This window comes from Zea mays, chromosome 1, assembly GCF_902167145.1.
Source record: "Zea mays cultivar B73 chromosome 1, Zm-B73-REFERENCE-NAM-5.0, whole genome shotgun sequence".
Taxonomy (NCBI): domain Eukaryota; kingdom Viridiplantae; phylum Streptophyta; class Magnoliopsida; order Poales; family Poaceae; genus Zea; species Zea mays.
Window position 1 is genome coordinate 42355379 of NC_050096.1, and position 71258 is coordinate 42426636.

The 71258-nt window shown below is 50.1% G+C and overlaps 2 protein-coding genes across 7 annotated transcripts; both read left to right on the top strand.

Moving 5' to 3' along the window:
- Positions 1-4028: 4028 nt before the first annotated feature.
- LOC100281058 (protein binding protein) lies at positions 4029-7018 on the top strand. Its single transcript, NM_001153977.2, has 4 exons — positions 4029-4215; positions 4312-5124; positions 5442-5851; positions 5971-7018. Exons 1-4 carry the CDS (start codon positions 4194-4196, stop codon positions 6802-6804), a joined length of 2079 nt encoding a protein of 692 aa, NP_001147449.1. The 5' UTR covers positions 4029-4193; the 3' UTR covers positions 6805-7018.
- A 1504-nt stretch (positions 7019-8522) lies between these two features.
- On the top strand, positions 8523-11854 carry LOC100383028 (Ankyrin repeat-containing protein). 6 transcript variants are annotated; one of them, XM_020538348.3, is made up of 4 exons: positions 8547-9031; positions 9639-9692; positions 9774-10197; positions 10295-11854. In XM_020538348.3, the coding sequence occupies exons 3-4, from the start codon at positions 9810-9812 to the stop codon at positions 11593-11595; spliced, it is 1689 nt and encodes a 562-aa protein (XP_020393937.1). In that variant the 5' UTR covers positions 8547-9031; positions 9639-9692; positions 9774-9809; the 3' UTR covers positions 11596-11854. The 6 variants fall into 6 exon arrangements, with proteins under 6 accessions (XP_020393940.1, XP_020393937.1, XP_035815249.1 ...); XM_020538351.2 differs by lacking the exon at positions 9639-9692 and having other exon boundaries at positions 8523-8607; XM_035959356.1 differs by lacking the exon at positions 9639-9692 and having other exon boundaries at positions 8549-9031; positions 9774-10193.
- The last annotated feature ends 59404 nt before the right edge of the window (positions 11855-71258 follow it).

A 71258-nucleotide genomic window follows, 5' to 3' on the forward strand; every position in this document is an offset into this window, starting at 1 on the left:
GGTGCACCACCGGACAGTCCGGTGCCCCAGACCGAAACAGCCCCTTGGCTGTACACAGCCACTTTTTTCCTTTTCTTTTTCTTCCTGTTTCCAATACTTAGACAAGTATATTAGTACACAAAACCAATGTACTAAGACTTAGAAACATACCTTTGCTCTTGATTTGCACTTTGTTCATCCATTGCATAAATTCACATTTTAAGCACTTGAGTTGGCACTCAATCACCAAAATACTTAGAAATGGCCCAAGGGCACATTTCCCTTTCAGGTACCACCATAGATTTCAGATATTTGAGGTATTTGCTAGAACAATACATGTACCTCTTTTGTTTTAATTATCTTTATTGTTCTATTTAGAGGTTGAGGCTATGTAGAAGAACACTGCAGCAAGTTCTTCTTAGGAATAAGGTAATAAATTTTGTTCAAGAAGAAACACTTTTATATTTGCTTCAGCTTAATGCTTGTTTGATTTTTGTGGTTATTAGTTTAATAACTTTTGTACAAATAAGCAAAAGTAATTTGCAAGCACCATGCCGATCTTGCTAAAGATCTTTCTGCTAGGTGCAAAGGCATAGCATTACAAATCACGGCTGATGGGATACAAAGCATAGCACAAGACCTAGAGAATGTCTTTCATAATATATATGATGATCTTTGCAGGATAGCACCTTCAGCATTTGACAGTAGCATGGATGTGCTTATTAAATCACAACCAATGAGGGATTGATGTAAGCCTATATACCCATAAATGCAGTGGGCAACAGACCTAGGACAAGGTCTCTCCGAGATAATGATACTCTGAGGCTGGTGGACTTTCTGCAGGGAATGTACAATGAATCACATGAATTTGGTGGTCATATGTTCAACGCTCTCTTAGAGGTTAGACCATTGCATTATTTGATTTAGTATTCGTCTTACTAAATCAAATGATGCATGATACTCAGGCTGGTGGACTATGTATTATGTTTTTCCTCTTCTTAATATAATTAAAGGCGCAGTTCCCTGCGCTTTCGAGAAAAAAAATCCGTCTTACATCTGGGTTGGTTAATTTTATAATTTGTGAATACCGTGATTAGACCATTTAATTCCCATCTTTTATTAGTATACTTGATTAAGTATGCATGCCTGAAAATTTTGCTTAGATATTGTTAGTGCCATTTAAAGTTTTGTTGCTTCATTTATAAAAAAATGATCTGTTTAATTCTTACATGTATGCATACCTGATTAAGTATGCATACCAGGTATTCCCAGTTCTTCGCTTTGCATTCTGCTGTGCAAAACTAAACATCCAAATCCACTAGGTCCACGCCTTGGTGGGTATGCAATGCGTCAATTGCAAAACCATTTCTTCAGTCCTGTAATGTTGTTCCTATTGCATCAATGAAAAAATTGTAATTTTTGACCGGGGAGATGGTAGCACTAGCATGTGGGGATTAAAGTTCCTAAACATTCAATACTGTCCTAAACACTTGTTCTATCTTTTTTGAGTTGATGTCCTTGAATCATTGATGGATACTTTTAGTTGTATTTCTGGAATCTGATTGGAAGAAACAACTGTGCTGCAGCTGAATTAGAATATTAATTTTGGTTAACTGACTATATCAATATGTTTGCAGGATGGGAGATGACTTTGCAATACATCGCTGTTTTAAGCGTTGGGCTGGTATGCAGTAATAAATGAAGAAAAGGAACAGAGTTTCTCACCCCTTTGCAATACATCGCTGTTCTAAACGTTTGCCTGAGATTGATCTACTTGGTTATGTAGATGAGATTTTCTATGATACTTATGACAGATATGAACCAGTGAATGAACCATCTCTTAAGAATTGCTTTGTCTTGACACTAAGATTTGCAGTTTATAATACTAGGTTCAGTATTTTGTTCGACATCAGTACGATTTTCTTGATTATAATGTTTGTTCGACATCTGTTACATTGATATTTTGCCACATGGATTTTGTATATTATTTCATATCTATGTTTGTATACTAATTTTAACTTCCGTGGCAACGCACGGGCATATACCTAGTAGAAAAATAAAATCGCTAATAAAATCGCTTTGCAGATACTGTTTTCACTCTAGATATCACCGTTTACAATAGACGTCGGAAAAAGCTACTCAACTCGTTTTCATGACCTCTGTGGTAAATATCGACACAAAATCGTTGCTTGAAGTTCTTCATTTGAGTATTCTTCCTTAGCTTTCGTTCGGATCTTTTGTGGGATTTTGTAAATTTGAGTTCTCGAGGATCATTTGGGATGCATATAAATGTGCTAGGATCTCTTAGGATCATTACCAACAAGTGGTATGAGTTGATTCACCTAGAGCATAAGTTTCCAATCCGTCGAACCATTTTGAGAAAACTCGATTCGAAATTATATTTTCAATCTAAATTTGTTTTTTAAAAATATTTTAAGCTCAAAATTAATGGTCACCTTTAAAACTCCCTTTTTGTGAAGGTGCGTAAATTTTTTTAGCTCAATTGGAGAGTATTTCGATTGATTTGCATTTTGGAACTTCCATCAGGGCTACTGAAAACAACATAAGTGAGCGACACCGTTTTGAAGGCTTTGGACTTTTCAGTGTTTGTTTTGTGACTAGTTTGTTTTGTTGGATTCATGTATGGCCTAATAACATTTTCAAAACATGCAATGATGCAATCACTATTTGGCTGTTTCTTCAAATCCATTGATGTAAAATGCTCAATTTCTCGATATTGGAAGGTTTTTCTCATAAACACATTTCTATCTGTTTTGAGCGCTTTGCTACGTTCTTTGATCATTACCGAGAACATTTCTAGCCTATCATGTCGCTATTTTGGTAAACCTTTGTTTGCCACCTTTTTGGCTATGATGACTCGTTTATTTAGCTAGTGATGCAAACATCATGTGAGTTATGCAAATCTCTCTATGTTCATCACCAAATCACCATAGCATTTGTCTTTCCACCACCACCAGCTCGATAATTTCATCCTAACAAGAAGTAAGTTCATCAAAGATAGTGCATATAAGAGTTGGCAGACATGAAAAATTCAAGAAGGTATCACCGGCTCCATGTCTCCAACCTTAGGGGCAAATCGACGTTGAGCTGGCTAGGGACACGGGTCCCCACTCAATTTTCTTGGTTTAATATACTTTTTATCTCATCTACTGTAGTTACAAAGGTCCATTTGTCAGTTGCTCTTTACTTAGGCCCCCACTCAAATTTTGCGTTGGGTCCACCCTTGTCCAACCCTATTCTGATGATGGATGGATCAAGAGAGGGGCAAGATAGCAATAATAACATGAAGCTAAAAATGATAAGTTGGTCTATTTATTTTTATAAATACAATGCAAAAATAATGTATCAATGATAATCTATTCATTCCAAAATATAATTTATTTTAGACTAAACAAAAATTCATTATTTAATTTATAAATGTAGTTTATATGTATGTTTATATTTATTATCATTCGAATGAATATGGATAAAAAAGAGGGCTAGAAAGAACTATATTTTGATGTGGAGGGAATACTTTTCTCTATTATAAATTATAAATTATTCTATTTTATTTAAAACAGAGTTATATTTAATTTCCATTATACATCCGTATTAATATGAGATTGAGTGAGAGTATGTATTAAGAATATTGTTTGATTTTAGATGCACTTGTATTTTCTTTCTGAAATTACAGTGAATTACCGCGTACTTAAAGTTTTACGTTTACACGGATGTACTGCCCATCCATCTAGTAGACAGTAGTAGCAATAGTATTAACAGACGCATGTGAGCTTGACAGGCACTTGCACGAAAACAGGAGATAATTATTCGTGGGGAAAGCGACAAATGACCATATGCAATGCATTCCGGCAGGTGGCCTGGCGCACCAGGGCCCGGGCCCGGGCCCAGGCCCAGCCACATAAACAACAGCGGAAGCGGAAACCCAATCAAACCGAAGTACCAAACGCCGTTGCGCTCCCGTTCCTCCATCCATCACACACACATACACATAATACACTGCAGAGAGGACCGCGACGCGAGCCCACCCCAGGCCGACACCGAGCGCGAGCCCTCCAGTCCGTGGTGCTCTTCGCGCTCCGCCTTCCTCCTCTTCCACCCCGTCGCTTCCGTGCCATCCGCGGTTCGGCTCCCCACCTCCCATTCTCGCCGCCCCATGCCTCCGGCTCGCCCGTAGCCGCCCGACGACGACCGCTATGGCCGCCGATTCCGGCAAAGGTGCCCGCCGCTTCCTCGTAACCCTTGATTCGCCCGGCCCGATTCGAGTTCTGTCGATCGTTCGCTGAGGGATCGCTCACCTTGGGTTGCGCGCAGGGATGGCTGACCTGGAGATAGGGCTGGCGTCGCCGGGCTCGGAGCGGGCGCCGTCGCCGGCGTCGAGCGCGGGCGCCTACGGGGAGCGGCCCGACCAGTCGCCGCCGCGGGTTGCCAAGCGCCCAGGCCTCGTCATGTCCTTCTCCGGGAAGCGGCTGGACCAGTCGCCGGCCGGGTCGCCGTCGCCGTCGCCGTCGTCGTCGCGCCCGGTGCTGGTCATGTCCCACTCCAGCAACCGCCTCGACCAGTCGCCCGCGCGCCCGGTGCTCGTCATGTCCCGGTCCAGCAACCGGCTGGACCAGTCCTCACCGGCGTCGTCGCCGGCGGCCGTGAAGGGCCCCGCGCTGGTCATGTCAGGCTCCAGCAATCGTCTCGACAGCTCGCACCCGTCGCCGTCGCCGACGGCAGCGGCCGCCGCTGCGCCCTTGCTGGTGCTCTCCAACTCCGGCAAGCGGATGGACCAGGCCGGGCGGAAGAAGTACGTCAAGCAGGTGACGGGCCGCCACAACGACACGGAGCTCCACCTCGCCGCGCAGCGCGGGGACCTCGAGGCCGTACGCCAGATCATCGCCGAGATTGACGCGCAGATGACCGGCACCGGCGAGGAGTTCGACAGCGACGTCGCCGAGATCCGCGCCGCGATAGTGAACGAAGCCAACGAGATGGAGGCGACCGCGCTGCTCATCGCCGCGGAGAAGGGGTTTCTTGACATCGTCGTCGAGCTGCTCAAGCACTCCGACAAGGACAGCCTCACCAGGAAGAACAAGTCCGGATTCGATGCTCTGCACGTCGCTGCAAAGGAGGGCCACAGAGGTGAGCATCGTACATAGTCATTGAAGTCCATGGCACCATAAATCACTTCCTGCTTCCAAGTCCAACTAAAGATCAATCTCTTGTTTCTGTAAGTTGATCAATCTTAATCAATCCCCATGGCTAATTTATTAGTACGCTTCTCTTACTACTTGTGACTTTGTGAGCCTTCTAGTGTCTGGTGCTGAAATTCATATACTACTGATAGTGTACACTGACCGTGTTGTCTCATCACTAGCTAGTATCATGCCTGCTTCCGTTCTCTATACTTCTTTTATATACACACAAAAAAAAACTGGACTACTGATATGTGTTCATAGATATCGTGAAGGTACTTCTGGACCATGATCCATCCCTTGGGAAAACGTTTGGCCAATCGAATGTGACTCCTCTCATAACTGCGGCGATCAGAGGCCACATCGAGGTGGTGAACCTACTGCTGGAGCGAGTTTCTGGGTTGGTCGAGTTATCAAAAGCGAACGGAAAGAATGCCCTGCACTTCGCTGCCCGGCAGGGGCATGTGGAAATCGTGGAGGCTTTGCTACATGCCGATACCCAGCTTGCTCGGAGGACTGACAAGAAAGGCCAGACCGCTCTACACATGGCAGTAAAAGGAACTAGCCCTGAAGTCGTTCAAGCGCTTGTGAACGCCGATCCGGCCATAGTCATGCTGCCTGACAGAAACGGCAACCTAGCTTTGCACGTTGCAACCAGAAAGAAAAGATCAGAGGTACCCTTCTGCCCTGTTTATCCAATGTTGTAGAAAATTTAGCGTCATTACTTAGTTTCTTGCTTGCGAAATGCAAAATTTGTTATGCTCAGTGCTCACAGGCTTCTCTCCTTGTGCAGATTGTAAATGTGCTTCTGCTCCTTCCGGATATGAACGTGAATGCGTTGACCAGGGATCGGAAGACCGCGTTCGACATAGCCGAGGGCCTTCCCCTGTCAGAGGAGTCTCAAGAAATCAAGGAGTGCCTGTCCCGTGCCGGTGCGGTCAGAGCAAACGATCTGAACCAGCCTCGGGACGAGCTGAGGAAAACAGTGACAGAGATAAAGAAGGACGTGCATACCCAGCTGGAGCAGGCGAGGAAAACCAACAAGAACGTGTACGGCATCGCCAAGGAGCTGAGGAAGCTCCACAGGGAAGGCATCAACAACGCGACGAACTCGGTGACCGTCGTGGCGGTGCTGTTCGCGACGGTGGCGTTCGCGGCGATCTTCACGGTGCCCGGCGGCAACGCCAACGACGGCGTGGCGGTGGCCGTGCACGCGACGGCCTTCAAGGTGTTCTTCATCTTCAACGCCGTCGCGCTGTTCACGTCGCTGGCGGTGGTGGTGGTCCAGATAACGCTGGTCCGGGGCGAGACCAAGGCGGAGCGGCGGGTGGTGGAGATCATCAACAAGCTCATGTGGCTGGCGTCGGTGTGCACGACGGTCGCGTTCATCTCGTCGTCCTACATCGTGGTGGGGCGCCACTTCAGGTGGGCGGCGCTCCTGGTGACCCTGATCGGCGGGGTGATCATGGCCGGCGTGCTCGGCACCATGACGTACTACGTGGTGAAGTCCAAGCGCACGCGCAAGATCAGGAAGAAGGTGAAGTCGACGAGGAGGAGCGGCTCCAGCTCGTGGCAGCACAACTCGGAGTTCTCGGACTCGGAGATCGACCGTATCTACGCCATATGAAGCCGGCGCAGTGCAGCTGGTTCCTCCAGACAGACAGACCCTTTTGGCAGCGGCACGAAAAGGTAGACATGGATCACGACCCTTGAGATGCTAGTGGGGGCTGGTTGACTTTGTACATTCCAATAAGCTGGGTGTAAAAACTGCCATTCCCTTTGTTCGTGAATCGGCGGGAGGCGACGGTTGTATACTGCTACAGATAGATTTCTCATCAGATTATATAGTATGGAGTATACTATTATTGTCGTTGTTATATATATGCAGCATGTGCTGTGCTCCTTGTGCATGTCCTTCGTCGAACTCATGAGCCGTTCGTTACTCACAGAGACGCATCCATGGAGAAGAGACAGCACGTGAGAGCGAGAGGTGAGAAAAAAATTGCCCCTTCTGATATTCCGTTGCTTGGTGCTCTCTCTCTCTCTCTGTAGGACAGGACACCCTGGGGCTGGACTGCACTTGGAATTTGGACGCATGATGGAGACGGGAAAATGAGGAAGAGGCATCTGGCCAAGTAGATTAGGGAGATGGGAGCTTGGCGTCTGGCTGAAAACCCCATGTGTGGAACTTGAGAGTCGTCAGGGGATCTAGAAGGAAACTGACACCAGAGAGGAGGTGTACGTACGCATGACACCAAAGCGTGAAAGCCGTGTGAGCTGAAGGCACTGATGGCAGACTCAGCTGGCTTGTCTACTCTCAGTCAACGTTTATTGTACATGATTGGTCCATTGGAAGGTTTTTGCTATCAACATAATTAAGCAGGACAAAAGCCTCAGGTCGAATAAGATGATAGGTAGGTAAAACACCACGCTGTGCCTGTAGCAGGTGGTGGCTGCAAGTTTGTTACCGATAATGGTACTCTCTACGTACTCTCGCTTTCGTTCCTTCGCGACTACGTAAGCTCGCGGGGGCGGATATAGATAGATGATGATGGAGGTCGTTCAGTGCGCCACCACCAGCACGAGATTCCGCTTTGGAGATTTAAAGACGCATATGCAGATCCTGTAAATTAATAAATTAAAGCTTCCTAGACCTAAAAGGACACGCTTTTGTGGTGGTATGTTTATGCATATTGCATGTACAGACCCAGGCTTTCTAATACTTTGCTTCAGAGAAAGACACAATAACAAATACTTCATGTCATTGCCGATAAATATATATAATATTCGGTCGTTCATCTCGTTTGCTATCATCGGTTTTGTTTGGTTCAGTTCTGTGTGGAGAATATGGCTGTGTGGAGAATCTGAATATTATTATGATTACGTGTGGAGGAAGATAAAATTATTCATAGGACTCAGGATCTAAAGCGACGAATTCCTACTGTTACAACGACTCAACCGATTATGTGTTTATGTTGATTTTGGATAGTTTTTGCTCCAACGAATTTTATAAAATCTGGCTGAAAATCTGAGCATTTGGTAGTCCGCAACAGTTTTTTTGGCCAGAAGCTGCCAGAAGCCGCGTCAATGCGTGAGGCTGCACTGCACTCGTGAGTCGTGACCCGTGCCGCGTCAACGGTCGCCGCCCACCTTTCTTTTCCTCCTCTGCGGCGCTGAGCTGAGCTGAGCTCTCGTCCAAATTATATTCCGAAACAACCGCTCCGTCCGACATCACCCAATCGAAAGACGTGGTAGAGGAATGCGTGGACCGGCTCCCTCCTCGGGGATGGACACGAAAACGACATCCACAGAAATTTTAAAGACAGGCGCACCGTGCACGCACACGAGCAGCAAAATTAAATACCAGAAGAAGAAGAAGGAGCAACGATGGCATGAGCACGAGTGCACGACCGAAGCCGAAGAAACCAAGGTAGTAAAACAAATCGAAGCAAGAGTCAGGTCGCCACCTAACATCTGCAGCGAGCGATCATGCACCAACTTCGTCTCAACACGAGCGAGCTCTGAACCAGACACCCCCGCGCGGCTCCGTGGTCGTTTCTTAATTTAGGCAGAAGAAAACGAGTAGACAGAGAGATCCTTTTTTTTTCCTTCTTCAAAAAACAAGTAGAAAACAGACAAAAGAGGGGGGCAAAAAAACAAACGAACCAAGAATTTCGATCCCATTCCTGCTCATTCAACTTGCGATTTATTTAGCGGCGGCGATCGGCCAGCCCGGCCCCTTGTCTTCTTCCTCGCATCATCCGCCTCTGCCCCCTGCGGATTAGTAGGGGCCCCATGCCTCACATGCACGCCGGGAGCGCGCTGGAGGATGCGCCGCAGAGCTCGTCACGCCGGTATGTATTTTTTTTTTCTTTGGCGGGGTTCCGGCAGCCACCCATGTGTGCGTTGTCTGCCCTGCCCTGCCCGCCGCCGCCCAGTTCCTGTTCGCGGAGAGAGATGGGCCGGGGGGGGGGGGGGGGGGGGGGCACGCATGCATGGCGTCCCGGCCGGATTCTATATTTCGGACGCGGATCACGGATCCCCATCATGCGTTCCATTGCTGCTTGATTTTTTGCTTCCCGCTGCCTTTTCGTGCCGAGGAGGTCTGAGGTGGAACGAATCGAGGCGGCTTTCCGCGGTGATCGCTTCGCATTGCCTTGCGTCGTCAGGGGAACGGGGCGATGATTGAGAGGTCGACGGGCGTTGCTTAGCCGCGTCGTTGCGATCGTTTAGTTTGCTATCTAGATCTGTAGTAGCCCAATTTATTTGTGTGTTTTTCTGACGCAAATTGGCGTGCTTTTGTGTGGGTATCGCACTTGCATTGCATGCCCTCCTTTTTACAATTGATTCATTCACACTTCCTCCCCCTCGTCGACCTTTTCGTCACTCCTTTTCCGTTCATAGATTTTATTTCCACGTTGAGCTGGGATTGGGTAGCTAAAGTTATTGTTTTTGAGACAGGGCTACACTGATTTGGGAGAAACCAAAAGCAAAAAAAATTACTCCATGTAGTAGGTAATTTGGCCAAGTGGAGGCAAAAGGCGGGAGAAAATGCCGCTAGACGCGCTAATGGAGTAACGTGGGTTGTCATTTCAGCCATTGCTGCGACGCCGTGCCCCCGAGTTTGATTTGATGGAAGCGAAGACGAACCAAACCAGCGGCGAGGACAGGCCGCAGCCGGCGATGGACTCGCCGAGGGCGGCGCAGGCGGCGACGCGCCGCAAGAAGATGACGAAGCAGCTGACGGGGAAGCGCGACGACACGGCGATGCACGCGGCGGCGCGCGCCGGGCAGCTCGAGTCCATGCGGCAGATGATGTCCGGCAAGGACGCCGAGGAGCTCGGGGCGCTGCTGTCCAGGCAGAACCAGGCCGGGGAGACGCCGCTGTTCGTGGCCGCCGAGTACGGGTACGTGGCCCTGGTGGCCGAGATGATCAAGTACCACGACGTCGCCACCGCCGGCATCAAGGCCCGCAGCGGCTACGACGCGCTCCACATCGCCGCCAAGCAAGGGGATGTAGGTATTGATTGATTGGTTTTCCATTCCTTTCTCGTGCACGCATGCATGCATGGTCGCCATTGCCCCTCTCGATCGATGACCCATCATGCACTGCACAGACGTCGTGAGGGAGCTGCTGCGGGCGCTGCCGCAGCTGTCGATGACGGTGGACTCCTCCAACACGACGGCGCTGAACACGGCGGCGACGCAGGGGCACATGGACGTGGTGAGGCTCCTGCTGGAGGTGGACGGGAGCCTGGCGCTGATCGCGCGCAGCAACGGCAAGACGGCGCTGCACTCGGCGGCGCGGAACGGCCACGTGGAGGTGGTGCGCGCGCTGCTGGAGGCGGAGCCCAGCATCGCGCTGCGCACGGACAAGAAGGGCCAGACCGCGCTGCACATGGCCGCCAAGGGCACCAGGCTGGACCTCGTCGACGCGCTCCTGGCCGCCGAGCCGGCGCTGCTCAACCAGACGGACAGCAAGGGCAACACCGCGCTGCACATCGCGGCGCGCAAGGCGCGGCACGAGATCATCAGGCGGCTGGTCACGATGCCCGACACGGACGTCAGGGCGATCAACCGGTCCCGCGAGACCCCGCTGGACACGGCGGAGAAGATGGGCAACACGGACGCGGCGGAACTCCTGGCTGAGCACGGCGTGCAGTCGGCGCGCGCCATTAGCCCCTGCGGCGGCGGCGGCGGCGGCAACAAGCAGGCGCGCGAGCTGAAGCAGCAGGTGAGCGACATCAAGCACGAGGTGCACTCGCAGCTGGAGCAGACGCGGCAGACGCGCGTGCGCATGCAGGGCATCGCCAAGCGCATCAACAAGCTGCACGAGGAAGGGCTCAACAACGCCATCAACTCCACGACGGTGGTGGCCGTGCTGATCGCCACGGTGGCGTTCGCCGCCATCTTCACGGTGCCCGGGGAGTACGTGCAGGACCCGGGCAGCCTGGCGCCCGGGCACGATCTGGGCGAGGCCAACATCTCCCACCAGACGGCCTTCATCATCTTCTTCGTCTTCGACTCGGTGTCGCTCTTCATCTCGCTGGCCGTGGTGGTGGTGCAGACGTCGGTCGTGGTCATCGAGCGCAAGGCCAAGAAGCAGATGATGGCGGTGATCAACAAGCTCATGTGGGTGGCCTGCGTGCTCATCAGCGTATCCTTCCTGGCGCTCTCGTTCGTCGTTGTGGGCCGCACCGAGCGCTGGCTGGCCGTGTCCGTCACCATCATGGGCGCCACCATCCTGGTCACCACCATCGGCACCATGCTCTACTGGGTGATCGCGCACCGCATCGAGGCCAAGCGGATTCGCACAATCAAGCGCAACACGCTCACCCACTCCCGCTCCTTCTCCTGCTCCGGCATGTCGGAGGGCGAGTGGGTCGACGAGGATTTCAAGAGGATGTACGCAATCTGACGACCCACGCTACCTGCATGTGTTTGAGATCATCTCGTGCAATGGCCATCGCGTTATTGTCAACTTGCCGTGCTTCGGACCGGGCTAACATTCTTCTTCCGTCACTCCTTAGTGGCGATTGAAGTATTGTCCAACCGAATAAACCTACCTGTGCGCCGCCTGCGAGAGAGAAGTAATAAGTTTTGTCTTCATAGAAAACGAAACAAAAGAAAAGTGAGTTTTGTCTTAATAGAAAATGAAAAGCTAGACTTACTAAAAACTCCTGCACTCCGTATTACTTTTAGCTTGTCGATCAAGCCGTGCTTCCGCAACGTCTAGAGTCTTAAAAACTATTTAAAAAATACAAGTACTCAATCTTTTCATAAATATATGACACCATTTAATTTTTAAAAAAACTTTAACCACTCATCTTATTCAAAATATATTAAAAAATATAAAGTTTTTGAAAAAAATCAACGATGTCATATATTTGTGAATGGATGTAGTATTAGATAATGTTTAACAATACAGTAATTGTATGCATGCAAATTATAAAATATTAGATAATGTGTTTTGTTGGCACTAAATTCAAATTATCAAGAAGTTATTTTTAAGTGGTAAAACATAATGTATGTATTTTGTTGGCACTTACTATGTTAATATTAACACATAAATACTTTACTAGCTAAGTGTTTGTGTGTTGGTACGATATATACTACAGTTTTATATATTGTATAGAAAGATTTTGCTTAAATGAGATATTTATACAAACACATCCAGATCGTGCCAAACGGAGACAACCGAGGACTAGGACAAGGTCAGCACACACACGTGTAGTCGGTGTTGCATACAGATCGAGCTAAACCAATACCGAGCTAGGTGTGCGACAATATTGCCAATGTCGACGCGGCGGATCTGGCTGTGCGCGTCTGAGATCGGTATAATTCAAACTGGACCCATGCCAGTCCAACCAGAGAACCATGATGTGATTGAACCGCTGAAAGGGAAATAGGCTTACACCTTTTCCTAAATGATTTTGGTGGTTGAATTGCCCAACACAAACAATTGGACTAACTAGTTTGCTCTAGATTAAAAGTTTTACAGGTGCCAAAGGTTCACAACAAACCAATAAAAAGACCAAGAAAGGGTTCAAATAAAGAGAGCAAAAGACTACCGAAGTGTGCCTTGGTCTGGCGCACCGGACAGTCCGGTGTGCCACCGGATAGTGTCCGATGCACCAGGGAGCTCAACTCCAAACTGCTCATCTTCGGGAATTCTGGGAGCCGCTCCATTATAATTCACCGGACTGTCCGGTGTAGCACCGGACTGTCCGGTGTGCCAGCGGAGTAACGGCTACACAACGCCAACGGTCGACTGCAACGCTACAGTGCAACGCTACAGTGCGCGCAGAAGTCAGAGCAGCGCCAGAAGCTCCAACAGTGTCCGGTGGCGCACCGGATTGTCCGGTGCGCCATGTGACAACAACCTTCACCAACGGCTATTTTGGTGGTTGGGGTTATAAATACCCCCAACCACCCACCATTCATTGCATCCAAGTTTTCAGCCTTCTCACCTCATACAAGAGCTATAGACTTCATTCAAGACACATACAAAGAGATCAAATCCTCTCCTAAGTCCAAACATCATTCCAATCAAATAGTGACTAGTGAGAGAAAGATACTTGTGTTCATTTGAGCTCTTGCGCTTGGATTGCTTTTCTTCTTCCTCTATTCTTGTGTTCAACTCACTTGTAATCAAAACAAGAGACACCAAGTTGTGGTGGTCCTTGTAGCAGACTTAGTGTCCCATTTGATTGAAGAGAAAGGCTCACTCGGTCAAGGTGACCGTTTGAGAGAGGGGAAGGGTTGAAAGCGACCCGGTCTTTGTGACCACCTCAACGAGGAGTAGGTTTGCAAGAACCGAACCTCGGTAAAACAAATCACCGTGTCATCCGCTCTTATTCGCTTGTGATTTGTTTTTCGCCCCCTCTCTCGGACTCGATTATATTTCTAACGCTAACCCTGGCTTGTAGTGTGTGCTTAAGTTTGTAAATTTCATATTTGCCTATTCACCCCCTCTAGGCGACTTTCAATTGGTATCAAAGCCCGGTGCTTCATTAGAGCCTAACCGCTCGAAGTGATGTCGGGAACATCCGCCATGAGGGAGATCGGGACCGGCAACAAGTCCGCAAGCTCAGGGAGAACGCACTCAAAGGAGTCTGCCCACAAGCACAAGGAGGAATCCTCTTCCTCCATCAAGTCCCAACGGAAGGGTGACAAGAAGAAGAAGATGAAGAAGGTGGTCTACTACGAGACCGACTCTTCGTCACCCTCCACCTCCGGCTCGGAATCGGCATCCGCCACTTCTAAGTGCCATGAGCGCAAAAAGTATAGTAAGATGCCCCTTCGCTATCCTCGTATTTCAAAACGCACTCCATTACTTTCTGTCCCATTAGGAAAACCACCTATGCTTGAAGGTGAAGATTATTCTATGTGGAGTGATAAAATGAGGCATCACTTAACCTCACTCCACAAAAGCATATGGGATATTGTTGAATATGGAGCGCAGGTACCAAACAAAGGGGACAAGGATTATGATTCGGAGGAGGTTGAACAAATCCAACACATCAACTCCCAAGCCACTACTATACTCCTCGCCTCTCTAAGTCGAGAGGAGTATAATAAGGTACAAGGGTTGAAGAGTGCAAAGGAGATTTGGGACGTACTCAAGACCGCGCACGAAGGAGATGAGGTGACCAACATCACCAAGCGGGAAACGATCGAGGGTGAGCTCGGTCGTTTCATGCTTCACCAAGGGGAGGAGCCACAAGCAATGTACAACCGGCTCAAGACATTGGTGAACCAAGTGCGCAACCTCGGGAGCACCAAATGGGATGACCATGAGATGGTCAAGGTTATTCTTAGATCACTCGTATTTCTTAACCCTACTCAAATTCAATTAATTCGTGGTGATCCAAGATATAAACTAATGTCTCCCGCGGAAGTAATAGGAAAATTTGTGAGCTTTGAATTGATGATCAAAGGCTCCAAAAAGATCATCGAGCAAGGCTCCTCCTCCGTACCCGAGGCACAACCCGTTGCATTCAAGGCAACGGAGGAGAAGAAAGAAGACTCTACACCGAGTAGGGTCCCCATCGACGCCTCCAAGCTCGACAATGAGGAAATGGCGCTCATCATTAAGAGCTTCTGCCAAATCCTCAAGCAAAGGAGGGGGAAAGACTACAAACCCCGCTCCAAGAAGGTTTGCTACAAATGTGGTAAGCCCGGTCACTTTATAGAAAAATGTCCTATTTCTAGTGACAGTGACAGGGGCGACGACAAGAAGGGAAAGAGAAGAGAAAAGAAGAGGTACTACAAGAAGAAGGGCGGTGATGCCCATGTTTGCCGGGAGTGGGACTCCGACGAGAGCTCCACCGACTCCTCCTTCGACAAGGACGCCGCAAACATCGCCGTCACCAAAGGCCTTCTCTTCCCCAACGTTGGCCACAAGTGTCTCATGGCAAAGGACGACAAGAAGAAGAAGGTAAAATCAAAATCCTCCACTAAGTATGCAACCTCTAGTGATGAGGATAATTCTAGTGATGATGAGGATAACTTGCTTACTCTTTTTGCCAATCTTAACATGCAACAAAAAGAGAAATTGAATGAATTGATTAGTGCTATTCATTAGAAGGATGAACTCTTGGATAGCCAAGAGGACTTCCTTATTAAAGAAAACAAAAAGCATGTTAAAGTTAAAAATGCTTATGCTCTAGAGGTAGAAAAATGTGAAAAATTGACTAGTGAGCTAAGCACTTGCCATGACACTATTTCTAGCCTTAGAAATGAAAATGCCAAATTAATTGCTAAGGTTGAGAAATCAAATGTTTGTGATGATTCAATTGTCAACCTTAGAAATGATAATGCTAATTTGATTGCTAAGATTGAAAAATTGAATGCATCCCTCTCTAGCCTTAAAATTGAGAATGAAAAATTAATTGCTAAGGCTAAAGATTTAAATGTTTACAATGCTTCTATTTCCAATCTTAGAGATGAGAATGCTATTTTACATGCTAAGATTGTTGAATTAAATACTTGCAAACCCTCTACATCTACTGTTGAGCATGTTACTATTTGCACTAGATGTAGAGACATTAACGTTGATGTTATTCATGATCACCTAACTTTAATAAAGAAACAAAATGATCACATAGCTCAACTTAGTGCTAAAATTAATGAGCATGACTTAGAAAATGAAAAGTTTAAATTTGCTAGAAGCATGCTCTATAGTGGGAGACGCCCTGACATTAAGGATGGCATTGGTTTCCAAAAGGTAGACAATGTCAAGCTTAATGCCCCTCCTAAAACATTGTCAAACTTTGTTAAGGGCAAAGCTCCCATGCCTCAGGATAATGAGTTACATTTTGTACCCTGCCAGTTATCCCGAGCACAAAATTAGGAGAATTCATTCTAGGAAGTCTCACTCTGGCTCTCATCATGCTTTTATTTATAAGAGTGAGGGATCTAGTTCTAGGCAATCAACCCGTGCTAAATTGTCTAAGAAGAAAACTCCTATTGCATCAAATGAACCTAGTATTTCATTTAAGACTTTTGATGCATCTTATGTTTTAACTAACAAATATGGCAAAGTAGTTGCCAAATATGTTGGGGCTAAACACAAGGGATCAAAGGCTTGTGTTTGGGTACCCAAGGTGCTTGTTTCTAATGTGAAGGACCCAAGACCGTTTGGGTACCTAAGAACAAGGCCTAAATTTGTTTTGTAGGTTTATGCATCCGGAGGCACAAGTTGGATCATCGATAGCGGGTGCACAAACCACATGACAAGGGAGAAGAAGATGTTCTCCTCCTACGAGAAAAACCATGATCCCCAAAGAGCCATCACATTCGGGGATGGAAATCAAGGTTTGGTCAAAGGACTTGGTAAAATTGCAATATCTCCTGACCATTCTATTTCCAATGTTTTTCTTGTAGATTCTTTAGATCACAACTTGCTTTCTGTTTCTCAATTATGTAAAATGGGTTACAACTGTCTTTTTTACGGATATAGGTGTTACTGTCTTTAGAAGAAGTGATGATTCAGTAGCATTTAAGGGAGTGTTAGAGGGTCAGCTATACTTAGTTGATTTCAATAGAGCTGAACTCGACACTTGCTTAATTGCTAAGACTAACATGGGTTGGCTCTGGCACCGCCGACTAGCCCACGTTGGGATGAAGAATCTTCACAAGCTTCTAAAGGGAGAGCACATTTTGGGACTAACCAATGTTCATTTTGAGAAAGACAATGTTTGTAGCGCATGTCAAGCAGGGAAGCAAGTTGGTGTTCATCATCCACACAAGAACATCATGACGACCGACAGGCCGCTTGAGTTACTCCACATGGACCTATTCGGCCCGATAGCTTACATAAGCATCGACGGGAGTAAGTACTCTCTAGTTATTATGGATGATTATTCTCGCTTCACTTGGGTGTTCTTTTTGCAGGATAAATCTCAAACCCAAGAGACCTTAAAGGGATTCTTGAGAAGGGCTCAAAATGAGTTCGGCTTAAGGATCAAAAAGATTAGAAGCGACAACGGGACGGAGTTCAAGAACTCTCAAATTGAAGGCTTTCTTGAGGATGAGGGCATCAAGCATGAGTTCTCTTCTCCCTACACGCCACAACAAAATGGTGTAGTAGAGAGGAAGAATAGAACTCTACTTGACATGGCGAGGACCATGCTTGATGAGTACAAGACTTCAGATCGGTTTTGGGCGGAAGCAATCAACACGGCTTGCTACGCCATCAACCGTCTCTATCTTCACCGAATCCTCAAGAAGACATCATATGAACTCCTCACCAGTAAAAGCCCAATGTTTCACATTTTAGAGTCTTTGGTAGCAAATGTTTTATTCTTGTTAAAAGAGGTAGAAAATCTAAATTTGCTCCTAAGGCTGTAGAAGTCTTTTTACTTGGTTATGATTCAAACACAAGGGCATATAGAGTCTTTAACAAGTCCACTGGACTAGTTGAAGTTTCTTGTGACATTGTGTTTGATGAGACTAACGGCTCTCAAGTAGAGCAAGTTGATCTTGATGAGCTAGATGATGAAGAGGCCCCGTGCATCGCGCTAAGGAACAAGTCCATTGGGGACGTGTGTCCTAAGGAATCCGAGGAGCCTCCACATGCTCAAGATCAACTATCATCTTCAAATCAAGCATCTCCACCAACTCAAGATGAGGATCAAGCTCAAGATGATAATTATGAAGATCAAGAGGAGCCACCTCAAGAGGAGGACAATGATCAAGGGGGAGATACTAATGAAGACAAGGAAGATGATGAGGATCCAGGACCACCACACCCAAGAGTCCACCAAGCAATACAACGAGATCACCTCGTGAACTCCATCCTCGGCGATATTCATAAGGGGGTAACCACTCGATCTCGTGTTTCTCATTTTTGTGAACATTACTCTTTTGTGTCTTCTATAGAGCCATACAAGGTAGAAGACGCATTAAAGGATTCAGATTGGGTGTTGGCGATGCAAGAGGAACTCAACAATTTCACAAGGAATGAGGTATGGCATCTTATTCCACATTCTAACCAAAATGTTGTAGGAACCAAGTGGGTCTTCCGCAACAAACAAGATGGGCATGGTGTGGTGACAAGGAACAAAGCCCGACTTGTGGCTAAGGGATATTCCCAAGTCGAAGGTTTGGATTTTGGTGAAACCTATGCACCCATAGCTAGGCTTGAGTCAATTCGTATATTACTTGCCTATGCTACTTACCATGGCTTTAAGCTTTACCAAATGGACGTGAAAAGTGCCTTCCTCAATGGACCAATCAAGGAAGAGGTCTATGTTGAGCAACCTCCCGGCTTTGAAGATAGTGAGTACCCTAACCATGTTTATAAACTCTCTAAGGCACTTTATGGGCTCAAGCAAGCCCCAAGAGCATGGTATGAATGCCTAAGAGACTTTCTTATCACTAATGGCTTCAAAGTCAGAAAAGCCGATCCTACTCTCTTTACAAAAAACACTTGCAAATGATTTGTTTGTATGCCAAATTTACGTTGATGATATCATATTTGGGTCTACTAACAAATCTACATGTGAAGAGTTTAGTAGGATCATGACTCAAAAATTCGAGATGTCTATGATGGGGGAGTTGAAGTATTTCTTAGGATTTCAAGTGAAGCAACTCCAAGAGGGCACCTTCATTAGCCAAACGAAGTATATTCAAGATATACTCACCAAGTTTGGGATGAAGGATGCCAAGCCCATCAAGACACCCATGGGAACCAATGGACATCTCGACCTCGACATGGGAGGTAAATCCGTAGATCAAAAGGTATACCGGTCGATGATAGGTTCTTTACTCTATTTATGTGCATCTTGACCGAATATAATGCTTTCCGTATGCATGTGTGCAAGATTCCAAGCCTTAGGGCCGTAAAACGAATCTTGAGATATTTAGTTTATACTCCTAAGTTTGGCCTTTGGTACCCCAAGGGATCCACTTTTGATTTAATTGGATATTCCGATGCTGATTGGGCAGGGTGTAAGATTGATAGAAAGAGCACATCAGGGACTTGCCAGTTCTTGGGAAGATCTCTGGTGTCTTGGGCTTCAAAGAAGCAAAATTCTGTAGCTCTTTCTACCACCGAAGCCGAGTATATTGCCGCAGGCCATTGTTGCGCACAATTGCTTTGGATGAGGCAAACCCTTAGGGACTATGGTTACAAATTGACCAAAGTTCCTCTCCTATGTGATAATGAGAGTGCAATCTGCATGGCGGATAATCCCGTTGAGCACAGCCGCACTAAACACATAGCCATTCGGTATCACTTTTTGAGGGATCACCAACAAAGGGGGGATATCGAGATTGCATATATAAACACCAAAGAACAATTGGCCGATATCTTTACCAAGCCATTAGATGAGAAAACTTTTACCAAACTTAGGCATGAGCTAAATATTCTTGATTCTAGGAATTTTGATTGATATTTTGCACACATTGCTCATATATATACCTTTGATCATCTCTCTTTCATGTGCTATGACTAATGTGTTCTTCAAGTAGATTTTATGCTAAGTCATAGATTGAAAGGGGAAATGGAGTCTTCGGCGAAGACAAGGCTTCCACTCCACTCCACCGAATTATTCATCCTTCGCCCTCGCTCCGCAACGCTCTCCAATTTGGTATAATCTTCACTCCTATATTATTTACCAAGGGGGAGAAAGTAAAGGGCTTATATTTCACTCACAAGTATCCATTTTTGGCGATTCATGCCAAAGGGGGAGAATGTATTAGCCCAAAGCAAAAGAATCGCACCACCACCAATTTCAAAATTATAGTCTTTCAAGTTTAGGTTAAGAAAAGATTTTTCAATTGGTATCTTATTTTTGATATAATTTCAAATTGGTATACCCTCTTCAAAATTAATATCTAAAACCCTCTTGAACACTAAGAGGAGGATTTCATTAAGGGGGAGTTTTGTTTAGTCAAAGGAAAAGCATTTGAAACAGGGGGAGAAATTTTCAAATCTTGAAAATGCTTCTCAAGATCTTATTCATATACCTTTGACTATTTGCAAAAGACTTTGAAAAGAATTTCCAAAACATTTGCAAAACAAAACAAGTGGTGCAAGCGTGGTCCAAAATTTTAAAAAGAAGAAAACCATCCATGCATATCTAGAAGAAATAATTATTGGTTTCATTCCAAGCAACCTTTGCACTTATCTTATGCAAACTAGTTCATTTCTGCACTTTTATATTTGCTTTGGTTTGTGTTGGCATCTATGGGGGATAGATATCCCCCGGGTCCACTAAAAGAGTAAAAGACCTCACGAAAGGCCTAAGGGCCCAATAAATCGTAAGGTCATTCTTTCGTGGGCCTGGGAAAGGACAACCAGCAAAGCAGATCGACATAGGGCCGGATTAGTGCAAACCCGGACAGCCCACAACGCTGAGCGAGCAACCACAACAGAGATCCGACTTTCCTGCGCTGGAGCCCCCATGCAACGGAGCCATGCGAGGATAAGTCGGCAGAACTACAGGGAGATAAACTCAAACAGTTCACTATCTTTTAGCTACACGTTGTTATCGTATCCACATGTATTGCCCCACGGTCGAGTATATAAGGCCTAGGGGGCACCCCTGCAAAACGATCGACCCTATTACTTAGCCACCCACTCGAACTCTCTGCATTCTCAATTCAGAGAGCTCTCCTGTAACCTCATTCACCAAGCATACTCACCAGGACGTAGGGTGTTACGCATCTCTAAGCGACCCGAACCTGTAAACATTGTCCATTGTCCCTCATGCATCTGGCACGAACCATTTTGCTACAGTCGTCGACACCGTCCTGCTCCTAAAAACACCTTGAGGGGCAACCCCGAGTGTGCGGTCGGACCCAAAACACCGACAGCTGGCGCGCCAGGTAGGGGGTGTGTCGACGATCCAAGCTAGCTCAATGGCCGTCACCTTCCGCAGTAAGATCACCCTTCGTCCCGGATCCGTATTCTGCTTCGAAGCAATCTCATCCGTGGCAGATGAAGAGGGAACTCTACACCGCATTGCGGATCCGCCGGAAAAGAAGTCTCCTCCAACAAACTCCGAAAATGTCGGAGAAGCGCAACCTCCAGCTCTCCCGGGAAAGATCGTCTTCGAAAAGTCAGGGGTCGAGGACCCGCTGACCCGGAGAGTTCCACTGTCTACTTCCCCGACAAAAGAATGGACACAGATCGCGAGGAAGAAGGAGACCAAGGGGAAGCAAGTTGTTCTTTCCGTTCCTCCGCCCTCAAAGGAGAACAGAAAGAAGGTCTCCACGACAGCAGCACCATTCTACCCCGACGTCCTCTTCATCGGGAGAGTGGAGTCGCCCACCATCTCCGACGACGAGCCAACTGCACCCAGAGAGGAACCGCCTCAACGAGAATCCCGCCGACGGAGGAACCGACGCAGGAACATTCGACGACATCACGCGGCCGGAGAACGGGATCCGGAGCAGCCTGTCTCGCGAGACGAGGTCTCGGAGATAGGAGAAACTTCGGAGGAACGCGTCTTCAGAGAACGAAGGAACTCCCGACGACGTGATCGCCGCCGGGCTCAGGAACAAGCCGAGCAAGACGCGAGGCAACGCCGGGAGAATCCATTCTTCGGGCGCAACCTGAACCCCGACTTCGCCCGAGCCATGAACACGCCGAGCGAAGTCGGAGGAGTACTAGCTCGGATAGCTGATGGACTCCCTCAGACTCCCGACGCCGAGGGCAACCGACGACTGTTCACCCATGCGGCCAACCATCTTCTACCACTCACTCACCCGCCGAACAATCTACGACACGCCATCAACAGTCGCCGAGACGCGCGAAGCTCCATCAACGCTTCGCGTGAACAGCGGCATGAGAACGAGATCCGCCGCCGGGAGGAGTACGACAGGGATCATGGCATCCCAGCTCGGAGCCAGGCCACCAGAACTGAGTCGGCAACGGCCTCAACTGGCAGCACAACCCGGGGACGGTCGAGGAACCACAACAACTACTCCCCTCCCCGGGACAGACATCATCCCCGACGACAGGAGGACACATGCGAAGTGTCTGCTCTTACTCCGCGCCTCAGGGCCATCCAATGGCCTCCCAACTTCAAGGTATCCAATGTCGATAAATATGAACCTAAGCAGGATCCAGGGGGCTGGCTAGCCGTCTACACTACCGCTGCTCGAGCTGCCGGGGCGTCCGAGGACGTGATGACCGCATACTTACCCATTGTCCTTGGGCAAGACGCGCTGCAATGGCTGCGACATCTACCCCGACACTGCATCGACGATTGGGGCGACTTCAGTCGATGCTTCACCGCCAATTTCCAGTCCCTCTCCGACAAGCCGGCGCAACCGTGGGATCTCAAATCCATCAAGCGTCGGGGGGACGAAACTCTCCGGACGTACCTCAAAAGGTTCCAGACCATGAGAAACCGTATCCCCGAGGTCATGGAGGCGGCCGTGATCGAAGACTTCTACTGAGGATCCAATGACTCGGCTTTCGTCCGAGCCATATTACAGAAGGCGCCGACTACTTCCGAGGAGCTGTTCCGGGAAGCCGACCTCTACATCACTGCCGATGAGCGGGCACAGGACCTCATCAGAGGAGCAAAGCCCGCACTGGCAGCACCACAACGCGGCGCGAACCAGCAACCCGACAAACGGTGGGAGAAGAGACCTCGCGAAGAAGTGCACGCCGCCGGACCACCTGCCTCTCGCGCCCGAGGAGGACCCCGCGGAGGCGAGCGCACGCTGGACGATATCCTCGACGCCCAGTGCCCGTACCACAAGGACATGCGCCACACCCTTCGTAACTGCCGGGACTTCAAGCACTCCGTCGGGCACGGTCGACCCTTCCAACCTCTACCTCCTCCTCCGCCGAGGGGAGGACCCGATGAACCACGACAACCCCATCAGCAGGAGGAGGGAGCAGGAGGAGCCTTCCCACGCGTTGACAGGGAGGTCAACGTCATCTTTGGCGGACATGGGTCGCAAGAGAACAAAAGACAACAAAAGCTCAACGACCGCTAGATACTGGTGGCGACTACTGGTCCTCCTGCCCCATACCGGTGGTCGGAGCACCCGATCACTTTCACTCGGGAGGATCAATGGCTCAACTTCGATCATCCAGGCAAATACCCGCTCCTCGTCGATCCGGTGATCCGAGAGAGCCGGGTGAAGAAGGTGCTAGTGGACGGGGGGAGCAGCATTAATGTCACCTTCCCCTGGACACTCCAAGGCTTGGGAGTTCACCTCAAAGAGCTCCACGAGTCGGACACTCCTTTCTTCGGCATCGTGCCGACGGAAGGGGAATACCCACTGGGCCACATCTACATGTCCGTCACCTTCGGAACTCCGGAGAACTACAGAACCGAGTTCCTGAGGTTCGAAGTGGAGAACTTCGACTGCGGGTACAACGCCATCATCGGGAGGCTGGGATTGGCCAAATTCATGGCCATTCCACATTACACATACATGATACTGAAGATGCCAGGACCGCAAGGAATCATAACTGTGCGCGCCGACTTCCAAGGCGCCGCAGAGTGTTTTCGAGTGGCCATCCAAGCAGCCCTCACCACCAAGCCGTCGACGGTCTCTTCAGCACAGGCGAACCCTAAGCCTGAGGAGGACCTCGCAGTACCGGCAAATGAAGCTCAGGCCGCGACCTCTATGCGGCCGACTGAAGAAACCAAGAGGATCAACCTGGGGTTCGCTGATGAACGCAAGACTGCCATCATCAGCTCCAGCCTAGACGACAAATACGAAAGCGTGCTCGTCCAGTTTCTGCAAGATAACCGAGATGTATTCGCATGGCAACCTGTAGATATGCCGGGAGTCCCGAGAGAGCTGGCCGAGCACAAACTGAAAGTCTATCCCCAAGCAAGGCCGATTCGGCAAAAGCTACGTCGTTTCACGCCTGACAAGAGAGAGGCCATTCACGCCGAGTTAGCTCGCTTGGTCGCGGCTGGATTTATTAGAGAGGTATTACACCCCGAGTGGTTAGCCAACCCTGTTCTTGTACTCAAAAAGAATAAAGTGGATTGGCGCATGTGCGTCGACTATACTGATCTCAACAAACACTGTCCGAAGGATCCCTTCGGGCTCCCAAGGATAGATCAGGTGGTGGACTCCACCGCTGGATGTTCTGTGCTGTCTTTCTTGGATTGCTATTCCAGATACCATCAGATTAGTTTGGCGAAAGAGGACGAGGAAAAAACAGCGTTCATCACTCCGTTTGGTGCTTTCTGCTATACCTCCATGCCGTTCGGCCTCAAAAACGCTGGAGCGACTTATCAGAGAGCCATTCAAACGTGCTTAGCCGATCACTGGGGCAAGCAGGTGGAGGCCTACGTAGATGATGTGGTAATCAAAACAGAGAATTCGGAAAACTTCATCGAAGACTTACAGCTAGTTTTCAACAGTCTGAGACGGTATAGGTGGAAGCTTAATCCCGAAAAATGTGTTTTCGGGGTACCAGCAGGAAAGTTACTCGGATTTATTGTCAGCCACCGGGGAATTGAGGCTAATCCGGATAAAATTGAAGCTATCATGAAGATGGAAGCACCTCGATCACAAAAGAAAGTTCAGCGACTCACTGGATGTATGGCAGCTCTGAGCAGATTTATATCCAGGCTGGGGGAGAAAGGTTTACCATTTTACAAGCTACTCAAGAAGGTGGATAAGTTTCAGTGGACTTCAGAGGCACAGGAAGCTCTAGATGCACTAAAGAAATTCTTGACCACACCACCAGTACTGAAGCCGCCCCGATGAGCTACGTCAACTCAACCAGCTGAAGATCTGCTACTGTATATCTCTTGCACGACTCACGTGGTAAACACCGCGTTGGTAGTCGAGCGAGCAGAAGAAGGACATGCCTACCCAGTGCAACATCCTGTTTACTTCATCAATGAAGTTCTAGGCCCCTCAAAGAAAAAGTATCCTCAAGTTCAGAAGCTATTATATGCAGTGCTTCTAACTGCCCGCAAGCTACGTCACTACTTTGATGACCACAAAGTCATAGTAGTCACTGGTTTTCCGATAGGGGATATTCTTCACAACAAGGAAGCCATTGGCCGAATAGCCAAATGGGCTTGTGAGCTGGGATCTCATGACATCGAGTTTCGACCTCGCACTGCCATCAAGACTCAAGCACTGGTTGACTTCGTATCAGAGTGGACTGAACAGCAAGTACCAGATAACCCAGAGACTGCAGAAGTGTGGCGAATGTATTTTGATGGCTCGCTGAAGTTGCAGGGAGCAGGAGCGGGAATCCTCTTCACCGCACCTGGAGGCGAGCACCTCAAATATGCCCTCCAGTTGCTATTTCCAGCCTCCAACAATGCAGCCGAATATGAAGCTTTGATCCATGGATTGAACATCGCCATTTCATTGGGCATCAAGAGACTAATGGTGTACGGAGACTCTCTGGTAGTCATTAGCCAGATAAACAAAGAGTGGGATTGTTCAAGCGATTCAATGGGAAAATACTGCATTACCGTCCGAAAGCTGGAAGACAAATTTGAGGGCCTGGAATTCCATTACGTAGAAAGAGATCGGAACACAGCAGCTGATGTGTTGTCCAAGCTAGGATCCAGTCGAACTCAGGTCCCACCTGGAGTCTTTGTGCAAGAAATACTACAGCCGAGCATCTCAATGGATCAAACAGAAGAGTGTAATATTATAGATCAACCCGAGTCAGACTCTGATGACTGGAGAAGGCCAATCATCAAGTATATAAGAAACGAAGAGGAACCGGACGACAAGAATTCAGCCGAGCGCATTGCCAGACAGTCGGCTCACTACACACTCATTGGGGAAACATTGTGTGCATCAGGCGTCCTCATGAAGTGCATCCCCCCATCTACTGGGAAGCGACTTCTGGAGGAGGTTCATGCTGGGCAATGTGGAATACATGCGGCATCCAGAACACTAGTCGGGAAGGTCTTCAGGTCAGGGTTCTATTGGCCAACAGCAAAGAGTGATGCAGCCAAGTTAGTTCAGAGATGCGAAGCTTGCCAATACTTGTCAAAACAACAACACCTACCAGCACAGCAACTGCAGACCATACCAGTGACTTGGCCTTTCGCCTGCTGGGGACTGGATATGATTGGACCTTTCAAGAAAGCTCAAGGAGGATACACTCATGTATTGGTAGCAATCGACAAATTCACTAAATGGATAGAGTTCAAGCCCATTGCTTCTTTAACCTCAGCTAAAGCCGTGGAATTCATACAAGACATAATATTCAGATTCGGGATACCAAACAGCATCATAACTGACCTAGGATCCAACTTCACAAGTTCAGAATTCTTCGACTTCTGCGAGCAAAAATGCATTCAGATCAAGTATGCATCTGTAGCACATCCAAGAGCCAACGGGCAGGTTGAGCGAGCTAACGGGATGATACTGGAGGCACTCAGGAAAAAGGTCTTCGATAAGAATGAAAAATTCGCAGGAAAGTGGATAAGGGAATTGCCCTATGTCGTTTGGAGCCTAAGAACCCAACCTAGCCGAGCCCTGCATGGAAACACTCCTTTCTTCATGGTCTATGGGTCGGAGGCAGTGCTACCCGCCGATCTCAAGTTCGGGGCACCAAGGTTGATCTTCGAAAACATAGCAGAAGTCGAGGCCACCAGGCTGGAGGACATTGATATACTCGAAGAAGAACGGCTGAATGCGATAATCCAATCAGCACGGTACCAACAAACTCTAAGGCGCTATCATGACAAGGCTGTGCGACAGCGATCCTTCTCAGTAGGAGATCTCGTCCTCCGCCGAACTCTAACGGGGGAGGGACGGCACAAGTTATCGCCCTTATGGGAAGGACCCTTCATAGTAGCAGAAGTCACTCGGCCCGGATCATATCGTCTCACTCAGATGGATGGCACAGAAGTTGGGAACTCCTAGAACATAGAACACCTCAGGAAGTTTTATCCCTAGCTGTATTTCAAAAGCTATCGGGACGACGATGTACTCTGTAAAATGGAAATATGTCATCAATAAAAAAGGGGTTTCAAAGATACTCAGTTTGTTCACGATTGACTTGCACGCTTACTTAACTCGGGGTGACCACTATGCCCTGCTAACGGAGCAATCGGCTTAAGTCGACAATGACTTAAGGCGGTGCAACATGCTCACGCTTACTTAACTCGGGGTGACCACTATGCCCTGCTAACGGAGCAATCGACTTAAGTCGGCAACGACTTAAGGCGGTGCAACATGCTCACGCTTACTTAACTCGGGGTGACCATTATGCCCTGCTAACGGAGCAATCGGCTTAAGTCGGCAACGAATTAAGGCGGTGCAACATGCTCACGCTTACTTAACTCGGGGTGACCACTATGCCCTGCTAACGGAGCAATCGGCTTAAGTCGGCAACGACTTAAGGCGGTACAACATGCTCACGCTTACTTAACTCGGGGTGACCACTATGCCCTGCTAACGGAGCAATCGGCTTAAGTCGGCAACGACTTAAGGCGGTGCAACATGCTCACGCCTACGCAGTTCAGGGTGACCACTACGCCCTATTAACAAAAGCGATCGACTTAAGTCAGCAGCGACTTAAGGCGATCTGACGTGATGATAATTACGCATATAAGGATGACTTCTATATCCCGCAAACAAATTTCAAAACCATCACGCAGCGTTTTACTACTGCAAATTTACGAACTGATGAATTCTGAAATAATATGAGAACAACAATGTCGTTTAAGTACTGAAATGACGTCCTCTAACAAATGTCTGACCATGCTAACCGCGCGCTCAAAGCACGCAAAATGTTTCTCTATTTTGTGATATTTTTCTCAGGAGCAATCGATGAGGAAGGACGACTCGAAGAATCAGGGGCAGCACTCACATCAGCCCTTATATCTTCGGGAACAACCACGCCGGGTCTCCTCATCAAGATTCGCCCCACCCGAATAGCCTTGTCCATGGCTCTATCGCGCTGGGCTCTGAGAGTAACAGAAGTTTCTTCGGCGACCTTGGCAGCCAACTGAGCAGTTTCTAACTCTTGAGCGATGGATTTCTTGGAAGGTCAGAGTTCTTTGATAGTAGCGTCCTTCGCTGATATCAACTGCTTGAGCTGGGTCACTTCATCCGCGGATTCCTGCAGCTTACAGCGTTGGTTGTCCAACTGTTCCATGGTGAAGCGATGACTCCTCTCCAGGATAGTCAGCGAGTTGCTAGAATCACGGTACAATCTGTCAAGACTGTCACGAGAAGCAGCAAGGATACGTTTTTCTTCCTGCAAACAAAAGACAACTACCTCAAAAACCAAGCAAGTAATAAGAGCACAACAAGGAAAAGCACAGCTTCATGAATCACCTTTTCAGAATTGAGCTGAGCGTGAAGAGAAGAACTCAGTGCATTGGCATCATCTAAGGCAGCAGAGACCTGAGTTAGTTCGGTCTGACTTTGAGAGTACTTTTCCTCGAAGTCAGCGCACCGCTGGGCCAATTCAGCCTGATCTCGGGAATGTTTTTCCTCAAGAGTGGAAATCTGCCGAGTCATACCTAGCAAAAGACAATCAAACAAGGAGGGGTCAGAATGTAAAGCAGTCTACAGTGAAGACAAAGAGAAGCAAGAAAAGCACTAACCAGCATTGGTCGCCTCCAATTCAGAGACACGATGCTGAAGTGACACTGGATTCCAACATGCCAGCGACGAAGCTACTCCTGGGATAGAAGCACCCTGTAACCTCAGCTGGCTAGCCATTCCGTCCACCAAAGCCTGATGAGGAGAACAGATAAGCGTAATGACAGCAGCATGTGCAATGTAAAAACCAAGCTAAAATACATCACAATACCTGGAGGTTGGAAAAGAACGAAGGGATTCCCAAATCAGGAGAGATCAATTGATAACCGGGCGTAAGGCCACTACCCGAAGCAGCTTGCAACGAATCAGCAGGAATCAACTTGGCGCCATCAACAGAGCCCAACACTCGGTCAGCGGGGACGCTGCCCTCTAAAGCGACCTCCTAGTCCAAGGTTTGAGCTACCACCATACAGCCGGAGTGAGAAGGCGATCCCGCATGAACGTCCATGGAAGTACAGGAGGGAGACCCCGATCGGGCACCCTCGGGGGCTGGGTCATAGTCTGCACTGCCCACTTGAGCCGGATCATCCCCGGCAGCACCCTCAGGGGCTGGGCAGTGGCTTACACTTCCCACCCGAACCAAGTCATCCCCGACAACATCCTCGGGGGCTGGGCATGTGTCAACACCACCCTGGGGGTCCAGGTTCTCTGCGGTAGCCACCTCTAAGGCTGATGGGCCCTCAGCTACTTCCATGGGACCAGAACGATCCAATTCAGTCTCCCGACCCTCGAGATCGCGCTCCAAGGTCGACGAGGCACGGGATGACCTCAACCCAGCATCTGGCACATCAACACAAACTTCCGTCACACCATCATCCACTGGCTCCGATAACAAATCCTCTGGAACCATATCCTCAAGAGCCTGATCAAAATTGGCCAGGGACAGTTCTTGCAGGCCAATGAGAGCAGACAAAGCAGGAGAGGGAACTCCACTACTTTCACCGCTGACGATGAACTGTCGACTATTTTTCTGAGTCAAAGGAACATCTTCCTCCTCCTCATCGTCCACATTGGCAACACAAGCAGCACACCCATTGGGATCAGCAACAGAAGGAGCACCCACATTGGGATCAGCAGCGGATTGGGTACACCCATTGGGATCAACATCGGCAAATTCAGTCACAAGCATTTCTTCAGCAGCAGGAACCGAGGTACCAACATCCCGATCCAAACTGGATACTCGCCGAAGGCGTCTCTTTTTCTTTTTCTGCTCATTAGCAGAAGGATCAGGTTGACTGGCTCGGCAGGGGCGCCTCGGGCGAGTACTGACAGGCTTCTGAGTATCCAAAGTTGTATTAGCCTCTGGGAGGGGTGTCACTACCAACGCCCGAGCGGGAGCAGCGTCGGAAGAATCCTCAGCCAGCAAATCAAGCATAGCGCTTATCTCTGCATCACTAGGGTTCAGGGGCACCTCAAAATGGACCTGCCATTCATCATCAGGAATCTCCCCAAGCGAGGCAACCAAGGCACTAACTTCTTCAGCAGAGGGTCGCACTCTAAGGCCCAAACTGCCATCAGTGACAGGCGGATTCGACACAAAAAGGGTAAAGGCTTTGGGAGGAGGCAGGTTCCAGGCCGAGTATGCCACTGGAGCACCAACATTTGACACTTTGCCCCTAAGGATCATCTCAAGTCGGCTCACCAAGTCGGCAGATGGAATTCTTCTATTGGTAACCCCAGTTGAGTCGGCTAGCCCTCGATACAGATAAGCTGGGTATGCTCTGTCTTTCAATGGCTGAATATTCTTGAAGACAAAATCAGCAACCACAGCTTCAGCAGTCAGACCCCTCTCTTTCAGTAATCCAACCTCAGCTAACAACGCACCTGCCTCAGCTACCTCCTGATCTGTGGGAGACTCGGTCCAGCTTGGGGTGCGAACATCCGGCTGTCTTCCCGATCGGGAGGGGAGAGAATTCCCGTAATTCTCAACTATGAACCACTCCAAGCGCCATCCCTTGATACTGTCTTTGAGAGGGATCTCGAGATACTCAGTCTTCCTCCCGCGGCGCATCTCCAAGCTGGCACCCCCAACCAATTGATGTTGTCCCCCGGCCATCCTAGGGCGACAGTGATACAAGTACTTCCACAGACCGAAATGCGGCAGCATGCCAAGAAAGGCCTCACATAAATGAACGAAAATGGAGATTTGCAGGATAGAATTGGGATTCAGATGGGTCAAGTTGAGATGGTAGAAATCAAGGAGGCCGCGGAAAAAGGAGAAATGGGAAGGCCAAGACCGCGGAGAAGGAAAGGAGCATAAACAACGGACTCATGGGTATCCTCAGTTGGGACAGTAACCCCATGGCAAATCCGCCAAGAGCAGAGCTCTCGCGGAGGAAGAACCCCGATGGACACGAGATGGAGGAGCTCGGGCTCAGAGATGACGGACATGTGGTTACCTGCGAAAGGCAGTTGGCTGTTGGGGTCGATTGGAGGAATCACCACAGCAGACGAACTCGAGGCTTTCCTCTTGGGCGCCATCTCGATTCTACCGGCGAGCAGAGTGGGAGGCGAATTGCAGAGAGGATTCGGAAGCGAGAAAGCAAGAACTAGGGCACGGAAAGCAGAGGCAGCTAAAAGCGCAGCACTTATGGGATATTCTCGAGCCAGATACCGTTTCAAAAAGTGCCCAGTCAGCACCCGGCGGTTATTTCCAAAACATCGGCGTGCCACGTGATCACCCGGCAGTTATTTCCAGAACACCGGTACGCCACCTCATCACTGGGCTATCATCCTCAAAGTGGCCCATGCAGCCTGCTATCACTCGGCGTTACCTCTAAAACGCTGACATCGTGTTCAGTCGCTCGGCGTTACCTCTAAAACGCTGACGTCGCCTTCCAGTCACTCGGCAGTACCTCTAAAACGCTGATATCGTGTTCAGTCGCTCGGCGTTACCTCTAAAACGCCGACGTTGCCCTCTAATCACTCGACGTTGCCTCTAAAACGCTGATATCGTGTTCAGTCGCTCGGCATTACCTCTAAAATGCTGATGTCGCCCTCAAGACGCTTGACAATTGACTCTAAAACTCCGACATCGTGTCAAGTCACTCAGCATTACCTCTAAAATGCTGACGTCGCCCTCTAGTCACTCGGCGTTGCCTCTAAAACGCTGATATCGTGTTCAGTCGCCCGACATTACCTCTAAAATGCTGACATCGCCCTCAAGTCGCTTGGCAGTTGACTCTAAAACTCTGACATCGTGTTAAGTCGCTCGGCATTACCTCTAAAATGCTGACGTCGCCCTCAAGTCGCTTGGCAGTTGACTCTAAAACTCCGACGTCGTGATCAGTCACTCGGCGGCTACCTCTAAAAGCGTCGAAGCGATGCCAGAGTTATTTACGTGCAAACTCCAAGGAAATCAGCTTCACAAATGAGCAGGATAATCACCACAGAGAAACCAACACCATTACTTCATTAAAGGGAAGATATCATGCTTACAAATCAACTCTTTATGAGTTGACACTTCCCTATTACTACTACTACATTACATTACATTACATTACTGCTACTACTACTACACTACACTATACTACTCTACACTAGTAATTACTACTACATTATTCTAACTATACTATACTAATATCTAAAAGGTCAGTGGCATCTAGCCACTGGCCTGTTGCTGCCGCCGCCGCTGCCGCCCCTGGTGCTGCCTCTGCTGCTGCCGCCACCGTTGCCGCCGCCCCTGCTGCCGCCGCCGTCACCGCCCTTGCTGCCGCCACCGCCGCCCCTGCCGCTGCCGTCACCGCCGCCACCGCCTTCGTCGTCGTCGTCGTCGTCGTCGTCGTCGTCATCCTCGTCCTCACCGCCGCCGTCCGAGTCCTCCTCATCCGAGGAGTACTCCGACTCATCCGAGCCCTCGAGCCCGGAGCGCTCGACGGCCCGGATGTACGTCTAGACCTCCGCCGCAAGCCCCTGGGAATCGTCTGAGTCGTCAGACGACTCACGCAAGGGTATGGGAGCCGGAGACCCCTCAGACTCAGAGGAGAACTTCTCCTCTGAGTACTCCGAGTCACCAAACTCCTCCGATGGAGGAGTTGGTTCACGCTTGCGCTTGTTGTTCTTGCCCATGGTGGAAGCAAAAGGGAGAGAAGAAAGGCAAGCAACAGAGAACAACAGGAGATATGAAAAAGCCGAAGAGACAATAGCATTATTTATAGAAGGAGAAGGCAACCGCTCACCTCCAACCGCGGTCACTGAACAGTCGCAAAGCATTCAATAAGCACTCTAACCCGTCTGAAGACACATCAGGCGGCTGACGCCGTTTCACGCAACACAACACCCATTGGGACTTCAGTCAACAGCACGGAAGATATGATTACACCAACCGTCACATCGCATTACTACTCAGAAGCAGCCGGCTAAAAATACTCAGCGTACCAAGCCGTCCCTTGCCCACACCCATTGGGGGGGGACGCCCAGGAATTATCAGTATATTTTTTAGAACGGTCACATCTGTGCAGGGCACGCAATGAATACCTCAAGACAAAAATGAGATATCAGCAAGGATCAGAGGAAAGCCAAATATAGCCAGCGAAGTACAAAATACGACCGATAGAAGCGACGTGAAGACTAGACAGAGAACGTCCATCAAATGTCCAATCAGTCACAGAGCAAATAAATTACACTACCCAGCAAGATATGGATGGATTGCGAACTCGGTTGCAAAGGACAAAATACATGCTGACCTCTGAAGCATAATATTGATGACATAATGCTGACTTCCAAAGCATAATGCGGATAGCTTCATGCCAATTTTTACAAACAGAAAGGATAATCTTCAGCAAAAAGACACAAAAGGAAGACCTTCGAATGGATTATCCTCAAAAATCCACTTGAAGGTCGGGGGCTACACCCATTGGGTGCACCGGAGGTGCACCCCATGGATTATCATTCCAAGCCAAGATAGTGCCGACTTCTAAGGCATGGGACAAGGTTAAAGACAAGGCTGGCCCTCAACCAAAATGCAGGAGTACAAATGGAAATAATTTCTGGTGAAGACCTTCGAGTAGATTATTTTCTAAAATCTACTCGAAGCTCGGGGGCTACACCCATTGGGTGCACCTCTGGTGCACCCAATGAAGTTCAGGGTCCAAAAAATTGAAATGCCGACCTCTAAGGCACAAGCACGAAACAAAGCTTCGGTTTACGAGTGATCAAAGCAGGAGGAGACAGTAAGAAGTCGTTTTCTTCAAATCACCCGTAAGCTGGACCTGGGATCTTTGGGCTAATTACCTCTAAATTAACCCAAAGATCGGGGGCTTGTGGGGGATAGATATCCCCCGGGTCCACTAAAAGAGTAAAAGACCTCATGAAAGGCCCAAGGGCCCAATAAATCGTAAGGTCATTCTTTCGTGGGCCTGGGAAAGGACAACCAGCAAAGCAGATCGACATAGGGCTGGATTAGTGCAAACCCAGACAACCCACAACGCTGAGCGAGCAACCACAACAGAGATCCGACTTTCCTGCGCTGGAGCCCCCATGCAACGGAGCCATGCGAGGATAAGTCGGCAGAACTACAGGGAGATAAACTCAAACAGTTCACTATCTTTTAGCTACACGTTGTTATCATATCCACATTTATTGCCCCACGGTCGAGTATATAAGGCCTAGGGGGCACCCCTTCAGAACGATCGACCCTATTACTTAGCCACCCACTCGAACTCTCTGCATTCTCAATTCAGAGAGCTCTCCTGTAACCTCATTCACCAAGCATACTCACCAGGACGTAGGGTGTTACGCATCTCTAAGCGGCCCGAACTTGTAAACATTGTCCATTGTCCCTCGTGCATCTGGCACGAACCATTTTGCTACAGTCGTCGACACCGTCCTGCTCCTAAAAACACCTTGAGGGGCAACCCCGGGTGTGCGGTCGGACCCAAAACACCGACAACATCAATCACCAAAAAGGGGGAGATTGAAAGGGAAATAGGCTTACACCTTTTCCTAAATGATTTTGGTGGTTGAATTGCCCAACACAAACAATTGGACTAACTAGTTTGCTCTAGATTATAAGTTTTACAGGTGCCAAAGGTTCACAACAAACCAATAAAAAGACCAAGAAAGGGTTCAAATAAAGAGAGCAAAAGACTACCGAAGTGTGCCTTGGTCTGGCGCACCGAACTGTCCGGTGCACCACCGGACAGTGTGCGGTGCACCAGGGAGCTCAACTCCAAACTGCTCATCTTCGGGAATTCTGGGAGCCGCTCCGCTATAATTCATCGGACTGTCCGGTATAGCACCGGACTGTCCAGTGTGCCAGCGGAGTAACGACTACACAACGCCAACGGTTGACTGCAACGCTACAGTGTGCGCCTGCGCGCGCAGAAGTCAGAGCAGCGCCAGAAGGCGCACCAGATTGTGAATAGTGACTGTCCGGTGCACCACCGGACTATCCGGTGGCCCACCTGTCAGAAACTCTAACGGTCAGAACCCAACGGCCGGGTGACATGGCTGGCGCACCGAACAGTGTCTGGTGGCGCACCGGACTGTCCGGTGCGCCATGCGACAACAGCCTTCACCAACGGCTATTTTGGTGGTTGGGGTTATAAATACCCCCAACCACCCACCATTCATTGCATCTAAGTTTTCAGCCTTCTCACCTCATACAAGAGCTATAGACTTCATTCAAGACACATACAAAGAGATCAAATCCTCTCCAAGTCCAAAGATCATTCCAATCAAATAGTGACTAGTGAGAGAAAGATACTTGTGTTCATTTGAGCTCTTGCGCTTGTATTGCTTTTCTTCTTCCTCTATTCTTGTGTTCAACTCACTTGTAATAAAAACAAGAGACACCAAGTTGTGGTGGTCCTTGTAGCGGACTTAGTGTCCCATTTGATTGAAGAGAAAGGCTCACTCGGTCTAGGTGACCGTTTGAGAGAGGGAAAGGGTTGAAAGAGACCCGGTCTTTGTGACCACCTCAACGGGGAGTAGGTTTGCAAGAACCGAACCTCGGTAAAACAAATCACCGTGTCATCCGCTCTTATTCGCTTTTGATTTGTTTTTCGCCCCCTCTCTCGGACTCGATTATATTTCTAACGCTAACCCTGACTTGTAGTGTGTGCTTAAGTTTGTAAATTTCAGATTTGCCTATTCACCCCCCACTAGGCGACTTTCAACCGCCTTCTCAACCCACATTGGTGGCTCATCCCAACACATTTAGATTTTTTATTTTCAAATTATTAACACACACACACATATTTTTACCCGCGTGCCAGGGTGCGAGTTTGTGTCCGCGGGTACGAGTTTGATTCTCACCCCGATGATTTTTTTTCTCGCGGGTATAAAAATGTTGTACCTTGCCCGCAAACACACGTAACCGTAATGAATATATATTATATATACATATTTGTATATGTATATTTATATGTGTGTATAAATATGTGTATCTATATATACACACACAAATATATATGTGTATAATTATGTGCCTACATGTAAACCCGCGGTAGTAGGTACGAGTAGCATATTGTATCCGTTGTGGTAATAGATACGGGTGCGGATTCGTAAACTCTCTACCCGGGGTTTTCAAACCCATTGCCATCCCTAGAACTAGGGGTGGAGATTGATGTTTATTCGAATGTTAGATTTTGGGCCATTCTTCTTCAATGGCGGACAAATAAGATATAGAATTTAATATGTAAATTCATGGCCTTATATATAACATTGACCTTGTATAGATTCATAAAAACTAAACCTCAAATTTATCATATATATTATCAAATAATAAATTTAAAAATTTGAATATGGATCGAATATGGATTCGAATATTGTGAGACTTAGCCAAACTTCTTTCCTCCAATTTGTCTCGTCTTGAAGAGTTTTCTAGCACTTAGATGAACATTGTTAGCCACTAAAATATTTGACTAAGTGCTAGAACCATACCTTGTCTCGTTACTCAAAAGGATTTCCAATATAAGCATTCTCAATTCCAAGAATTGTTTTTCTCATTTTCCACAAATTTGCTTGATTAGGTCTATGTTTGTACTCTTTTGGACTTGATCACATCAATTTTCCTTGTATACACCTATGCTCAAACTCATATGATAGATGTTATAGCTCAAAGTGATGTGTTGAACATTTAATCACCAAAACAACTAGAAATGGCTCAAGGGCACATTTTCCTTTCACCTAGTTCAAGTTTACATTTGGTTTCAGCAATAGATTACATTTAGTAAACCGCCCTAGATTACATTCAGTTTCAGCCAAGATTACAATTTCAATCTACTTAATTCAGGTTTACATTCAGTTTCTGTCGGCGTTTCGACCCTGGGGGGTCCCTGGACCGACGAGTAAATTTGTCGCTGCGTGTCCCAGCCCAGATGGGTTGGCGCGAGATGGAACACAAGGGAGAAACGTGGCTCGTGTTATCCCACACCAGGGGGGTGCGCTCGTAGTAGGGGTTACAAGCGTTCGCGAGAGAGAGAGAGAGAGAGAGAGAGAGAGAGAGAGAGAGAGAGAGAGAGAGAGAGAGTGAGCCTGTTCGTCAGCTCGTTCTTCCGCGCGACCCTCTCTTCTCCTCCCCCTCTCCTCTCCCCCCTACAGGAAGGGCCTGGACCTCCCTTTTATAGATGCAAGGAGAGGGTCCAGATGTACAATGGGGGGTGTAGCTAGTGAAAGGGAATTAGGCTTACACCTAGTCCCTAATTAATTTTGGTGGTTGAATTGACCAACACAAATAATTGGACTAACTAGTTTGCCCAAGTGTATAGATTATACAGGTGTAAAAGTTTCACACTCAGCCAATAAAAAGACCAAGTTTTGGATTCAACAAAGGAGCAAAGGGGCAACCGAAGGCACCCCTGGTCTGGCGCACCGGACTGTCCGGTGTGCCACCGGACATGTCCGGTGCACCAGGGGGACTCAGACTCAAACTCGCCACCTTCGGGAATTTCCAGAGGCACTCGCGCTATAATTCACCGGACTGTCCGGTGTACACCGGACAGTGTCCGGTGCGCCAAGAAGGAGCGACCTCAGGAACTCGCCAGCTTCGGGAAACTCCATCGGCCAGTCCGCTATAATTCACCGGACTGTCCGGTGTACACCGGACTGTCCGGTGCGACTCCGGAGCAACGGCTATATCCGCGCCAACGGCTCTCTGCCGCGCATTTAATGCGCGCTCTGCGCGCGCAGAAGTCAGGCGCGCCCATACTGGCACACCGGACAAGGAACAGTGCATGTCCGGTGTGCACCGGACACCCAGGCGGGCCCACAAGTCAGAAGCTCCAACGGTCAGAATCCAACGGCAGTGATGACGTGGCAGGGGGCACCGGACTGTCCGGTGCGCCATCGAACAGACAGCCCAGCCAACGGTCAAGTTTGGTGGTTGGGGCTATAAATACCCCAACCACCCCACCATTCATTGCATCCAAGTTTCCCACTTCCCAACTACTACAAGAGCTCTAGCATTCAATTCTAGACACACCAAAGAGATCAAATCCTCTCCAAAATTCCACACACGCCATAGTGACTAGAGAGAGTGATTTGCTTGTGTTCTTTCGAGCTCTTGCGCTTGGATTGCTTCTTTTCTTCCTCACTTGTTCTTGTGATCAAAACTCCATTGTAAACAAGGCAAGAGGCACCAATTGTGTGGTGGCCCTTGCGGGAAAGTTTTATTCCCGACTTTGATTTGAGAAGAGAAGCTCACTCGGTCCGAGGGACCGTTTGAGAGAGGGAAGGGTTGAAAGAGACCCGGCCTTTGTGGCCTCCTCAACGGGGAGTAGGTTTGCAAGAACCGAACCTCGGTAAAACAAATCCGTGTGTCACACTCTTCATTTGCTTGCGATTTGTTTTGCGCCCTCTCTCGCGGACTCGTTCACATTTCTAACGCTAACCCGGCTTGTAGTTGTGTTTACATTTGTAAATTTCAGTTTCGCCCTATTCACCCCCCTCTAGGCGACTTTCAATTGGTATCAGAGCCCGGTGCTTCATTAGAGCCTAACCGCTCGAAGTGATGTCGGGAGATCACGCCAAAAAGGAGATGGAGACCGGCGAAAAGCCCACTACAAGCCACGGGAGCACTTCATCGGAAGAGTCCCGCACCAAAAGGAAGGAGAAGAAGAAGAGCTCCTCCAACAAAGGGAAGGAGAAGAAATCTTCTTCTCATCACAAGGAGAGGAGGGAAAAATCTTCTTCTCACAAGCCACGTCGGAGAGGGGACAAACACAAGAGGATGAGGAAAGTCGTCTTTTACGAGACCGACACTTCATCAACATCTACCTCCGGCTCCGACGCGGCATCCGTCACTTCTAAGCGCCAAGAGCGCAAGAAGTATAGTAAGATCCCCCTACGCTACCCTCGCATTTCCAAACATACACCTTTACTTTCCGTCCCATTAGGCAAACCACCAACTTTTGATGGTGAAGATTACGCTAGGTGGAGCGATTTAATGCGATTTCATCTAACCTCGCTCCACAAAAGCATATGGGATGTTGTTGAGTTTGGTGCACAGGTACCATCCGTAGGGGATGAGAACTATGATGAGGATGAGGTGGCCCAAATCGAGCACTTCAACTCTCAAGCAACAACAATACTCCTCGCCTCTCTAAGTAGAGAGGAGTATAACAAAGTACAAGGATTGAAGAGCGCCAAGGAGATTTGGGATGTGCTCAAAACCGCGCACGAGGGAGACGAGCTCACCAAGATCACCAAGCGGGAAACGATCGAGGGGGAGCTCGGTCAGTTCCGGCTTCGCAAAGGGGAGGAGCCACAACACATGTACAACCGGCTCAAGACCTTGGTGAATCAAGTGCGCAACCTCGGGAGCGTAAAGTGGGATGACCACGAGATGGTTAAGGTTATTCTAAGATCTCTTATTTTCCTTAACCCTACTCAAGTTCAATTAATCCGTGGTAATCCTAGATATACTAAAATGACCCCCGAGGAAGTTATCGGGAATTTTGTAAGTTTTGAGTGCATGATCGAAGGCTCGAGGAAGATTAACGAGCTTGATGATGCCACCACATCCGAAGCTCAACCCGTTGCATTCAAGGCAACGGAGGAGAAGAGGGAGGAGTCTACACCAAGTCGACAACCAATAGACGTCTCCAAGCTTGACAATGAGGAAATGACGCTCGTCATCAAGAGCTTCCGCCAAATCCTCAAGCAAAGGAGAGGGAAAGACTACAAGTCCCACTCCAAGAAGGTTTGCTACAAATGTGGTAAGCCGGGTCATTTTATTGCTAAATGTCCTATATCAAGTGACAGTGACCGAGGCGACGACAAGAAGGGGAGAAGAAAGGAGAAAAAGAAGTACTACAAGAAGAAGGGCGGCGATGCCCATGTTTGTCGGGAGTGGGATTCCGACGAAAGCTCAAGCGACTCCTCCGACGACGAGGACGCCGCCAACATCGCCGTCACCAAGGGACTTCTCTTCCCCAACGTCGGCCACAAGTGCCTCATGGCAAAGGACGGCAAACGGAAGAAGGTTAAATCTAACTCCTCCACTAAATATGAGTCTTCTAGTGATGATAATGATAGTGATGAGGAGGATAATTTGCGTGTTCTCTTTGCCAATCTTAACATGGAGCAAAAAGAAAAATTAAATGAATTGATTAGTGCTATTCATGAAAAGGATGATCTTTTGGACTCCCAAGAGGATTGTCTAATTAAAGAAAACAAGAAACATGTTAAGGTTAAAAAGGCTTATGCTCTAGAAGTAGAAAAATGTGAAAATTTATCTAGTGAGCTAAGCACTTGCCGTGAGATGATTGACAACCTTAGAAATGAAAATGCTAGTTTAAATGCTAAGGTTAATTCTCATGTTTGTAATGTTTCAATTCCCAATTCTAGAGATAATAATGATGATTTGCTTGCTAGGATTGAAGAATTAAACATTTCTCTTGCTAGCCTTAGATTAGAGAATGAAAATTTGATTACTAAGGCTAAATATTTTGATGTTTGCAAAGTTACAATTGCCGATCTTAAAGATAAAAATGATATTCTTCGTGCTAAGATTGTTGAACTTAATTCTTGCAAACCATCTACATCTACCATTGAGCATGTCACTATTTGTACTAGATGTAAAAATGTTGATATTGATGCTATTCATGATCATATGACTTTAATTAAACAACAAAATGATCATATAGCAAAACTAGATGCTAAAATTGCCGAGCACAACTTAGAAAATGAGAAATTTAAATTTGCTCGTAGCATGCTTTATAATGGGAGACGCCCTGGCATTAAGGATGGCATTGGCTACCAAAGGGGAGACAATGTCAAACTTAGTGCCCCTCCTAAAAGGTTGTCAAATTTTGTTAAAGGCAAGGCTCCCATGCCTCAGGATAACGAGGGTTACATTTTATACCCTGCCGGTTATCCCGAGGACAAAATTAGGAAAATTCATTCTAGGAAGTCTCACTCTGGTCCTAATCATGCTTTTATGTATAAGAGTGAGACATCTAGTTCTAGGCAACCAACCCGTGCTAAGTTGCCTAAAAGGAAAATTCCTAATGCATCAAATGATCATGCTATTTCATTTAAAACTTTTGATGCATCATATGTGCTTACTAGCAAATCCGGCAAGGTAGTTGCCAAATTTGTTGGGGGCAAACACAAGGGCTCCAAGACTTGTGTTTGGGTACCCAAAGTTCTTGTTTCTAATGCCAAAGGACCCAAAACAGTTTGGGTACCTAAAGTCAAGAACTAAATTTGTTTTGTAGGTTTATGCATCCGGGGGCTCAAGTTGGATACTCGACAGCGGGTGCACAAACCACATGACCGGGGAGAAAAGGATGTTCTCCTCATATGAGAAAAACCAAGATCCCCAACGAGCTATCACATTCGGGGATGGAAATCAAGGTTTGGTCAAAGGTCTTGGTAAAATTGCTATATCTCCTGACCATTCTATTTCCAACGTTTTTCTTGTAGATTCTCTAGATTACAACTTGCTTTCTGTTTCCCAATTATGTCAAATGGGCTACAACTGTCTTTTTACTGATACAGGTGTCACTGTCTTTAGAAGAAGTGATGATTCAATAGCATTTAAGGGTGTGTTAGAGGGTCAGCTATACTTAGTAGATTTTGATAGAGCTGAACTCGACACATGCTTAATTGCTAAGACTAACATGGGTTGGCTCTGGCACCGCCGACTAGCCCATGTTGGGATGAAGAATCTTCATAAGCTTCTAAAGGGAGAGCACATTTTAGGATTAACAAATGTTCATTTTGAGAAAGACAGGATTTGTAGCGCATGCCAGGCAGGGAAGCAAGTTGGAGTCCATCATCCACACAAGAACATCATGACGACCGACAGGCCGCTTGAGCTACTCCACATGGATCTATTCGGCCCGATTGCTTACATAAGCATCGGCGGGAGTAAGTATTGTCTTGTAATAGTGGATGATTATTCTCGCTTCACTTGGGTATTCTTTTTACAGGAAAAATCTCAAACCCAAGAGACCTTAAAAGGATTCTTGAGACGGGCTCAAAATGAGTTTGGCTTAAGGATCAAGAAAATAAGAAGCGACAACGGGACGGAGTTCAAAAACTCTCAAATCGAAGGCTTCCTTGAGGAGGAAGGCATCAAGCATGAGTTCTCCTCTCCCTACACGCCACAACAAAATGGTGTAGTGGAGAGGAAGAATCGAACTCTATTGGACATGGCAAGAACCATGCTTGATGAGTACAAGACATCGGACCGGTTTTGGGCCGAAGCGGTCAACACCGCCTGCTACGCCATCAACCGGTTATATCTTCACCGAATCCTCAAGAAGACATCATATGAACTCCTAACCAGTAAACAGCCCAACATTTCATACTTTAGAGTTTTTGGTAGCAAATGCTTTATTCTTGTTAAAAGAGGTAGAAAATCTAAATTTGCTCCTAAAACTGTAGAAGGCTTTTTACTTGGTTATGACTCAAACACAAGGGCATATAGGGTCTTTAACAAGTCCACTGGACTAGTTGAAGTCTCATGTGACGTTGTGTTTGATGAAACTAACGGCTCTCAAGTAGAGCAAGTTGATCTTGATGAGATAGGTAATGAAGAGGCTCCATGCATAGCGCTAAGGAACATGTCCATTGGGGATGTGTGTCCTAAGGAATCCGAAGAGCCTCCAAGTGCACAAGATCAACCATCCTCCACCACGCAAGCATCTCCACCAACTCAAAATGAGGATGAGACTCAAGATGTTGAATAAGAAGACCAAGAAGATGAGCCACCTCAAAATGACGGCAACGATCAAGGGGGAGATGCAAATGATGAAGACAAGGAGGATGAAGAACCAAGGCCGCCACACCCAAGAGTCCACCAAGCAATACAACGAGATCACCCCGTCGACACCATCCTCGGCGACATTCATAAGGGGGTAACTACTCGATCTCGTGTTGCCCATTTTTGTGAGCATTACTCTTTTGTTTCCTCTATTGAGCCACACAGGATAGAGGAAGCACTTCAAGATTCGGATTGGGTGGTGGCGATGCAAGAGGAGCTCAACAATTTCACGAGGAACGAGGTATGGCATTTAGTTCCACGTCCTAACCAAAATGTTGTAGGAACCAAATGGGTCTTCCGCAACAAGCAAGATGAGCATGGTGTGGTGACAAGGAACAAAGCTCGACTCGTAGCCAAAGGGTATTCACAAGTCGAAGGTTTGGATTTTGGTGAAACCTATGCACCCGTAGCTAGGCTTGAGTCAATTCGAATATTATTAGCCTATGCTACTTACCATGGCTTTAAGCTTTATCAAATGGACGTGAAAAGTGCCTTCCTCAACGGACCAATCAAGGAAGAGGTCTATGTTGAGCAACCTCCCGGCTTTGAAGACAGTGAGTATCCTAACCATGTTTATAGGCTCTCTAAGGCGCTTTATGGGCTCAAGCAAGCCCCAAGAGCATGGTATGAATGCCTTAGAGATTTTCTTATTGCAAATGGCTTCAAAGTCGGCAAGGCCGATCCTACTTTGTTCACTAAAACTCTTGACAATGATTTGTTCGTATGCCAAATTTATGTTGATGATATTATATTTGGGTCTACTAACGAATCTACATGTGAAGAATTTAGTAGGATCATGACAAAGAAATTCGAGATGTCTATGATGGGGGAGTTGAAGTATTTTCTAGGATTTCAAGTCAAGCAACTCCAAGAGGGCACCTTCATTAGCCAAACCAAGTATACTCAAGACATTCTTTGCAAGTTTGGAATGAAGGATGCCAAGCCCATCAAGACACCCATGGGAACCAATGGGCATCTCGACCTCGACACGGGAGGTAAGTCCGTGGATCAAAAGGTATACCGGTCAATGATAGGTTCCTTACTCTATTTATGTGCATCTCGACCGGATATTATGCTTTCTGTTTGCATGTGTGCAAGATTCCAATCCGACCCTAAGGAATCCCACCTTACGGCCGTAAAACGAATCTTGAGATATTTGGCTTATACTCCTAAGTTTGGGCTTTGGTACCCTCGGGGATCCACATTTGATTTAATTGGTTATTCCGATGCCGATTGGGCGGGGTGTAAGATTAATAGGAAGAGCACATCGGGGACTTGCCAGTTCTTGGGAAGATCCTTGGTGTCTTGGGCTTCAAAGAAGCAAAATTCGGTTGCTCTTTCCACCGCCGAAGCCGAGTACATTGCCGCAGGTCATTGTTGCGCGCAATTGCTTTGGATGAGGCAAACCCTGCGGGACTACGGTTACAAATTAACCAAGGTCCCTTTGCTATGTGATAATGAGAGTGCAATCAAAATGGCCGACAATCCCGTCGAGCATAGCCGCACTAAGCACATAGCCATTCGGTATCATTTTCTTAGGGATCACCAACAAAAGGGAGATATCGAGATTTCTTATATTAACACTAAAGATCAATTAGCCGATATCTTTACCAAGCCTCTTGATGAACAAACTTTTACCAAACTTAGGCATGAGCTCAATATTCTTGATTCGCGCAATTTCTTTTGCTAGATTGCACACGTAGCTCATTTATATACCTTTGATCATATCTCTTTCATATGTTATGACTAATGTGCTTTTCAAGTCTATTTCACACCAAGTCATAGGTGTATTGAAAGGAAATTGGAGTCTTCGGCGAAGACAAAGGCTTCCACTCTGTAACTCATCCTTCGCCATCGCTCCAAGAAAAGGACCGGACTTCGTCTTTGGTATAATCTTAACTCATTTACTTATGACCAAAGGGGAAGATAGTACTTAATTGGGCTCTAATGATTCCGTTTTTGGCGATTCATGCCAAAGGGGGAGAAAGTATGAGCCCAAAGCAAAAAGGACCGCACCACCACCAATTTCAAAACTTAGTATTTTCCAAGAGTACTTATCAATTGGTATCCTATTATGTTCAAAAGAGGGAGAAAGTAGTATTTCAAAAATGATATATCAAAACCCTTTTTGAACACTAAGAGGAGGATTTCTTTTAGGGAGAGTTTTGTTTAGTCAATGGAAAAGCATTTGAAACAGGGGGAGAAAATTTCAAATCTTGAAAAAGCTTTGCAAAATCCTATTCATTGACCTTTGACCATTTGCAAAAGAACTTTGAAAAGGATTTACAAAAAGAGTTTGCAAAAACAAAACATGTGGTGCAAGCGTGGTCCAAAATGTTATATAAGAAAGAAACAATCCATGCATATCTTGTAAGTATTTATATTGGCTCAATTCCAAGCAACCTTTACACTTACATTATGCAAACTAGTTCAATTATGCACTTCTATATTTGCTTTGGTTTGTGTTGGCATCAATCACCAAAAAGGGGGAGATTGAAAGGGAATTAGGCTTACACCTAGTCCCTAATTAATTTTGGTGGTTGAATTGACCAACACAAATAATTGGACTAACTAGTTTGCCCAAGTGTGTAGATTATACAGGTGTAAAAGTTTCACACTCAGCCAATAAAAAGACCAAGTTTTGGATTCAACAAAGGAGCAAAGGGGCAACCGAAGGCACCCCTGGTCTGGCGCACCGGACTGTCCGGTGTGCCACCGGACATGTCCTGTGCACCAGGGGGACTCAGACTCAAACTCGCCACCTTCGGGAATTTCCAGAGGCACTCGCGCTATAATTCACCGGACTGTCCGGTGTACACCGGACAGTGTCCGGTGCGCCAAGAAGGAGCGGCCTCAGGAACTCGCCAGCTTCGGGAAACTCCATCGGCCAGTCCGCTATAATTCACCGGACTGTCCGGTGTACACCGGACTGTCCGGTGCGACTCCGGAGCAACGGCTATATCCGCGCCAACGGCTCTCTGCCGCGCATTTAATGCGCGCTCTGCGCGCGCAGAAGTCAGGCGCGCCCATACTGGCACACCGGACAAGGAACAGTGCATGTCCGGTGTGCACCGGACACCCAGGCGGGCCCACAAGTCAGAAGCTCCAACGGTCAGAATCCAACGGCAGTGATGACGTGGCAGGGGGCACCGGACTGTCCGGTGTGCACCGGACTGTCCGGTGCGCCATCGAACAGACAGCCCAGCCAACGGTCAAGTTTGGTGGTTGGGGCTATAAATACCCCAACCACCCCACCATTCATTGCATCCAAGTTTCCCACTTCCCAACTACTACAAGAGCTCTAGCATTCAATTCTAGACACACCAAAGAGATCAAATCCTCTCCAAAATTCCACACACGCCATAGTGACTAGAGAGAGTGATTTGCTTGTGTTCTTTCGAGCTCTTGCGCTTGGATTGCTTCTTTTCTTCCTCACTTGTTCTTGTGATCAAAACTCCATTGTAAACAAGGCAAGAGGCACCAATTGTCTGGTGGCCCTTGCGGGAAAGTTTTATTCCCGACTTTGATTTGAGAAGAGAAGCTCACTCGGTCCGAGGGACCGTTTCAGAGAGGGAAGGGTTGAAAGAGACCTGGCCTTTGTGGCCTCCTCAACGGGGAGTAGGTTTGCAAGAACCGAACCTCGGTAAAACAAATCCGTGTGTCACACTCTTCATTTGCTTGCGATTTGTTTTGCGCCCTCTCTCGCGGACTCGTTCACATTTCTAACGCTAACCCGGCTTGTAGTTGTGTTTACATTTGTAAATTTCAGTTTCGCCCTATTCACCCCCCCTCTAGGCGACTTTCAGCTAGGCGCTAACGTGTCTGGCAGGGAAGTGCCTGAGCCCTGTGTACATGCCAACGTGGCTGTCGGAGAAGTGCTTGAGCCCTGCGTAGGCGATAACGTGGCCGTTGGAGAAGTGCTTGAGCCCTGCATAGGCGATAACATGGTCGTCGGAGAAGTGCTTGAGCCTTGTAGAAGCACAGCTGTCGGTGCTACTGGGATCTTGCTGACGTCTCCCTGCTTCCGTAGGGGGCTGAGAACCACCGTCGTCACGGACGCACGCGGGGAGCCATCATTACTTGTTAGCGGGGCGAGCCAGATGGGACGCCGATCTTGTTCCCCCGTAGCCTGAGCTTGCTAGGGGTTGGGTAATTATGTATCCTCCGTGGCGCGGTCGGTCCGAGCCCAAGGTCGGGCGAGGCGGAGACTTCTCCTGAGGCCGAGATTGAGGCCGAGCCCTGAGGTCGGGCAAGGCGGAGACCACCTTCTGAGGCCGAGGTTGAGGCCGAGCCCTGGGGTCGGGTGAGGCGGAGACCTCCTCCCGAGGTCGAGGCCTAAGGTCGGGCGAGGCGGAGCTTCCTGTTGCGCCTGAGGCTGAACTTGGCTGTTGTCAGCCTCACCCTGGTGGGTAGCACAGCAGTCGGAGCGGGGCGAGCGATGCTGTTTTTCTGTCAGGTCGGTCAGCGAAAGGGTGAAGTGACTGCGGTCACTTCGACCTTGCCGACTGAGGCACATGTGTCAGGATAAGGTGTCAGGCGATCCTCGCATTGAATGCGCCTGCGATACGGTCGGTTGGAGAGGCGATTTGGCCAAGGTTGCTTCTCGACGAAGCCTGCCCGAGCTGGGCCTCGGGCGTGCCGAGGGTGCGCCCACTGCCTGAGGAGGCCCTCGGGCGAGACGTAACTTCGTCCGGGACTACAGTTCCCGCTCAAGGCTGGGCTCGGGCGAGGCGAGATCGCGCCCCTTGGGTTGATGAAGCCTTGACCTGAACCGCGCCCATCAGTCTTTGCGGTTTGTGCTGATGGTGGTTACCAGCCGTGTTTAGGAGTGTTGGGGGTACCCCTAATTACGGTACCCGACAGTAGCCCCCGAGCCTCAAAGGGAGTGTTGGTACTCGCTTGGAGGCTTTGCCGCACTTTTTTGTGAGGGGACCGGCCTTTCTCGGTTACACTTTGTTCCGGTGGGTGCGCGCGAGCGCACCCGCCAGGTGTAGCCCCTGAAAGGGAATTAGGCTTACACCGATTTCCTAAATGATTTTGGTGGTTGAATTACCCAACACAAATAAATTGGACTAACTAGTTTGCTCTAGTCTATAAGTTATACAGGTGCCAAAGGTTTACACTAAGCCAATAAAAAGACCAAGAATGGGTTCAAAAAAAGAGAGCAAGGGATAACCGAAGGCTGCCCTGGTCTGGCGCACCGGACTGTCCGGTGCACCACCGGATAGTGTCCGGTGCACCAGGGGACTCCAAGCCAAACTCTTCACCTTCGGGAATTCTCAGAGGCGCTCCACTATAATTCACCGGACTGTCCGGTGCACCACCAGACAGTGTCTGGTGTCCCAGGGGAGAGCGACTCTGAACTCGCCAGCTTCGGGAATCCGCTCCGCTATAATTCACCGAACATATCCGGTGCACACCGGACTGTCCGGTGAGCCAGCGAAGCAACGACTACTTCAAGCGCAACGGTCGACTGCAGCGCATTAAATGCGCGCCTGCGTGCGCAGATGTCAGAGCACGCGCGGGTGGCACACCGGACAGTATACAGGACTTGTCCGGTGCGCCACCGGACAGCCAGGCGGGCCCACAAGACAGAGCTCCAACGGTCGAACCCTAACGGCCGGGTGACGTGGCTGGCGCACCGGACACTGTCCGGTGGCGCACCTGACTGTCCGGTGCGCCCATCGATAGCAGCCTTCACCAAACGATTAGTTTGGTGGTTGGGGTTATAAATACCCCCAACCACCCCACATTCAAGTCATCCAAGTTTTCCACCTTCCAACTACTTACAAGAGCTCTAGCATTCAATTCTAGACACACCCAAGTGATCAAATCCTCTCCCAATTCCACAAAAGCTTTAGTGTTAAGTGAGAGAGGTTTGTTGTGTTCTTTTGAGCTCTTGCGCTTGGATTGCTTCTTTCTTTCATTCTTTGTTGCGAACAACTCAATTGTAATTGAGGCAAGAGACACCAATCGTGTGGTGGTCCTTGCGGGAACTTCATGTTCCATTTGATTGAGAAGAAGAAGCTCACTCGGTCCGAGGGACCGTTTGAGAGAGGGAAAGGGTTGAAAGAGACCCGGTCTTTGTGACCACCTCAACGGGGAGTAGGTTTGCAAGAACCGAACCTCGGTAAAACAAATCTGTGTGTCACACTCTTTATTCGCTTGCGATTTGTTTTGCGCCCTCTCTCTCGGACTCATTATTATTTCTAATGCTAACCCGGCTTGTAGTTGTGATTAACTTTGTAAATTTCAGTTTCACCCTCTTCACCCCCCTCTAGGCGACTTTCAATTGGTATCAGAGGCCGGTGCTTCATTAGAGCTTAACCGCTCGAAGTGATGTCGGGAGAACACGCCAAGAAGGAGATGAAGACCGGCGACAAGCCCACTACAAGCCACGGGAAAGCTACATTGGAAGAGTCTCGCAACAAGGGGAAGGGGAAGGAAAAGAAAGCCTCTTCCCACAAGTCGCATCAGAGTGGAGACAAGAAAAAGAAGATGAGGAAGGTGGTCTACTACGAGACCGATACTTCATCACCTTCCACCTCCGGCTCCGACGCGCCATCCATTACTTCTAAGCGCCATGAGCGCAAGAAGTTTAGTAAGATCCCCTTACGCTATCCTCGCATTCCTAAACATACGCCTTTACTTTCCATCCCATTAGGCAAACCACCAACATTTGATGGTGAAGACTATGCTAGGTGGTGTGATTTAATGCGATTTCATCTAACCTCACTCCACAAAAGTATATGGGATGTCGTTGAGTTTGGTGTACAGGTACCATCCGTAGGGGATGAAGATTATGATGAGGACAAAGTGGCCCAAATCGAGCACTTCAACTCCCAAGCCACAACTATACTCCTCGCATCTCTAAGTAGAGAGGAGTACAACAAGGTGCAAGGATTAAAGAGCGCCAAGAAAGTTTGGGACATGCTCAAGATCGCACACGAAGGAGATGAGCTAACCAAGATCACCAAGTGGGAGACGATTGAGGGGGAGCTCGGTCGCTTCCATCTTCGCCAAGGGGAGGAGCCACAAGACATGTACAACCGGCTCAAAACCTTGGTGAATCAAGTGCGCAACCTCGGGAGCAAAAAATGGGATGACCACGAAATGGTTAAGGTTATTCTAAGATCACTTATTTTCCTTAACCCTACTCAAGTCCAATTAATTCGTGGCAATCCTAGATATACACTAATGACTCCCGAGGAAGTAATCGGGAATTTTGTGAGCTTTGAGTTTATGATCAAAGGCTCAAGGAAGATCAACGAGCTTGATGGCCCCTCCACATCCGAAGCACAACCGGTTGCATTCAAAGCGACAGAGGAGAAGAAGGAGGAGTCTACGTCAAGTAGACAACCAATCGACGCCTCAAAGCTCGACAATGAGGAGATGGCGCTCATCATAAAGAGCTTCCGCCAAATCCTCAAACAAAGGAGGGGGAAAGATTACAAGCCCCGCTCCAAGAAAGTGTGCTACAAGTGTGGTAAGCCCGGTCACTTTATAGCAAAATGTCCTATTTCTAGTGACAGTGACAGTGATAGGGGCGACGACAAGAAGGGGAGAAGAAAGGAGAAGAAGAAATACTACAAAAAGAAGGGTGGCGACGCTCATGTATGACGCGAGTGGGACTCGGACGAGAGCTTCTTCGACTCCTCCTCCGACAAGGACGCCTCCAACATCGCCATCAACAAGGGCCTTCTCTTCCCAAACGTCGGCCACAAGTGCCTCATGGCAAAGGACAGCAAAAAGAAGAAGGTTAAATCCAAATCCTCCACTAGATATGAGCCCTCTAGCGATGATAATGCTAGTGATGAGGAAGATAATTTGCGTACTCTTTTTGCCAACCTAAACATGCAACAAAAAGAAAAATTAAATGAATTGATTAGTGCCATTCATGAGAAGGATGATATCTTGGACACCCAAGAGGACTTCCTAATCAAGGAAAACAAAAAGCATGTTAAGGTTAAAAATGCTTATGCTCTAGAAGTTGAAAAATGTGAAAAATTATCTAGTGAGCTTAGCACTTGCCATGAGACTATTGACAACCTTAGAAATGAGAATGCTAATTTGTTAGCTAAGGTTGATTCAAATGTTTGTAATGTTTCAATTCCCAATCCTAGAAATGATAATGATGATTTACTTGCTAAGATTGAAGAATTGAACATTTCTCTTGCTAGCCTTAGAGATGAAAATGAAAAATTGCTTGCTAAGGCTAAAGAATTAGATGTTTGCAATGCTTCCATTTCCGACCTTAGAAGTAAAAATGATATATTGCATGCTAAGGTTGTAGAATTAAAATCTTGCAAACCCTCTACATCTACCGTTGAACACACTTCTATTTGCACTAGATGTAGAGATGTTGATATTGATGCTATTAATGATCATATGGTATTAATTAAGCAACAAAATGATCATATAGCAAAATTAGATGCTAAAATTGCCGAGCATGAACTTGAAAATGAAAATTTTAAATTTGCTCGTAGTATGCTTTATAGTGGGAGACGCCCTGGCATTAAGGATGGCATTGGCTTCCAAAAGGGGGATAATGTCAAAATTAATGCCCCTCCTAAAAGATTGTCTAATTTTGTTAAGGGCAAGGCTCCCATGCCTCAGGATAACGAGGGTTACATTTTATACCCTGCCGGTTATCCTGAGAGCAAAATTAGGAGAATTCATTCTAGGAAGTCTCACTCTGGCCCTAACCATGCTTTTATGTATAAGGGTGAGACATCTAGCTGTAGGCAACCAACCCGTGCAAATTTTCCTAAAAAGAAAACTCCTAGTGCATCAAATGACCATAGCATTTCATTTAAAACTTTTGATGCATCTTATGTGTTAACTAACAAATCCGGCAAGGTAGTTGCCAAGTATGTTGGGGGCAAGCACAAGGGGTCAAAGACTTGTGTTTGGGTACCCAAAGTTCTTGTGTCTAATGCCAAAGGACCCAAAACCATTTGGGTACCTAAAGTCAAGAACTAAACTTGTTTTGTAGGTTTATGCATCCGGGGGCTCAAGTTGGATCATCGACAACAGGTGCACAAACCACATGACAGGGGAGAAAAAGATGTTCTCCTCCTATGAGAGAAACCAAGATCCCCAAAGAGCGATCACATTCAGGGATGGAAACCAAGGTTTGGTCAAAGGATTGGGTAAATTGCTATATCACCTGACCATTCCATTTCCAATGTTTTTCTTGTAGATTCCCTAGATTACAATTTGCTTTCCGTATCTCAATTATGTCAAATGGGCTACAACTGTCTTTTTACTGATGTAGGTGTCACTGTCTTTAGAAGAAGTGATGATTCAATAGCATTTAAGGGAGTGTTAGAGGGTCAGCTATACTTAGTGGATTTTGATAGAGCTGAACTCGACACTTGCTTAATTGCTAAGACTAACATGGGTTGGCTCTGGCACCGCTGACTAGCCCATGTTGGGATGAAGAATCTTCATAAGCTTCTAAAGGGAGAACACATTTTAGGATTAACAAATGTTCATTTTGAGAAAGACAGGATTTGTACCGCATGCCAAGCAGGGAAGCAAGTTGGTGTTCATCATCCACACAAGAACATCATGACGACTGACAGGCCACTAGAGCTCCTACACATGGACCTATTCGACCCGATAACTTACATAAGCATCGGCGGGAGTATGTACTGTCTAGTTATTGTTGATGATTATTCTCGCTTCACTTGGGTATTCTTTTTGCAGGAAAAATCTCATACCCAAGAAACCTTAAAGGGATTCTTGAGACGGGCTCAAAACGAGTTCGGCTTAAGGATCAAGAAAATTAGAAGCGACAACGGGACGAAGTTCAAGAACTCACAAATCGAAGGCTTCCTTGTGGAGGAGGGCATCAAGCATAAATTCTCTTCTCCCTACACCCCACAACAAAATGGTGTAGTGGAGAGGAAGAATAGAACTCTATTGGACATGGCAAGAACCATGCTTGATGAGTACAAGACTTCAGATCGGTTTTGGGCCGAGGCGGTCAACACCGCCTGCTACGCCATCAACCGGTTGTATCTACACCGAATCCTCAAGAAGATGTCATACGAACTCCTAACCGGTAAAAAGCCCAATATTTCATATTTTAGAGTCTTTGGTAGCAAATGCTTTATTCTTGTTAAAAGAGGTAGAAAATCTAAGTTTGCTCCTAAGACTGTAGAAGGCTTTTTACTAGGATATGATTCAAACACAAGGGCATATAGAGTCTTTAACAAGTCCTCTGGACAAGTTGAAGTTTCTTGTGACGTTGTGTTTGATGAGACTAACGGCTCTCAAGTAGAGCAAGTTGATCTTGATGAGATAGGTGATGAAGAGGCTCCGTGTATCGCACTGAGGAACATGTCCATTGGGGATGTGTGTCCTAAGGAATCCGAAGAGCCTCCAAATGCACAAGATCAATCATCCTCCTCAACACAAGCATCTCCACCAACTCAAAATGAGGATGAGGCTCAAGTTGATGAAGAAGAAGATCAAAGAGATGAGCCACCTCAAGATGACGACAATGATCAAGGGGGAGATGCAAATGATCAAGACAAGGAGGATGAAGAACAAAGGCCGCCACACCCAAGAGTCCACCAAGCAATCCAACGAGATCACCCCGTCGACACCATCCTCGGCGACATTCATAAGGGGGTAACCACTAGATCTCGTGTTGCACATTTCTATGAGCATTACTCTTTTGTTTCCTCTATTGAGCCACACAGGGTAGAGGAAGCACTACAATATTTGGATTGGGTGGTGGCGATGCAAGAGGATCTCAACAATTTCAGTAGGAACGAGGTATGGCATTTGGTTCCACGTCCTAATCAAAATGTTGTAGGAACCAAGTGGGTCTTCCGCAACAAGCAAGACGAGCATGGTGTGGTGACAAGGAACAAAGCTTGACTTGTGGCCAAGGGATACTCCCAAGTCGAAGGTTTGGATTTCGGTGAAACCTATGCACCCGTAGCTAGACTTGAGTCAATTCGTATATTATTAGCCTATGCTACTTACCATGGCTTCAAGCTTTACCAAATGGATGTGAAGAGTGCCTTCCTCAATGGACCGATCAAGGAAGAGGTCTATGTTGAGTAACTTCCCGGCTTTGAAGATAGTGAGTATCCTAACCATGTTTATAGGCTCTCTAAGGCGCTTTATGGGCTCAAGCAAGCCCCAAGAGCATGGTATGAATGCCTTAGAGATTTTGTTATCACTAATGGATTCAAAGTCGGAAAGGCCGATCCTACACTCATTACCAAAACACTTGAAAAGGATTTGTTTGTATGCCAAATTTATGTTGATGATATTATATTTGGGTCTACTAACGAATCTACATGTGAAGAGTTTAGTAGGATCATGACACAAAAATTCAAGATGTCTATGATGGGGGAGTTGAAGTACTTCTTAGGATTTCAAGTGAAGCAACTCCAAGAGGGCACCTTCATAAGCCAAACAAAGTATACTCAAGATATTCTAAGCAAGTTTGGGATGAAGGATGCAAAGCCCATTCGGTATCACTTTCTTAGGGATCACTAACAAAAGGGAGATATCGAGATTGCATATATTAATACTAAAGATCAATTAGCCGATATCTTTACCAAGCCACTAGATGAACAAACTTTTAACAAACTTACGCATGAGCTAAATATTCTTGATTCTAGGAATTTCTTTTGATGTCTTGCATACATAGCTCATAAATATACCTTTGATCATGTCTCCTTTATATGCTATGACTAATGTGTCTTCAAGTACTTTTCAAACCAAGTCATAGGTGTATTGAAAGGGAATTGGAGTCTTTGGTGAAGACAAAGGCTTCCACTCCGTAACTCATCCTTCGTCGTCGCTCCGAGCATCTCTCCATCATTGGTATAATCTTCACTCATATGTTTCATTTGCCAAAGGAGAGAAAGTAGTTATGAAAGGGCTCTAATGATTCTGTTTTTGGCGATTAATGCCAAAGGGGGAGAGAGCATGAGCCCAAAGCAAAAGGACCGCACCACCACCAATTTCAAAAATTTTAGTCTTTCAATTGGTTTTAAAGATGGATTTTTCAAATTGGTATCTTATTTGTGATGTAATTTCAAATTGGTATACCCTCTTCGAAATTAACTTCAAAACCCTCTTGAACACTAAGAGGAGGAATTTATCGAGGGGGAGTTTTGTTTAGTCAAAGGAAAAGCATTTGAAACAAGGGGAGAAAATTTCAAATCTTGTAAATGCTTCGCAAATCTTATTCATTTACCTTTGACTAGTTGCAAAAGGACTTTGAAAAGGATTTACAAAAGAATTTGCAAAAACAAAACAAGTGGTGCAAGCGTGGTCCAAAATGTTAAAAATAAAAGAAACAATCCATGCGTATTTTATAAGTATTTCTATTGGCCCAATTCTAAGTAACCTTTGCACTTACATTATGCAAACTAGTTCAATTATGCACTTCAATACTTGCTTTGGTTTGTGTTGGCATCAATCACCAAAAAGGGGGAGATTGAAAGGGAATTAGGCTTACACCTATTTCCTAAATGATTTTGGTGGTTGAATTACCCAACACAAATTAATTGGACTAACTAGTTTGCTCTAGTCTATAAGTTATACAGGTGCCAAAGGTTCACACTAAGCCAATAAAAAGACCAAGAATGGGTTCAAAAAAAAAGAGAGCAAGGGATAATTGAAGGCTGCCCTGGTCTGGCGCACCGGACTGTCCGGTGTGCCACCAGACAGTGTCCGGTGCACCACCGGACAGTGTCTGGTGCACCAGGGGACTCCAAGACAAACTCTTCACCTTCGGGAATTCTCAGAGGCGCTCCACTATAATTCACCGGACTGTCCGGTGCACCACCGGACAGTGTCCGGTGCCCCAGGGGAGAGTGACTCTGAACTCGCCAGCTCGGGAATCCGCTCCGCTATAATTCACCGGACATGTCCGGTGCACACCGGACTGTCCGGTGAGCCAGCGGAGCAACGACTACTTCGCGCGCAACGGTAGGCTGCAGCGCATTAAATGCGCGCCTGCGCGCGCAGAGGTCAGAGCACGCGCGGGTGGCACACCGTACAGTATACAGGACTTGTCCAGTGCGCCACCGGACAGCCAGGCAGGCCCAAAAGACAGAGCTCCAACGGTCGAACCCTAACGGCCGGGTGACGTGGCTGGCGCACCGGACACTGTCCGGTGGCGCACCGGACTGTCCGGTGCGCCCGTCGACAGCAGCCTTCACCAAACGACTAGTTTGGTGGTTGGGGTTATAAATACCCCCAACCACCCCACATTCAAGTCATCCAAGTTTTCCACCTTCCAACTACTTACAAGAGCTCTAGCATTCAATTCTAGACACACCCAAGTGATCAAATCCTCTCCCAATTCCACAAAAGCTTTAGTGTTAAGTGAGAGAGGTTTGTTGTGTTCTTTTGAGCTCTTGCGCTTGGATTGCTTCTTTCTTTCATTCTTTCTTGCGAACAACTCAATTGTAATTGAGGCAAGAGACACCAATCGTGTGGTGGTCCTTGCGGGAACTTCGTGTTCCATTTGATTGAGAAGAAGAAGCTCACTCGGTCCGAGGGACCGTTTGAGAGAGGGAAAGGGTTGAAAGAGACCCGGTCTTTGTGACCACCTCAACGGGGAGTAGGTTTGCAAGAACCGAACCTCGGTAAAACAAATCCGTGTGTCACACTCTTTATTCGCTTGCGATTTGTTTTGCTCCCTCTCTCTCGGACTCATTATTATTTCTAACGCTAACCCAACTTGTAGTTGTGATTAACTTTATAAATTTCAGTTTCGCCCTATTCACCCCCCTCTAGGCGACTTTCAGCCCCCAAGGCCTCGGAGGAGTGGTTTGACTCCTTTGAGGTCTTAATGCCTTTCGTGGTGCCTTGGCCGGCCTGGTTGTTCCCTCATGCGACCTGATTGTAGCCCGGGTGCATGGTCAGGTTCCGAGTTTTTAGGCTGGTTTATTGACGCTGTCAATGGTTTGGCCGTAGCCGGGTTGCGAGAGCAGCCCCCGAGCCTCTGCACGGAGCGAGAGGACGATCAAGGACTATCTTGACTTTTATTATACGCCCCTTCGTCGCCTTTTCGCAAGGAGAAAGGGGGGGGGGGGGAAAGCGCCATGTTGCCCTCGGAGGGCGCCGAACATGGTGTCTCTAGTGAGTTGCTATCGGGTGATCCAAGTGGACGCCGGTGCCCCGTTCGATAGGGGTCGACTAGTGGCCCAGAGGCGCGCTCCAAAAGTACCTGCAGGTGATTTGCCGGACCCAGACCCATTCGATAGGGTCCAAGGGCTCGATGCCTCCCTCTGATGGGATTCCGTTACAAAATCGCTGCTGCTGGTCTCAGAAATGTCCTAGGGTACCTCGGGAGCGCAGCCCAAGCCTCGGCCATGTAACGGACGTACCCAGAGTCATCCCTCGCTCTGCGTGCTCTAGGGCGGCTATCGAACCCTTCCGAGGGGCCAGCCTTCGAACCCCTGATCAGTAGTGGGCGCGGAGCCCGGGCGCTCTGGGGCGACTGTCGAACCCTTCCGAGGGGCCAGCCTTCGAACCCCTGATCAGTAATGGGCTTGAAGCCCGAGTGCTCTGGGGCGACTGTCGAACCCTTCCGAGGGGCCAACCTTCGAACCCCTGATCGGTAGGAGGGCTCGGGGCCCGCTTCCTTCGCGGAGAAGGATCCCTTTCGAAGTATCCCCTTTCCTGGTCCCTGTTAGCAAGAAAGAGGAAGGGGAAGAGGAGAAGGATATGAATTTAAATGGCGTGGCACACCTTTTTTGACACGGTCATCATGGCGGAGGTGAAATGACGCCCGCTTCGCCTGCCAAAGGTGTTGCTTGCCCTACCGAGGAGTTAATGCGATGGGGCGGGCGATTCGCGGGGCGGCCACGTGCGCAGGTCGTTCGAGGAATGGAACACGGGCGCATCGTCTTCGTGCCGTGGGAGAGGGTTCTCCTACCGCTTCAGGAGGGGACGCGAGCCTGCAGGCGATTTGACCGCTGCCCTCGCCTGTCTGCTGCTGCAATTACTGCCGGTCCGCTTTTGGCCATATCGACTGCCGCGCCTCCCCCTGCGGCTGACTGACCCGTGATCGTTGTGCCCGGTTGGCACTGTTGGGTCATGTGCAAGGCTGCCTCAAGTCGCGGCACTGGTTCCACAGTCGAGAAGACGCGGCATTGGCACGAGTGGCGGTGTGGTTTCCTTGCACGCAGTAACAGTTGCGCCGGTTGCATGACATGCGGGCCCGGGCCTTCACGCCGACCCACCGACTGTGATGAAGCCGAAAGGGTGCACAACCGTGGTGTGGTTGCATGCCTCCTACATGGCGGTCCGCCCTTTCGCCCGCTGGTTTCGGCGAGAATGGGGGAACGCTTATAACCGCGGGGCGGTTACCTGCTTCGCGCGCAGTGGTTTGGCTTCTTCTGTTTCTAGTCAGCTTGCATGACGTGTGGGACCCAGCCCCCGTGTCGTAGGGGGAGGACCCCGGAGCACGTCGGCGAAGACTTTGCCCGCGACGCTTGAGGATGCGAGTGGGGAGAGCCGTCTTTAAAAAGGGATCGATCCCCCGGGCGGTAGCCATGTCTTCGCACTCCCCTCATGCATCGCGCCCTTCCACCTTCCGAGCCCTCGGATGGGGGGCACCCGTGTTGCCTTTGTCTTGCTGATGTTGGAGGAGCGCGACCTTGCAGGGGGTTGGCACCCTTCAGGCATCGCTCGGCTTCAAGGATTTTCATCATGCAGCCCGACTGCATTCCCTCACCAATGGTCATCCAGGATGATGACCACCAGTTCGGTGGTGGGGAGAAGCAAGCCGGGTTGCGGCCTCTGCCCCGCCCTCAGCTTCAAGGATCTTCATCATCCTTGCTGGGGAGGGGGGCGGGGCATGTCGGGGCCTGCCCCCGCGTGGGCCGGCGACCCGCTTCTTCCTCCGGCATTCGGGGGAGAAAGGCATCCTCCAGCTCTGCAGAGGAGGCGTCCTCTAGCCATGCGGGGGAAGGCGAACTGCTGCTGCTTGGACAGGGTGCAGCTGTCCGTCCTCCACCCGGGCGATAGTCACTGGCTGCACCAGGGGGTCGCACAACACGTCGTACGCCGCGAGGGCGGTACTCGTGTTCTGGGACGGTCCCGTTCTCGTTCTTGCGGCGAGAGCGGGAGTGAGGACGTGCCGGTGCGCTTTGGGCTGGCCGCCGCTCGCTGGTGCGGCGTTGGTGGGCAGGTGGCTGCTGTCGTCGGTGCTGAGGTGGTGGTCGCCAGAGGTGAGGCTGCCTCTGCCAAAGCGGTTGCTTCCGCCGACGACATCGTCAGTACCACCTGCGCTCCGGGCCTCCGGCTCTTTGGCTTTAATGGTTGGTTCTCGTCCCCCATGAGGGGACGTGAACGAGGGCCTTCCAGCGGTAGCGTTTGCCCTGGGGCTATCACTGCCGCTGTCTTGCCGTCCGAGACGAAGGTCGTTGCCGCGCTGTTGGTGCAGCGGTCGCCGGCGAGCCACCCGGATTTTGTTGTCCCGCAGGTCCTCTGGTGTGGAGGTAGTTCATACCTGCGGGAGTGGAACCGGAGTTCCGTTTGTAATGGCACCCTGAGTATGGGTGGTTGTTCATTGTGGCTTTCGAGGCCTGAACATCTGGGTATTTGGGCGTGAAGCCGTGTTTCTTCCTCATTTCGAGCTCTAGGACTCGCCTGTCGGCTAGCTGAACCACTTAACGGAGCGTGAGTTGCCTTGCGCAGAAGGTGACGAGTTAGGTATCCGTATCCCGGAGGCGTAGGAGTCCCTTGGCTCGGTCGGCCTTGCCACTCAAGGCTTCTCTTGCTTAGTTATAGAACCTTCGGCCGCTCTGCGATGAGCCAAAGCCGGAGGCAGCGATGTCGGCGTGGATAGAGGCGAAGTCGGCTCGAAAAGAGGCTTCGTCAGCCCGGGAGCACGTGGCTCCCCTGGCCGAGGAGGTGCAGCGGCGGCGGCTGGAGCTTGGCCAGGTTGTCCGCTAGCGGGACCAACCCCGGAGTCACGCTGCTGAGGCCGTGAGCCGGGCTGAGGTCCTCGGGGGACAGCTGGCTGAGGCTACGGAGCGGCCAGTCGAGGCGTCCGCTCGGGCCGGAACCCTTGCGGAGAACCTGACCGTGAGGGCCCGAGCGTGGTGCTGGCGTCTTCCCTTGGGGTGGAGATCCTTCCGCCTGTATCGCCTTCCGAGGCTAGGCCAAGTTCCACCGAGGGTGGAAACGACGCCGACGGTGCTGCTGCTCCCTCTGCCGATGTCTGAATCTGCAGGAACAATTTGTCTGTAGTATGTGTATGTTTTTTGCGGCCGCTGAGGCCTAAACATCTTATTGTCGTATTATAAAGCTACGTTTTCTTTCCTCTTGTTTCGAGTATCAGGACTTGTTCGTCGGTAGCAGAATCGCTTATCCGAGCAAGAGTTACTTTTCGCGGAAGGTGACGAGTAAGGTATCCGTATCCCGGAGGCGTAGGAGTCCCTCGGCTCGGTCGGCCTTGCCGCTTACGTGTACTCTTACTCGTTCGCAGGATTCTGTTATCAATATAGTCGAGAAGGCATGAAAATTGTTCTGGTAGAAAAGTTTTCGAGCGTTAGGACTTGTTCGGTAGCAGAATCGCTTATCCGAGCGTGAGTTACTTATCGCAGAAGGTGATGGGTGAGGTATTCGTATCCTGGAGGCGTAGGAGTCCCTCGTTTTGGTCGGCCTTGCCGCTTACGTGTACTCTCGTCGTTTTCAGGATCCCGCTATCGAAGCGGTCGAAAAGCGGGAAAGACGTTCTGGCAAAAGACTTTTTCCGAGGAAAATTTTGACGCAGAGGGGGTTCCCCCCTTCTAGCCCCCGAGGGAGGGTCGGGCTTTGCCGAGGCAAGGCTGACCCTTCCTTGACGGTTAGACTTTATTTATGTATGTAAAGAAAGCGTGGTATATGAATGACTCGAAAACATCTTAAGGGTAAAAGCGACGTAGCTGTTGGATGTTCCAAGCGTTGCTGTAGACCTCGCCTTGATCGTTGGCCAGCTTGTATGTTCCGGGCTTCAAAATCTTGGCGATGATGAACGGCCCTTCCCAGGGAAGAGTAAGCTTGTGGCGTCCTCGGGCGTCCTGCCGCAACCGAAGTACCAAGTCTCCCACCTGGAAGCCTCGGAGTCGAACCCCTCGGGCGTGGTAGTGTCGCAGAGACTGCTGATACCGCGCCGAGTGTAGTAAGGCCATGTCCCGAGCCTCTTCTAGCTGGTCCAGTGAGTCTTCTCGGCTGGTCTGGTTGCTTCGGTCGTTGTACGCCTTTGCCCTCGGGGAACCGTGATCTAAGTCTGTGGGTAAGATAGCCTCGGCCCCAAAGACTAGAAAGAACGGCGAGAAACCCGTGGCTCGACTCGGCGTCGTCCTCAGACTCCAGACCACCGAGGGTAGCTCTTTCATCCACCGCTTGCCGAATTTGTTGAGGTCGTTATAGATCCTCGGTTTAAGTCCCTGCAGAATCATACCGTTGGCACGCTCCACCTGCCCATTCGTCATGGGTGAGCTACGGCGGCCCAGTCCACACGGATGTGGTGGTCCTCGCAGAAGTCCAGGAACTTCTTCCCAGTGAACTGCGTGCCGTTGTCGGTGATGATGGAGTTCGGGACCCCAAAGCGATGGATGATGTTGGTGAAGAACGCCACTGCCTGCTCGGACCTGATGCTGGTTAAGGGTCAAACCTCGATCCACTTGGAGAATTTGTCGATGGCGACCAGCAGGTGCGAGAAGCCCCCGGGTGCCTTCTACAAGGGACCGACGAGGTCCAGACCCCACACAACAAATGGCCAGGTGATGGGTATTGTCTGTAGGGCCTGAGCGGGCAGGTGCGTCTGTCTTGCGTAGAATTGACACCCTTGGCAAGAGAGTACAATCCTAGTGGCATCGGCCACCGCGGTCGGCCAGTAGAAGCCTTGTCGGAAGGCGTTTCCCATGAGGTCTCGAGGTGCTGCGTGGTGATCGCAAGCCCCCGAGTGTATTTCTTGCAATAGCTCGTGTCCTTCGGCGACGGATATGCATCGTTGGAGAATGCCTGAGGGGCTGCGGTGGTAGAGCTCCTTTTCATCACTCAGTAAGACGAACGACTTGGCGCGCCGCGCCAGTCGCCGAGCTTCGGCCTTGTCGAGGGGTAGCTCTCCTCGGAGGAGATATTCCAGGTACGGGGTCTGCTAGTTTCGGTTTGGCGCAACCCCATTCCGCTCTCCCTCGATGCGCAAGGCCTCACCCTCGGCGGCCGAGGGTACCTCGGGCCGGGCCGAGGCCTCCTCGGGCTCGGGCATGTCGTCGATCTTGACGGAGGGTTGATGTATGTCTCTGGAGAAGACGTCAGGGGGAACCGTTGTCCGCCCCGAGGCTATTTTTGTCAGCTCATCCGCAGTCTTGTTGTACCGTCGAGCGATGTGGTTGAGCTTCAGCCCGTAGAACTTGTCTTCCAGGCGTCGAACTTCGTCGCAGTAGGCCTCCATCTTTGGGTCGCGGCAGTGAGAGTTCTTCATGACTTGGTCGATGACAAGATGCGAGTCGCCACGAGCGTCGAGGCACCGAACCCCTAGCTCGACGGCGATGCGCAGCCCGTTAACCAAAGCCTCGTACTCGACCGCATTGTTTGATGCCGGAAAATGGAGGCGCAGCACATAGTGGAGATGTTTCCTGAGGGGTGAGATGAAGAGCAGGCCAGCACCTGTTCCCATTTTCATCAGCAACCCATCGAAGTACATGGTCCAAAGTTCTGGTTGGATCGGAGCTGTTGGCAATTGGGTGTCGACCCATTCAGCCATGAAGTCCGCTAAGACTTGGGACTTTATGGCCTTCCGAGGAGCGAATGAGAGTGTTTCGCCCATGAGCTCCACTGCCCACTTTGCTATCCTACCCGAGGCCTCTCGGCACTGGATGATCTCCCCCAGGGGGAAGGATGACACCACAGTCACCGGATGAGACTCGAAGTAGTATCGCAACTTTCGCCGCGTCAGAATTACTGCGTACAGTAGCTTCTGAATTTGTGGGTAGCGGATCTTGGTCTCGGATAGCACCTCACTGATGAAGTAGACCGGCCTCTGGATGAGCAGTGCATGCCCTTCTTCCCATCTCTCGACTACGATCGTGGCACTGACCACCTGAGTGGTTGCGACTACGTAGATCAAGAGGGCTTCTCCCGCAGCGGGGGGCACCAAGATGGGCGTGTTTGTAAGGAGCGCCTTTAAGTTTCTGAGGGCTTCCTTGGCATCGGGGGTCCAAGTGAACGCTCGGACTTCCTTAAGAGGCGGTACAAGGGCAGGCCTTTTTCGCCGAGGCGTGAGATGAAGCGGCTCAGAGCCGCAAGGCATCCCATGACCCTTTGTACTCCTTTCAAATCTTTGATAGGTCCCATGTGGGTGATGGCCGTGATTTTCTCCGGGTTGGCCTCGATGCCCCGCTCGGAGACGATGAACCCCAGGAGCATGCCTCGGGGGACTCCGAAGACACACTTCTCGGGATTGAGTTTCACGCCCTTCGCTCTCAGACACTTTTGAATGTCGTTTCAAGGTCAGAGAGGAGGTTGGAGGCTTTCCTCGTCTTGACAACGACGTCATCGATGTAAGCCTCGACCGTTCGGCCGATGTGCTCCCCGAACACGGGGTTCATGCACCTTTGGTATGTTGCACCTGCATAGTAGTATAACAGTACATGCCAAAAGGTGTGATGAAAGAAGTCGCGAGCTGGTCAGACTCTTTCATCTTGATTTGGTGATAACCTGAATAGGCATCAAGGAATGACAGGGTTTCACACCCAGCAGCGGAGTCCACAATTTGATCGATGCGAGGCAGAGGGTAGGGAACCTTCGGACATGCTTTGTTTAGACCAGTGTAGTCTATGCACATCCTCCACTTCCCACCTTTCTTTTTCACAAGCACAGGGTTAGCTAACCATTCGGGATGGAATACCTCTTTCATGAACCCTGCAGCCATCAGCTTGTGGATCTCCTCGCCTATGGCTCTGCGCTTTTCTTCGTCGAAACGACACAGAGGCTGCTTCACGGGTCGGGTACCGGCTCGGATATCCAGTGAGTGCTCGGCAACATCCCTCGGTATGCCGGGCATGTCCGAGGGACTCCACGCAAAAACTTCGGCGTTTGCGCGGAGAAAGTCGATGAGCACCGCTTCCTATTTAGGGTCGAGCTCGGAGCCGATCCGAACTTGCTTGCATTGGGGTCGAGAGGGACGGACTTAACCGCCTCAGCCAGTTCGAAGTTGCCGGCGTGGCGCTTCGCATCAGACACCTCCTTGGAGAGGCACTCCAGGTCGGCGATGAGGGCCTCAGACTCGGTGAGGGCCTCAGCGTACTCCACGCACTCCACGTCGCATTCGTACGCGTGTCGGTACGTGGATCCGACGGTGATGACCCCGTTGGGGCCTGGCATCTTGAGCTTGAGGTACGTGTAGTTGGGGACGACCATGAACTTGACGTAGCACGGTCTCCCTAGCACCGCGTGGTAGGTCCCTCGGAACCTGACCACCTCGAATGTGAGGGTTTCCCTGTGGAAGTTGGAGGGAGGTCCGAAGCAGATGGGCAAATTGAGTTGCCCAAGGGGGAGGATTCGCTTTCCGGGGACGATCCCGTGAAAAGGCGTCGCACCAGCCCGGATCGTGGACAAATCGATCCCCAAGAGCCCGAGGGTCTCGGCGTAGATGATGTTGAGGCTGCTGCCCCCGTCCATGAGGACCTTGGTGAGTCTAGCATTGCCGATGACGAGGTCGACGACGAGCGGGTACTTTCTTGGGCTCAGCACGCAGTCGGGGTGGTCGTCTTGGTCGAAGGTGATGGGCTTGTCGAACCAGTCTAGGTAGACTGGCGCCGCCACCTTCACCGAGCAGACCTCCTGGCGCTCCTGCTTGCGGTGCCAAGCCGAGGCTTTCGCCACTTGCCCACCGTAGATCATGAAGCAGTCGTGGACCTCGGGGAACTCCTCTTCCTTGTCGCCCTCCTTCTTGTCGTTGCCTTGGCCTTTGCCATCTTCCGCCGGGGGCCCGACCTTATGGAAGTAGCGCCGAAGCATGACGTATTCCTCAAGGTTGTGCTTGACGGGACCCTAGTGATAGGGGCACGACTCCTTGAGCATCTTGTCGAACAGGTTGGCCCCTCCGGGAGGCTTCCGTGGGTTCCTGTGCTCGATAGCAGCGACGAGATCCGCGTCAGCGGCGTCGCGCTTTGCTTGCGCCGTCTTCTTGGCCTTCTTCTTTGTGCCCCGCTGGGCGGACGCCTCGGGGACGTCTTTCGGCTGCCGTCCCTGAGGCTGCTTATCCTTCCGGAAGATGGCTTCGACCGCCTCCTGACCAGAGGCGAACTTGGTGGCGATGTCCATCAACTCGCTCGCCTTGGTGGGAGTCTTGCGGCCCAGTTTGCTCACCAGGTCGCGACAAGTGGTGCCGGCGAGGAACGCCCCGATGACATCCGAGTCGGTGATGTTGGGCAGCTCGGTGTGCTGCTTTGAAAACCGTCGGATGTACTCTCGCAGAGATTTTCCTGGCTGCTGGCGGCAGCTTCGGAGGTCCCAAGAGTTCCCAGGGCGCACGTACGTTCCCTGGAAAATTCCAGCGAAGGCCCTGACCAGGTCGTCCCAGTTGGAGATCTGCGCGGGAGGCAGATGCTCCAGCCAGGCCCGGGCAGCGTCGGAGAGGAACAGGGGGAGGTTGCGGATGATGAGGTTGTCATCGTCCGTCCCTCCCAGCTGGCAGGCCAGCCGGTAGTCCGCAAGCCACAACTCCGGCCTTGTTTCCCCCCCGAGTACTTGGTGATGGTAGTCGGGGCCCGGAACCGGGTCGGGAACGGCGCCCGTCGTATGGCCCTTCTGAAGGCTTGCGGACCTGGTGGTTCGAGCGAGGGGCTCCGATCCTCCTCGCTGTCGTAGTGTCCCCCACGCCTGGGGTGGTAGCCTCGGCGCACCTTCTCGTCGAGGTGGGCTCGACGGTCACGACGGTGGTGCTCGTTGCCTAGGCGACCCGGGGCTGCAGGCGTCGTGTCCCGTGTGCGCCCAGTGTGGACCGAGGCCTCCCGCATGAGTCTGGAAGTCGTTGCACGATGCTCCGGGGGGCACCCTTGCCTTCGGGAGGCAGAGCTTTCGGCCCGCTGGACCGCAGCATCCTCTAGGAGATTCTTGAGTTCTCCTTGGATACGCCGCCCCTCGATGGTGGATGGCTCCGGCATTGCTCGGAGTAGTATCATCGCTACAGCCAGATTCTGGGGTCGGGCGAGGCGGAGTCCGTCTTCCGAGGTCGAGGCTGAGTCTGAGCCCTGGGGTCGGGTGAGGCGGAGTCCGTCGTCCGGCGTCGAGGTTGAGCCCGAGCTTAGGGGCCGGGCGAGGCGGAGCTTCCTATGGCGCCCGAGGCTGGACCCAGCTGCTGTCAGCCTCACTCTGTCGAGTGGCACAGCAGTCGGAGCAGGGCAGGCGACGCTGTTTTCCTGTCAGGTTGGTCAGTGGAGCGGCAAAGTGACTGCGGTCACTTTGGCCCTATCGACTGAGGAGTGTGCGTCAGGATAAGGTGTCAGTCGGTCCTTGCATTAAATGCTCCTGCGATACAGTCGGTTGGCGTGGCGATCTGGCAAAGGTTGCTTCTCCGCGAAGCCTGGGCCTCGAGCGAGCCGAAGGTGTGTCCGTTGCTTGAGGGGACCCTCGGGCGAGACGTGAATCCTCCTGGGTCGGCTTCCTTTGCCCGAGGCTGGGCTCGGGCGAGGCGGGATCGTGTCCCTTGAGTGGACGGAGCCTTGACCTGAATCGCGCCCATCAGGCCTTTGCAGCTTTGTGCTGATGGGGGTTACCAGCTGAGATTAGGAGACTTGGGGATACCCCTAATTATGGTCCCCGACAGTAGCCCCCGAGCCTCGAAGGGAGTGTTGATACTCGCTTGGAGGCTTTTGTCGCACTTTTTTTGCAAGGGGACTGGCCTTTCTCGGTTGCGTTTCGTTCCGGTGGGTGCGCGCGAGCGCACCCGCCGGGTGTAGCCCCCGAGGCCTCGGAGGAGTGGTTTGACTCCTTCGAGGTCTTAGCGCGTTTCATGATGCTTCGACCGGTCTGGTTGTTCCCTCATGCGAACTGGCCGTAGCCCGGGTGCATAGTCAGGTTCCAAGTTCTCGGGCTGGTATGTTGACGCTGTCAACGGTTTGGTCGGAGCCGGGTTTGCGAGAGCAGCCCTCGAGCCTCCGCACAGAGCGAGAGGACGGTCAAGGACTGACTCGGCTTTTTTCATACGCCCCTGCGTCGCCTTTCCGCAAGGAGGAGGGGGGAAAGCGCCATGTTGCCCTCGGAGGGCGCCGAACATGGTGTCTCTAGTGAGTTGCTAACAGGTGATCCGAGTGGACGCCCGTGCCCCGTTTGATAAGGGTTGGCTAGTGGCTCAGAGGCGCGCTCCAAAAGTACCTGCAGGTGATTTGCTGGACCCGGTCCCGTTTGATAGGGTCCGAGGGCTCGATGCCTCCCTCTGATGGGATTCCGTTACAGAATCGCTCCTGCTGGTCTCGGAAATGTCCTAGGGTACCTCGGGAGCGTAGCTCGAGCCTCGGCCATGTATCGGACGTACCCAGAGTCATCCCTCGCTCTGCGTGCCCTGAGGCGGCTGTCGAACCCTTCGGGGGCCAGCCTACGAACCCCTGATCAGTAGTGGGCGCTGAGCCCGAGCGGCCTGAGGCGGCTGTCGAACCCTTCCGAGGGGCCAGCCTTCGATCCTCTGACCAGTAGTGGGCGCAGAGCCCGAGGGGCCTAAGGCGGCTGTCAAACCCTTCCGAGGGGCCAGCCTTCGAACCTCCGACCAGTAGTGGGCGCGGCGCCCGAGTGCTCTGAGGCGGCTGTTGGATCCTTCCGAGGGGCCAGCCTTCGAACCTCTGATCAGTAGGAGGGCTTGGGGCCCGCTTCCTTCACGGAGAAGGATCCCTTTCGGAGTATCCCCTTTCCCGGTCCCTGTAGCAAGAGAGAGAAAGAGGAAGAGGAAAAGGTGAAGCATCGCCCGCTTCGCCTACCAAAGGTGTCGCCTGCCCTGCCGCAGAGTTAATGCGACGTGACGAGTGGTTCGCGGGGCAGCCGTTGTGCGTGCGCGAGCCGTTCGAGGAACGGAACACGGGCGCGTCGTCTTCACGCCGTGGGAGAGGGTTCTCTCGCTGTCCCAGGAGGGGACGTGAGCTTGCAGACGACTTGACTGCTGCTTCCGCCCGCCTGCCGCCGCCATTACTGCCGGCCCATTTCTGGCCGTATCGACCGTCGCGCCTTCTCCCGTGGCTGACTGACCCGTGACCGATGTGCTCGGTTGGCACTGTTGGGCCATGCGCAGGGTTGCCTCGAGTCACGGCACCGGTTCCGCAGTCGAGAAGGCGCGGTACTGGCGCAAGTGGCGGTGCAGTTTCTCGCACGTAGTAACCGGCACGCCGGTTACAAGACATGTGGGCCTGGGCCCCCATGCTGGACGCATCGGAGTCGAAAGGGTGCGCCCCCTTGGTGCGGTTGCATGCCGCCTGCATGGTGGTCCGCCCTTTCACCCACCGGCCTGGGCGAAAGTGGAGGAGGGCTTGTAACCGCTGGGCAGTTACGCGCTCTGCGCGTGACGGTTTGGCTTCTTCTGCCCTGGGCCAGCTTGCATGACGCGTGGGACCCAACCCCCGTGTCGTAGGGGGAAGACCTTGGAGGCATGTTGGTGAAGACTCAGTCCGCGACGGCTAAGGACGCAAGTGGGGAGAGTCGCCTTTAAAAGGAGGGCGACCCCCTTGGATGGCAACCATGTCTTCGTACTCTCCTCATGCATCGCGCCCTTCCACCTTCCGAGCCCCCGGATAGGGAGCGCCCGCGTTGCTTTCGTCTTGTCGTCGTTGGAGGAACGCAACTTCGCGGAAGTTGGTACCTTTCAGCCATCGCTTGGCTTCAAGGATTTTCATCAGGTGACCCGGCTGCATCCCCTCGCCGGTGGTCACCCAAGACGGTGACCACCAGTTCGATGGTGGGGAGAAGCAAGCCGGGCTGTGGCCTCTGCCCCGCCCTCAGCTTCAAGGATGTTCATCATCCTTGCTGGGGCGGAGGGCGAGCTGAGCCGGAGCTCTACCTCCCGCACGGGTCGGCTGGCCACCTCTTCTTCCAGCTTCTGGGGGTGGAAACCATCCTCCAGCTCTGCGGAGGAGGCGCCCTCCAGCCACGCCGGGGAAGGCGAACTGTTGCTGCCCAGTTAGGGTGCAACATTCTGTCCTCTGTCCTCGTTTTCGTGGCGAGGACGGGAGCGAGGGCCTGCCGGTGCGCTTTAGGGCGGCCGGCGCTCGCCGGTGCGGTGTTGGTGGACAGGTGGACGCTGTCGTCAGTGCTGAGGTGGTGGCAGTTGGAGAAAGCTTCTCCGCCGTCGGGACCGTCAGCGCCACCTGCGGGCCGACCTCTGGCTCTTTGGCTTTAATGTCTGGTTCTCGTCCCTTGAGTGGGGACGCGAACGAGAGCCTTCCGGCGGCAGCATCCGTCCTGGGACCATCGCTGCTGCTACAGAGGTCGCTGGTGAGTCGCCCGGAGTTTGTCGCCCCGCAGGCTCTCCGATGTGGAGGTTGCTCATACCCGCGGGGGCTTGTTGTAATGGCACCTTGAGTGCCGGTGTTTGTTCATCGTGGCTGTCGGGGCCTTAACATTTATGTATTTTGGCGTAAAACCGTGTTTTTTCCTCATTTCGAGCACCAGGACTCGCCTGTCGGCTAGCTGAACCGCTTAACCAAGCGTGAGTTGCCTCGTGCGGAAGGTGACGAGTGAGGTATTCGTATCCCGGAGGCGTAGGAGTCCCTCGGCTCGGTCGGCCTTGTCGCCCGAGGCTTCTCTTGCTTAGTTAAAGAAACCCCCAGCCACCCTGCGATGAGCCAGAGCCGGAGGCAGCGGTGTCATCATGGACAGAGGCAGAGTTGGCTCGAAAAGAAGCTTCGTCGGCCGGAGCCTGGCCGAGCCGTCCACTGGCGGGACCGACGCCGGAGTCGGATTGCCGAGGCCATGAGCCGGGCTGATGTCCTCGGGGGACAGCTGGTTGAGGCTACGAAGCGGCCGGTCGAGCCGTCTGCTCGGGCCGGGTTCCTCGAGGAGGCCCTGGCGGCGATGGCTCAGGCGTGGTGCCGACAGGTTCCTTTGAGGTGGAGATCCTTCGACCGTGTCGTCGTCCGAGGCCGGGTCGGATTCCGCCGAAGGTGGAGTCGACGCCGAGGGTGCTGCTGCTCCCCCACTGATGTCTGATCCTGCAGGAACAGTTTATCTGTAGCGTGCGTATGTTTTTTGCGGCCACCGAGGCCCAAACATACCGTCGTCGTGTTGTAAAGCTGCGTTTCTTTTCCCCTTGTTTCGAGTATCAGGACTTATTTGTCGGTAGCAGAATTGTTTGTCCGAGCGAGAGTTACTTTTCACGGAAGGTGATGAGTGAGGTATCCGTATCCCGGAGGCGTAGGAGTTCCTCGTCTCGGTCGGCCTTGCTGCTTACGTGTACTCTTACTCGTCCGTAGGATTCTGCTATCGATATAGTCGAGAAGGCACGAAAAATCGTTTCGGCAGAAAAGTTTTCGAGTGTTAAGACTTGTTCGGCCAGCGGAATCGCTTACCCGAGCGTGAGTTACTTATCGCAGAAGGTGATGAGTGAGGTATCCGTATCCCGGAGGCGTAGGAGTCCCTCGGCTCGGTCGGCCTTGGCTGCTTACGTGTACTCCGTCGTTTTCAGGATCCCACTTTCGAAGTAGTCGAAAAGCACGAAAGATGTTCTGGCAGAAAGACTTTTTCCGAGGAAAATTTTGACGCAGAGGGGGTGCCCCCCTTTTAGCCCCCGAGGGAGGGTCGGGCTTTGCCGAGGCAAGCAAGGCTGACCCTTCCTTGACGGTTAGAATTTGTTGGCGTATGTAAACGAGGTGTATGAACGACTTGAAAACATCTTAAGGGTAGAAGCGACGTAGCTATCGGATGTTCCAAGCATTGCTGTAGACCTCGCCTTGGCTGTTGGCCAGCTTGTATGTTCTGGGATTCAAAATCTTGGCGATGATGAATGGCCCTTCCCAGGGAGGCGTGAGCTTGTGGCGCCCTCGGGCGTCCTGTCGTAGCCGAAGCACCAAGTCGCCCACCTGGAGGTCTCGAGACCGAACCCCTCGGGCGTGGTAGCATCGCAGGGACTACTGATACCGCGTCGAGTGTAGTAAGGCCATGTCCCGAGCCTCTTCCAGTTGGTCCAGTGAGTCTTCTCAGTTGGTTCGGTTGCTTCGGTCGTCATCCGTGGGCAAGATAGCCTCGGCCCCATAGACTAGAAAGAATGGCGTGAAGCTCGTGGCTCGGCTCAGCGTTGTCCTCAGACTCCAGACCACCGAGGGGAGTTCCTTCATCCATCGCCTGCCGAACTTGTTGAGGTCGTTGTAGATCCG

Coding starts and splice junctions, on each gene's coding strand:
- LOC100281058 (NM_001153977.2), top strand. CDS start 4,194: ATGGCCGCCGATTCCGGCAAAG. Junction 4,216..4,311: donor GGCCGCCGATTCCGGCAAAG/GTGCCCGCCGCT, acceptor GGTTGCGCGCAG/GGATGGCTGACCTGGAGATA. Junction 5,852..5,970: donor CCAGAAAGAAAAGATCAGAG/GTACCCTTCTGC, acceptor CTCCTTGTGCAG/ATTGTAAATGTGCTTCTGCT.
- LOC100383028 (XM_020538351.2), top strand. CDS start 9,810: ATGGAAGCGAAGACGAACCAAACCAGCGGCGAGGACAGGCCGCAGCCG. Junction 10,198..10,294: donor CGCCAAGCAAGGGGATGTAG/GTATTGATTGAT, acceptor TGCACTGCACAG/ACGTCGTGAGGGAGCTGCTG.